We start from the raw sequence: 60,948 nt of genomic DNA, 5'->3' as shown, positions 1-60,948 counted from the left end.
TACATGGGTGAAGGGAAAACTGCCAGAAGGGGTCAAAGCCGTGGGGTGTAGATGTGTGTTCACTATGCTGAGACACTCAGATATACGGAGTTCACTATGCTGCCAGAAGGGGTCAAAGTATATTCTTGACCTTTTAGCAGAAGTGGGCATGGTAGACTGCAAGCCGGCAGACAACCCAATGATACAGAATCACATATTGCAGATAGTTGAAGGAGCGAAACTCACGGACAGAGGGAGATACCAGAGGCTGGTTGGGAAGCTCATTTACCTTTCTCATACTAATCCCGACATAGCATATGCTGTGGGAGTAGTAAGTCAGTTCATGCACTCACCACAAGAAGACCATTGGGAAGCCGTACTGCGAATTGTCCGGTACTTGAAGAGCACTGCGGAGCATGGAGTGTTGTTCAAAAAACATGGGCACTTGGAGATTAATGGCTTTACTGATGCGGATTGGGCAGGGAACCCAAATGACCGAAAATCCACGGCAGGGTACTTTATATTGGTAGGAGGAAACCTTGTCACTTGGAGGAGCAAGAAGCAGAAGGTAGTAGCACTTTCAAGTGCGGAAGAAAGTTTCGTGGAATCAAGAGTGGCCTCACTGAGATATTGTGGCTATTAGCATGACAGAGCTTGATTTGTGCGACAACAAAGCTGCTATTAGCATCTCTGAAAATCCAGTTCAACACGATAGAACTAAACACGTGGAAGTCGACAGACACTTCATCAAGAAGAAGATTGAAGCCAAGATTGTTGAGTTTCCATATGTGAAGTCGAAGGATCAGCTGACAGATGTTCTAACCAAGGCTGTGAATTCCAAGTCGTTCAGGGAAGTATTAAGCAAGTTGAGTATCGGAAACTCCATTACTTAACTTGATGGGGAGTGTTGAAAAGAAATCATGGAATTAAGGTGATTGATTCCAAATTGATTGTATACCATAATTAGAATAGGATCTCCAATGATCTCGTTTACCTTATGTAAATTATCTCATGCCTATAAAGGTTGTAGCCCAAACACATATTGAAATTAAGCAATAAAATACATCTTCCGATCCCCAATTATTTCTTCAATTTTAATTGGCGAGAGAAAATTGAATGTGTTAATTAGAGATAAAAAGTTATTTTATTGTTTTCGAAAATAGAAATATATTATTTTTATTTGAGACAAATTATAAAAGAAAATGTATCATACTAGTTGAGATGTGCATCTCAAGTATTACATATGCATTATAGTTATATAGACTATAGTACGTAATAAATTGAAACGCTTGTAAACTTTGAAAATTATAATCCATGTACGACAATAAACTGGTCCGATGGGTTGGGTTGGAATTTTTTTTTTGGTTGTTGTTGCAGTAAGTGTGAAAATGAATTTGACAAGCACTGTAGAAGAGATTAGTAGAAGGTCATCAAATTAATTAATTATAATTATATTTAATGACTTTACATATGTAGGGTCTGCATTGTGGTGCTATATTCTTTTCCAATTTAAAATTACTAAACAATGTCAACCTTTTGTTAGTCGCCTCTGTAATTATTAATTAGACTACGTATACTTGTACGTTTCGGTTGATTCCTGTTGATTGCTTTCTCTCTTTTAACACACGAGTTATTTTAGTACTACTATAAGATTAACCATTTTAACTTTTGAACTTACATGGTTGATACTCCCTTCGTCCCCGATTAATTATCACTCTTTAACATTTCGGTCCGTCCCTCAATAATTGTCACACTTTGTTTTTACTATAAATTATAAGTAGGTCACACATTCCACTAACTCACTTCACTCACATTTTATTATAAAACCAATATAAAAAAGTGGGTCTCACATTCTACTAATTTTTTCAACCAACTTTTCTTTACATTTTTTTAAACCCGTGCCCGGTCAAAGATTGACAATTAATTGAGGACGGATGAAGTATTTGATATGTACTCCCTCACTCACTTGTTCCATTCAAAATGTTAACTTTTTCTTTCTAGTTTATCCCGTTTAAGGGTATTTATTTTTTAATTTGGAAATAAATCTCTCTCATTTCTTCTTATTAAAATATTCAATCACATTTCTTCACTCTATTTTATCACACATTATTATTCCACCTAAAATCATGTGTCATTCAATATTATAGATATTTTGAATGGGACGAGGGAATATAAAAGGTCACATATGGCATTTATTATGGAATATGCAAATAATATATGCAGCAAGCATCGTATTCTCAATTCAGACATCTAAAAATCCTTCTATCTTAATTATAAAACATAATAACATTTTCAAATCTCGTTGTTTTTTTATTAAGTGTGAACTATAAAAATGGTCCCTGGACTATGGGTTTATCTCGCCCATAGTGCCTGGACTTTAAAAATATCTCCAGATATCCTAGACTAAGGGTTTATTTCAAATTTAGTCATTTTGACAATTTTTTATACGAAAATACCTTTTTAAGCATTTGAATAATTTTGTCTTTTCAATATTTTAACTTTTGGGTGTCCGCTCATTATTATGATTTGGTGCAGGTTGTGTCATAGAAATGTTACTTTATACTCCCTCCGTCAGCGAATAGGAGTTCCGTTTTTCCATTTTAGTTCGTCCGTGAATAGGGTCCCACGTTCCATTAACTCATTTCACTCACATTTCATTTAAAACTAATATATACAAATGAGACTCATATTCCACTAACTCTTTTCTACCCACTAACATTTCTTAAAACCCGTGCCGCCAAAGAATAAGACTCCTAATGGCAGTCGGATGAAGTATTTTTTTTCTCTTACCTCTCTTTTAAGAAGCTATGTTGTCCACCTCGATTTTTTTTCTCTCGTAATATTTCATGCTCATCAATTTACAAAAATGTATCGTCTCCAGCTTGTTTTCCACCTCGAAATTCTTCTCCAAAGCCTTCACTTGAACCACGCTTAATCTCCTCTTCTTCTCCCAAATTTGGCCTTCTTCCTCCAACATTGTCTCAAATTCTCTCGTGTACATGGGATTCGGATTATTGTGTTCATCCAAATCAACTGCACAAACAAAATTAATTAATAATTTGCATAGAGAAAAATTGCCAGTGTTGAAATTTGCTGCAACACTTTTGGCAAAATGTAGTCAATAAAGAAATTTCCATATTCTTCCTTTCCTCTCGTCTCTCACGGTAGTCTGGTTTAGGAGCAGTTTCTCCTTCCTCCTTCAATTTTACCATGGAAATCTTCATTTTTAATATGGTATCAGAGCGCAAATCCGCTACCCGCCTCTGATTACCATTATCTCTTCTAATTTTTTTTTCAATTTTTTGTTTGGTTTCCAGCTAGGGTTTGTCATTTTTTATGTTTGAGAGGTTTTTGCTCTACGGAGTGTTAATCAAGCGGATTTGTTGTTTTCTACCGCAGTTTTACGAAAATCATTAGGTTCTATCCTCTTTCGGATGTCTCTATTTTCGATCCGAAAATCATCAGGTTCTCTTCTCTCTCCGATCTGTTTTTCTTCAATTCTGATTTTCAGTCGATTCTCTTGTTTGAAATTCTCTGGTTTTATCGATTGGATTCATCTCATTTTTTTATCTCTCTTCAGCGTTAATTTCCGCCGATGAAATCTCAAATCTCTTTTCTCTCTCGTTTTTCCTTTGTTCATTGAATTTATATGATCCAAGTCTGTTGTATGATCCAAGTTTGTATCTCTCCGATTAAAATCGGTTGAGTGTTTCGTTTTGAGAATATGTTTTCTCAAATTTGTTGTTGAATCTGAATATGTTTTCAGATTTGTCTTTGTTTTCCGATTGTATCGGATGAATTTTTTAGTTTTGTTTGCCCCCTCGTTGTATACAACTCATCTAAGGAGAGGTTTTAATTAGGCATCGCGGCGACATTGCATTTGTGTAGCAGATATCAGCCGATTGAACTTTCGTAGGCGGCAATGTCTTCATTTCACGGCGCTGTTGCCGCCTTCGGTATCGAGTCACCGTTTGTCTCTGAGATTGAGATGTGAGGGTGGTAGGGTTGATGTGCTTGTAAGGAGTGATACTCAGAGCCTTGGCTCTGTTTGATGCCTCTTGATTGATGTTCTGGAAGGACATTTGTTTGTGTTCAAGGTGAATTTTGCAAGAGTCCTGGTGTAGCATTGGTAATTGGTTTCCTGTGTAGAGATTGATCTAATCGTTTGGAGAGAGGTGATGAGCCTACTCAAGGATTGAAGGTCATGTATCTGTGAAGCTTTAGAGAAATAAAGGTCATGTATCTGTGAAGCTTTAGAGAAATAATGTGTTGGTTATATGCTAGTAGTGTGAATTTCTGGAAAGAGACTACTATTAAGGGGGAGTTAGTATGGAATTTATTGAGGAGTATGCATTATAGTTGGATGCTCAAGATGGAGTTTCTGCGGAAGAGGAGTTGAGATCAATTTTTGAAAGATGATCAATCACAAGCTGCTCCACCTCAGGTCCTCAACCATGCGTGGAATTTGTGTGAATTAGTTTTGTAGTTTGATACACCATTTCGATGTTTCTTATGTAGTTTGATGTTTGTTGTCAAGATGACAGCAATTGTTTTGCTTCTATGTTGAGGGGAGTGTTGAAATTAGAAAAATCAAATGTAATTAGTTAGACATTTTATTAGTTAGTTAGACTTTTATTTAGTCTATATAAGAGCATCCACAACCGTGCTCTTGCCAGTGGCACGGTTGTGGGCCCGGGCGGTACTATTCATGCCTGCTCTCTGGCAAGAGCACAACACCCACAACTGTGCTCTTCCGCAAGGACGAGCACAATTAATATAAAATTCAATTACACAAAAACATTTTCATAATACTAAAATTCATTAAAAAAACCACAATAAAAATAACAAATTACAAATAAAATAAAAAGACATAATTAAAATCCTAAAAATTAAAAATTACATAATTAAAATACTAAAAATTAAAAATTACATAATTAAACTCCTAAAAATTAAAAATTACATAATTATTGGCTAATATAACCCGAGGAAGACTACGCATCCGGCGGCACCAACCCCAATTATTTTTGGAGACCCAATATCATGGACTCGTGCGTTTGAAGTTGCGTGGGGGTCATAGTTGACCTATCGGCCATATTGAGTTGGGCCAAAAGGGCCCACAACGAGTTGTTCGGGGGTGGAGGTAGAACATAGGGTGCGGGTTCGGGAGCAGGGGCAGATGGAGTCGCGGCGCGACGTCGTTCGGCCGCCGCCTTCTTCCTACCTTGCGGTCGGCGTCGGGAACCGCTTGGTTGGGCATCGGGGCTACCCAAGTTAGCTTCGGCGAGTTGGCTAGCCACTTCTTCGCCGGCGTCGGATAGGGATGCCGACCGTGAGCGTTTGGAGGAGCCGCTAGAGGAGGATGTTATGCCTCCCTTATACTTCGGGTGCGTCCGCGTCTCCTGCCAAACGTTAAGATATTTGAACGACTTACCGTTCATGGATTGGTAGGTGCTCAGCGAGGCGGTGATGATGTCGACCTCGCTTCGGCCGCTCCCGGCATTCCGGGACTCCTGGATGAAATAGCCGTTGAACTTGCCAATTTCTTCGTTGGCTCGGCCGATGCAGTTGCGCACCATACTCTCGTTGCGCTCGATCGTTCCCGGCGGCCGGTGTGCATTGTACCGGCTAGAGACGCGCCACCAAAAGTGATCGCCGGATTGGTTCGTTCCAACCACCGCATCTTCGGAGATTTCCAAGTACGCCTTGAACAATCTTTCCATCTCCGCCGGTGAGTACGGTGTGCGGACACCGGCGCGAGATGGAGGATTCGGCATTTGGGAAGGGGCGCGAGGCCTAGGCTCCGGTGTCCACCCGTAGCGCCCATCGGAGGCACCTTGATCGTCGATTGGGTATGGCCGGTAGCCACTCGGAACGCCCGAATCTTGGGTGAGAGGAGGGGCCGAATATTCCGTTTCCGGACTATGAAACGGTTGCGAACCGAACCATTCGGGGTTTCCAACCGTGAGAGCCGCTTGGGTTGTCGTCGTTACCGGACATAGTGGTGTTTGTAGGGTGTGAGAGGAAGATGAAAATGGATATGAGAGATTGAAGATGAGAATTGTGTAGTGAAAGTGTGAATTTTTTGGAGTGAAATTGAGGGTATTTATAGATGAAAGTGTGTATTTTTGGGGGTAAAAAAAAATAAAAAAAAAATTAAAAGTGGGGAAAAACGGTTATAAACGGATATAATTTTTTTGGGGAAGTGAAATTTTTTTTTTTTATTTTTTATCGATTTTTTTAATAAAAATCCGATTTTCTAAAAAAAAAAAATAAAAAAATGTTGTGAAACCAACGGCTATGCCGTTGGCGAATGGGAGACCGCCACGTGTGCGTCCGCTGGCACGGACGTGCTCGATACATCGAGCAGCGCCGTGCCAGCGGCGCGGTTGCAGCGGTGGCGGTCCTTCGCCTTGCCGCTGGCACGGACGGCGGTGGCGCCAACCGCCACCGCTGCGGATGCTCTAAGGCTCTTAATTGTAATTTGCGGTAACACTTTCAGTAGTCTGGTTTAGGGGCAGTTTCTCCTTTCTCGTTTAATTTTTAACATGGAAATCTTCATTTTTAACAGCCAAATAAAAGAAAATTCATAAAAAAGAAAATAAACATTTCTCATGAAAAAGAGAAATTGAATCATCTGTTGAATTGGGAGAATTGGGCATGAAACCACCCAATGAATCAGTACCGTTGAGTCTTCATGCTTTCTTGCATAGTAAAAGAAAAAGATGGAGGCTTTCAAAATTTTTAATTAGGGAAATTGATTTTTAGTATTTCTGTTAATTGCCTGATGAAATAGTTATAATTTTGCAGCCTTCTCTGTGATCCAAATTCCCATCAAATGATGAGTGAAAACAAAACAGAGTGAAGGAAATTTATGAACCAAGATAAATAAGATCCAATTTTGGGGAACCCCAAGAAGTCAGAACTTGTTTTCCAGATTAAAAGCAAAAATAATTAGCTTTCTGGTTGAATTTTTACAGTGAAAAATGGAGTATGAAGAAGAGGGAAAAGAGCTGTATTAGTACCCAGCTGGAAATGCACAATTTAAAAATTGCATCGTTGTCGACGCAAGCAAGAGGAAGAAGAAGTGAAAAGAGATAGAAGAGAGAAGTGTGTTTACGGTGTATTTAAAAGAGAGGTAGAAAAATTATGACACAAACCTGCACCAAATCATAATAATGAGCTGCCACAAAAAAGCTACTCCCTCCTTTTCTTCATAATTGAGTCATTTTTCTATTTTTGAAAGTTTCTTTATAGTTGAGTTATTTCTATATATAGTAATTATTTTCTCTTTCTTACTTTATTTTCTCTCCACCTTTTTCTCTCTACTTTATTCACTTTCTACCTTATTCTCTCCACCTTTTTCTTTCTCTTACTTATTTTATCTATTTATTTAACACACTCAACACCCCTTTCTTAAACTCTGTGTCGAAAAGTTTCGCCTCAACTATGGTGAAACGGAGGGAGTAAAATATTGAAAAGATAAAATTGCCCAAATGTTAAAAAGGGTATTTTCGTATAAAAAATTACCAAAATGGTCAAATTTGAAATAAACCCTTAGTCCAGTAGCGATATTTTTAAAGTCCATGGACTATGAGCGAGATAAACCTATCGTCCAAGGACTATTTTTGTAGTTCACTCTTTTATTAAAGAACTCCATGTCATATGTTGATGACACGTAAGAAATGCTAGCACAGCAGCTCTAATATGATATTAAAATAATATATAATTATTCAATTTATTTTATATTTTTTATTTGATTATTTTATTTGGTGTATCTAATAGCAGGGGCTGCTATGCTATTTAGCCCTGAGGAGGATCCCCCTGCTAAAAATGGATAGAAAAAATTATACTATAGGTAATCCCACTATAATTTTAGATACTTCTTTCGTATGTGAATGATCGTTTATATTTCTTTTCGGTTCATTTGCAAATAATTATCTCATTTACTTTTTATTACTTTTGGTTCCACATTTCACTAACTTATGTTTAGAGTTTTTAACTGGGTCGGGCTGGTCTAGCCCAGCCCGGCCTATGCCCGGATCTTCAAGGAAATGAAATGGGCTTGGGCTGCGTTTTTTTATTGTAACAGGCCAGCTCAGAACCAGGACCGGCTATTAGCCCAGGCCCATCCCAAATTCAACCCACTTAATTAAATATGTTTAGGGTTAAGATTTAAATGGCAGTAGACATTATTAATAAGTTAGTTTCAATTTTCAAAAGTAAAAGAGTCTTCAATCTCATATTCAACCCACTTAATTAAAAGAGTGGTTGATAAGTAGTTAATAAATTCAGGTTCTTCAATCTCAAATTCTCAATTTTCATTCCCTCGGTCTTCTTCTCTCTCTCCCCTTTAACCTAAATTATAGGCTGTCCAAACAAAAATTATTAAAATTGATTTCCATATATTCCTACTTTATCACCCAATTTTTGTTTGGACAGCCTAAACCTAAATTTCTCAATTGGCCCTCTAGAATAAGAAGTAATTTTGTGACATCGACAACTTCGCTTTAAATATTGATCAATTTTCTAGCACCTTTAATCATACTTACGTATACACTCACTCCCATTCATTCAGTTACCGGTGATCAATTTCTTTTCTGCTTGAGATTTAAGAAATACTCCCTTTATCTACGAATTGAAGTCATATTTCTTTTCAGCATGGTATAAAATGTTAAGAAAAGTTATTAAAGAAAGTTAGTGGAATGTGAGACCTCTTAGTTACCATTTACTACAATAATAATGAATCAGGGCTCTTATTCACGGCCGAACCAAAATGAAAAAACGAACTCCTATTCGCAGACATAAAGAGTACTATTTATTAAGTTAAATGGAGTGAGTGAGAATAAAATATGAGAGATAAGGAGAAAATAAAGGATCAACTACATTATTTCTCATTTTCTCTTACTTTACTAATTACGCATTAGAACTCGTGTCATCTCAATTAGCCTATTTCTATGGGACAGAGAATAATATTTATTTCTTTGAACTAGAACGCATGAATTATTTTTGAAGATTAAATTTATAAGAGAACTCAAATATTAACAGCACCCGTGCATGTATGGATTAATCATCCGATATTCATGTCTGTTTTAAAAGTAAAAAAAACATGCCGATATGATGATATTACAACATAATTGGACGTGGCCTTAGAGCATCCGCAGACCGCAGCAGTGCTCGCGCCGACGGACGGCGTCCGTGCCGCTGGCACGGCGCTGCTCGATGCATCGAGCACGTCCGTGCCAACGAGCAGCTGACGTGACATTTCCTGATTAGCCAACGGCAATGCCGTTGGCAATTTCTTTTCTTTTTAAAAAAATCAGATTTTAATTAAAAAATCCGAATAAATATAAAAATAATATTTTCCCACTTTTCAAAAAATTATATCCGTTTTCTCCCCACTTTTAATTTATTTTTCAATTTTCCCCCAAAATTCACATTTTCATCTATAAATACCCTTACTTCCACACAAAAAATTTCAACCCACACTACACAATTCTCATCTAAATTCTCTCATCTTCTCTTATCAATTCTCAATCTTTCACTCTTACTTACAAAAAAAATGTCTGGCTCCGGCGATCACCCCTCCGACTCCCGCGGTTGGAACCACGAATGGTTCGGCTCACAACCATTTCCTAGTTCAGAAACGCAATTTTCGGCCCCTCCTCAAACCCAAGGTTCTCAAGTTCTGGGTGGCTACCGGCCTTACCCGGTGGACGACCAAGATGCCCCCGATGGGCGATACGGGTGGGCACCCGAACCCAGATCGGGAGGGAGCGGCGGCGGCAGCTCTCAAACTCCTCCTCTTCCTACTCCTACTCCTACTCCTCGTGGTGTCCGCACCCCGTACACTCCGGCGGAGATGGATCAATTATTCAAAACATATTTGATTATCTCCGAAGATCCGGAGATAGGCACGAACCAAAGCGGGGATAGGTTTTGGTGGCGCGTCTCTTGCCGGTACAATGAAAACCGCCCGGCTGGAACCAACGAGCGCAATGAGAGTATGGTGCGCAAGCCATATTTAGAGCCAACGAAGAAATCCAAAAGTTTCAGGGGTATTACCTCCAGGAAGAGCGGTCGGCGGGGAGCGGTAGGAGCGAGCTCGACATCATTAGTGTCGCCTTGGCGACCTACCAATCCATAAATTACAAACCGTTCAAGTACCTCAGCGCTTGGCAGGAGGTGTGTGTGCATCCGAAGTATAGGGGAGGCGTAGCATCCTCCTCCAGCTCCTCTAGCAAACGGTCGAGGTCGGTATCCCTATCCGACGCCGGCGATGATGAGGTGGCTAGCCAGCTCGCCGGAGCTAATTTGGGTAGCCCCGACGCCGGCCCGAGCAGTTCACAACGCCGGCCGCAAGGAAGGAAGAAGGCAACGACCAACCTGTTAGAGTTAGTATACTAGAAATCACCTTTCGAGTTATTTAATACTGTAAAACTCTATATGATATTTTTCAAAGGAATGAAACAGATTATTTTTGTCATAATGTTGTTATGTTTTACATTAATGGATATTTATTGCATATTTAAATGTATAATCAACATAACAAAGTCTAAGTCTTTGTTTTAGTAGACCGGTTGTGGGCGTCGTCCACTTTAAGGTAACATGGTCAGTTCTAAACAAAGAAAAAGAAGAATTTCACAACCTAAATAGGCCTAGACTACCTATCGTGAAAGGTTGCAATGTCAGTCCGCATATTTCTAAGCCTTACTGAAATATTATGACATTGGTGTAGTATAGCACTGAATTGGATCTAACAGGAAGACGAGTCTTTATGTTATCTACTGAAAGACGAGGTCTTGATAATTAATTTCTTAATCAATGTACGTTAGCATTGAGCATACGATATTGATTATGCACTACTTTGACTTACCAAAAGGTGTGGATTTTTCGCAACCTAAGAATCATGGTATATTGGGTAGTGGTGATTAATATCTAGCGGTGCTAGGGTTGCTATTATATTGAATCGTGCACGAGGTGAGTCTCGTTTGATAACATCCACAAGAGGAGCTCAAAACAAGGTTTCATTATTCGGAACCTAGCTAGTTGGAGTTTGATTACGAATAAGCGTTTCTTGCTAAGTCCACTCTTGGAGTTAATAATATGTTAATTAATTAAGTCCATAGCAGACATTAATTAATTAATTGATGTTTCTATCTTAAGCACGAGAAATAAATGATAAACAAATGGAAACCCGGAATACTTGTAATTTCGGATTTGGATGGGCAGTTCAATATTACTTCTGTAGTGGCTGCTCGTAATATTCCAATATAAGCTTATATTAAATTGTGGTTTCAATTTAATGAGGAAGAAGCTAATTGGGGGAGACCATATCCAAATTCTTCCATAAATCCCTGACTGGACCCAATATGTGACTTATTATATATAGGAGAATAAAGGAGACAGAAAACACACATATATTTTCCATCACAATTTTCGTCCCCCTCTCTGTCTTGAAGAGGGACGATTTTTGCTATCCTCTGTGAACAGTTTCCGTCTTCTTTATTTGAGTCCTAGTATTCTGGTGAGATCAGCCCACACTAATATCAGATTACAGTCCGGGAACCAGTCAAAAGATATGTGGTTTAGTACTTAAGATCTTCACGTGGAGAAGACGCGAGCCATCTTCGATTCTTCAGTGATTCAACGAGGTAAATTGGCTAACTCCGCAGCAAGCATGTTTTAGGGATTATTTGTGCTAAAGCATGTTTAAATTCAAGTTATGAGCACGATACATGCGAAAATTATGCGAATAGAATTTGTCTAAATAATCTGCTAAATAGATCAGAATTTTATGTGATCCGTTAGAACGCACGCTTCCGCTACCAACCCCAACACAACCGCCGTCGCGCCGCGACTCCATCTGCCCCCGCTCCCTTTGTGCCACCTCAACCCCCCACCTACTCATTGTGGACCCTTTTGGCTCAACTCAATTTGGCTGATAGGTCAAATATGACCCCCGAGCAACTTGATTCACATTTGGCAATGATAGGGGGTCTCCGAAGAACATTGGGGATAGAGCCAGAGGAATAGTTTTCTACAGAGGTATTTTTAGCCTTTAATTATGTATTTTTTATTTTTTAGGATATTAATTATGTAATTTTAAATTTTTAGTATTTTAATTATGTAATTTTTAATTTTTAGTATTTTAATTATTTAATTTTTAATTTTTTTTAATTTGTAATAGTATTCCGGATATTTTTAATGCATTTTAATATTGTTGAAATGTTTTTATTTAAATTGAATAATAGAATGGTGGGACCCTTGAGCATGTCCTTGCGGAAGAGCATAAATGTGGGTGTTGTGCTCTTGCTTAATAGCAGAGAGTAAAAAAGTAATAAAAGTGGGTTCAGGCCCATATCCGTGCTATTTGGCAAGAGCACGGATGAGGATGCTCTTAGTATCAAATTATTCAATAGATCCACCGCACAAAAAGTTGTTAATTGGAAAATTAGAGAGAGAAATCAATGTCCTACTTTTTATGATTATATAGGATATATTTATATTTTTGTAAAATTAGAGAGAGAAATCAATGTCCTACTTTTTATGATTATATAGGCTTTTTATGATTATATAGGATATATTTATATTTTTGTAGTAAAATTTTAATTCCTCTATCTCTGAAAATTTGTCACATTTTTTCCATTTTTATTTGTCTCATAAAATTTATCACATTTCACTCTTTACTATTTTTGGTAGTGGGCCTCATATTTCACTAATTTATTCTAACTCGCATTTTATTATAAAACTAATATATAAAACATTCCACTAACTTTTCAACTCACTTTCCATTACAATTCTTAAAAATCGTGTCCGATCAAAGTATGACAAAATTTATAGGACGGATGAAGTATTTACCATCAAACAGTTCAATATTCATATTCAAATGGTATATTTATAATTTTATTTGCACTTATAATATCAAATATAACATTTAAATGTGTTGCGGATTTGAATATACATGATGAGACAGCGTTGCACAACACCATACAGAGTAATTTATTTAGGCCTGAATAATGTCACACATATTTTTCCTGATGAAACCGGATCAAAAAATATACTACCGTTATTCATTACGCACATTCACAAAAACAAAACAAAAAATGAAAACTGCCCATTTCTATTTAATACGAAATCCATGGTAAAAGCAAATAATTTCCATAAACAGACATATACAATATGCATAAAAAAATAATCCAAAGGTCGGTTCCATTGCACATCAAAACACTGTGTTCAAAGAATAAATTAACAATGTACATCTCCACAAGTGGAAACCACATGATTGAAACCACATGCTCTATTTGATATTTAATTGATCAAAGAATTTCCTTAAAATGTATTTTCATTCCATTTCAGGCAAAGCATCCTTGCAAGGATAAGACACTTCTAATCCCTTTTCTTGGAATTAATACACGTCCCAACCTTCGATGATAAGATTTAATTTAATTTTTCCCCTTCTCATGTGTATTGTATTTAGAGAAGCACCTCAAAAGTTGAATTCCCATTTGCTCAAGATATTATATTCTATTGCCAGAAGTTTTATTCCAGATTCTCCTCCAGCCAATCACCCAATGACATTTATTATTTTATGTGGCAAACTCCCAATTCTAATAGGAAGGTCAAATTAGCACTAGATGTCCCCACTTGCACTACTCAATCACAGGAGCCTATGAAAAATCAAGATTTTGTCACATTGAGATTGAGTAATAATTAGGCAATCTCTATTCACAATTCTTTGTAAAGAGAAAAATCAAAGTAAAAACTGTTGATGGAATAGAGGGTTGATAAAGAAATTTGTCATTTGATTAAAATATCTTAGAAGTGGAAAAATTGAAGAAATAGTGTATTAATATTGCATCTGACCCCATCTCCATAATTTGATTGATTGGCATCTTAGTAGCAAAGTTCTTTCAAACATGTTTTGTTCAGCACATAGACACCTTTTTTGTTTGCATGCAGAGATTCCTAAGAATTATTTCAACTTCAAATTTTAGCCCTCCACTCCACTATAAAAAGGCCCCTCACAACTTCAACATCTCTCAAAACAAAAAAACAAAAACAAACTTAGCTTCAGCTACATTCTGAACTCTTGCATAATGTCGCGGTTACTGGATTCTCTCTCGGTAGGCAGAGTCGTGGGAGAAGTCGTGGACAGCTTCGTGTCTTGTGTGAAGCTGATTGTAACATACAACAGCAACAAGCAAGTCTGCAATGGCCATGAGCTCATGCCCTCTGTCATTGTGTCCAAGCCACGAGTCGATATTGGTGGAGAAGACATGAGGGCTGCTTACACTCTTGTACACCACCAATACCATTACATATCATCACACTTTCTGCGTGTTTGTTTCTCACATTTTGATGTATGTTTGCATGGGTTTTTGTAGGTCATGACTGATCCTGATGTTCCAGGCCCTAGTGATCCATACATGAGGGAACATCTCCACTGGTTTGTATCATATTTATTTTTCTAATTTTTTTATGTTTAATAAAGAACACTCACATTTTATGATTTCATTTTCCTTTTTCAGGATAGTTACTGATATACCAGGCACTACTGATGCATCTTTTGGTATGAACCAATCTCAAACCCCAAACTGACTTCATTTTTGTAGCATAAAAAAGTTGCATTTTCAAGATTTGTTAATTTGTTACCAGGGAGAGAGATTGTGAGCTATGAGGCTCCAAAGCCAGTAATCGGAATCCATCGCTATGTGTTTGTGTTGTTCAAGCAGAGAGGCAGACACACTGTGAGGCCGCCGGCTTCAAGAGACTACTTCAACACAAGAGGATTTGCAGAAGAGAATGGCTTAGGATTGCCTGTTGCTGCTGTCTATTTCAATGCACAAAGAGAGACTGCTTGCAGAAGAAGATGAACCTCAAATCCATCAATAAACAATCATGGATCAATAACTGTTATTCTCCATGCTTAAATAGTACACACCCATGTTCTGCTTTTATTATATTTTCATGATTTCTGACAATTAAACTAAAAATAAAACCTTTTTGACAAAGGTTTTGGGAAAGTCTTAGCTGATCCCCACCAACTTTTTTGATGTGTTTAAGGTTTCTGTTAATCTCATAAGAAGAAGATACACTTGTACAAGACTTAATATGTTGTTGTGTAGTGTGGTCCCCCTCATTTCATGACTCACTACTAATGATCTAATGCTATCTATCACTGTTTTGCTTGTCTTTGTTGCTTCTACTAATTCAATACTCTTTTTACTTTCTTCACATATGACGTGTCATTCTTTCACTCGCAATGTGTATTCACATTTCAAATTTAATGAATCAAGAATTTCTGCCCAAAAGCAATGAAACCACTCTGCTGCTATAATCATATCATTTTCACCATTCTTGACATATAGATTTTTTTTTTCAAGCTCCTATGTTTCTAAAGCAGCCATCTGGTCGAGCTTCGATCTCCGTTTTGTAATTAAAGGCATGAAACAAGTAGAAGGTAAGTTGAAATTGGAAACCGCTGCACATTTTGGTTTGCTTCAGATCTTGATAAAATGTTATTGATCTGAGCATTCCACTGATGCTGCAGCTTCTCCTACTCCTGCTCGTTCTTGGGTATCGTTTTCTCCTCGTTGCACGTGCACAGAAGCAGAGCAGATGGGTACTGGATGAAACAGTGTGTCTGCCAGGAGCTTCAGATTCCCGGTGGCAACTATTCGGTTTGTTTGCATCGGATAAGAAAATACTTGCCCCTTAAGCCATATATCCCTCCTTGGAGTGAAAGGGTGAAATTGTTTCTATAAATAAGGATGGAAGAGAATTGAGGAATTTAAATGATGGGCATATTCTTATACCTCATTATCAAGTGAACACAATACAAACTTCCTACTTATGCAATCACTTGAACTTATAAGTTATAGGGAACAGACATTATATAACGAGATCGATAATAGTCTAGATTCTACGAATATGAGGATAGAACCATACCACTAAATTTGCTGGCAATGGAAGCTATCCATGCTCTGTCTTTCTCAGTAAATGCATAATCGAGTCCAGATGCCAACAGGACGAACCTTCCTCACCTCTGTTTGACTCGAGCTTAATTGACGAGCTTCTCGGATAGGTTGCACAAGGAGAGACCTAGTACCCACAGGAACCATCTCCTTCAATTCTGAATCTGGATTTTCACACATATCATAAATGTAACTCACTTGACCATTTGTAAACCAGATTCAATGAAGATAAAAATCTCATACAAAGAATAAAAATGAACATGTTTAACTATCCCTATAGTTATCATTGTTCTTTTATTTTTCAGATTCTCATGGCCCTGCTGAGTGGAAAAACAAAGAAACTGAATGAATACTCAGAGAAGCTCTATCTACATATCATGTACAATTCAATGTTTCTCAGCTTACTAACAAATTGAAAGGCCGCTAAGAAAGACGATATTAACTCAAATGAACAATAAGCTCGAGTCCTTTAATGACCTTTTCATGTAGTTTGTAGCACAACCAAATGCAGCAATACGGAACCAATGAAACTAAACTTCTACCTGCTGATTGTTGGAGATACATGACATCCTTTAACTCGGACAACCCAATCTTTTGTGTCTGCTTCCGGAACCAATCAGGGATGCTTTCTTTTGGCACATCCTTAGGCACACTCCAATAACCACGCACACATAAAGCATCTTCAACTGAAATGAGCTACACCATTTATAGAGTTAGGACCCTTCGAAACGTAGGCTCTCAATGCCTCCAACTTTAGTTTTAATACACTATAGTCAAGGGCTTGAAAGCACACCACTGATATTGAGTTTGTATTAGGCAAGAGGACGTATGTTCCCCAAGCCAAATCTTCCCTCAATCCAGGAGGGATATCCTGTGACATGGCAAAGATTTGGTCCACACCCTCAGGTATGCTTTTTTTAGTAGTTGGAGAAGCCCCCTGCATAGCCAAGCTTACACTAGAGCATTATAAATGAGTTCGTCGCGCTCACAGCCACTTCTCTTCATAGATAAGCAAAGTTGCATAAACAATAAAGCTTTTATACAGCACTCCCAACACCTAGTGATTCGCAATCTCAGCTCACCTTTTGTGATTTAAGCTCAAAATAAAGTAAACAAAGTGATACCTTGAGAAATCTTCCGAGGTACGGGACAAGTGCAGAAAATGATGCAAGAGAAAGACCTAATGCCTCTGTCCTCTACAGGATAGCCAAGAAAAGCAAAAACACATTTTAGACCATATAATTACCATGAATATAAATTGGGGGAAAAAAACAAGAAAACACGTTTATTTACAAGCTGAGCTGAAGTGATGGATGAAGAATCGGAGCCCAGAAAATGATTCAACGCTAGAAGCGCCACAAATCCATATCCAATGTATCTGGGCAAGTAAGATTCATCCAATCCAGGTATTCCTTGAAAAATAAAACAGGAAAATGCAATAAAAGAAATGAAGAAAATTGCGAGTGGAAGAGGGAATGGTCATAATTATATACCAAGCGTGAAGCGAAGAACTGACAGATTCGGCTGCTGTTGATTCTGGGAGCAGCAAATTGACGATGATGGGGTTAAATTTGAAGGGTAGTTGCGTTTGTGAATGGCGCGAGATTTTAACGGATTCAGATAGAGGGCAGAAGTAGTGCTGCTACTCATTTTTTTGTTGTTTGAGATGAGAGCCATATGTTTTGAAGGATAATTCCTTTATTAACTCAACGGTTAACTGCAATAGCACTTCAATAAAGCCATTCCACTGTAGTAGTAAAATACTAACAAAATTAAGGATATTTTTGTGGGGGCTGATCATGTATAAAAAATAGTAATCGCGATTAGTATCTCGATAATTGAACTTTGGAATGTTCTTTTCATAAAAAAAAAACAAAGGCTTATTTATGCCCAAATTGTTGCGTTTTATGCATAACACAATCTGCTAGCATTTTGATGTTATATTTCTGCAGAGAGACAGGTTCCACGTAAATAGAGTATTTTATCGATATCCTATTATAGTACAAAATTTCTTCTTATCAATTAGTATATATATGTTTCATCTATATAGGAAACTGAAGGATTTTAAGGGTTCACAATCTTAGCTAAGTCAATTGATGGGAAATTGGGAAGGAATATCTTTGCCATCCAAATCTTAATACTCCATTCAGACAAGTGTAGAGAGAGTCAAGATTTCAAAATCCAGGGTTCCCTCTAAATCGGACTAATTAGCAAGATTCATCTATATCACTTCCACTACAGCTTTCATCCTCATCTGAGTAAGAAGCATCCACCACATCATCCAAATCCCTCCCGACATCCCACATGTGATTATCCACTCCGTCCCTCCAATAGCTAGCCAACTCAGGCTGCATCCGCGCTTTCCTCGGACTGACAAGCACGAGCTCAGCCAGCTTCCTCCTCGTCAGATACAGCTCATTCGGCTCCACCAGCTCCCCTTTCCTATACGCCTCCTTCAGAAACACCGTGTGCAGCTTCCCGTGGTTCCCTCTCGTCGACAGGTAGAAGATCCCCTGCTGCTGCAGCACAAACTCCTTCAGCTTCTTCGGCAAGTCCATGGTCATCCTAAAATGTGCTATCCTCTCCAACGTCATCTTCTTCTCCACCGTCAGCGCCAGCAGCTCGTGGATCATCGCCACCGCCCTCTTCTCCATCCTCCGCTGCGCCTCTAAAGACCGCAGGTCGTACCCGGACACATCCTCGTAGGGCGACCAATACGGCAGCCTCTGCCATTTCCACATCGCGATCTTGTAATACTTCCCGATTTTGAACCCCGGGGGGAAATTCACGAGGAACGAGAACCGGATTTCCTCGGCGTCCTCCCCTTTCTCCCGATATTCCCTTTCCCTCACTCGCTCAATTTCACAAACAGTGAGAGTGCAGTCCCTCTCCACCAGCTCAATGTACTTATTCCTAGTCTCATCAGCATCAAACAACCGGAAAAATTGGGGGTGATTCAAAATAACCGACGATTCGAAATCATCCGGCAATCCAAACTCCCTCCGCGCAATGCGGATGTGCTCCAGCCTGACCCGGCCTGTGTTCGACAGCATGAGAAGCTTCCTGATCCGGGTGACTGCTTCCGGTGTAGAAGATGAAGATATGAAGATGAGAAACAACAAGCAACACATTCAAATCGAGAGAGACTATAGAAAACTACACGCAATACGCATGAACTTCATGCAGAGATATAAACAGAGGAAAATTGAGAAAAGAGAATTTTATTGATACTCAAGCTTATGACTTTACAAACTAAGCTGATCTATTTATACTCGAAGCTAAAACAGCATCAAAGCAAACACTACGTTACAAGCATGCTAACTAAGAACCTAACCGACTGAAAATATCTTGTAACTAACTCCAACTGCTATAAATGCCAGCTCATCTTCGTTCTAGCTGCGGTTGTCTCTTCCTCACTTCTTTGCTCGTTAGCTTGCTATCATTAGTCACCAAACATTTCAACACCCCCCTCAAGCTGGAGCATATAGACTGCAAAAATCCATTTTACTCAAAATCTTTTCAAAAGCTGTAGTGCCAAGTGGTTTTGTGAAAATGTCTGTCAATTGCCATTCATTCTTGATGTGCATCGGCTTAATGATCCCTTCCAAATATTTTTCCCTGACTGTGTGACAATCAATCTCGATATGCTTCGTTCTCTCATGAAAAATCGGATTCACACTGATATGCACCGCGGCTTGATTATCAGAGAAGAGAGGGACAACCTTCTCTATCTTGACACCAAAGTCCTTTAGCAATGCAATAGCCCACACCACTTCACATGTCGCCTGAGCCATTGCTCGGTATTCAGCCTCTGCTGAAGATCTTGATATAGTCTGTTGTTTCTTGGATTTCTATGACACCAAAGATGATCCGAGAAACAAACAATATCCAGTGATTGATTTTCTAGTGTCTGGACAGGCTGCCCAGTCAGCATCCGAGAAGATACTTAGTGTAGGTGAGGCTTTGCTTGAGTAAAACTGACCGTGACTTGGAGTGGACTTTAGATATCTCAGCACTCTTTCACTTGCTTCCCAATGTTCAGTGCGTGGTTTGGAGACATATTGACTTAACTTGTGCACCGCGAAAGTAATGTCAGGCCTAGTAATACAGAGGTATAGGAGTCTACCAATTTGTCTTCTATACTTGGAGGAGTCTTCCATTGTATCTCCTGCATCTTGGTGAAGCTGTTTTGAAGGATCCATGGGAACCTGAGATGGTTTACAACCGAGTAAGCCTGTATCCCTTATCAAATCCATGGCATACTTTCTTTGGGAGACCATGATTCCCTTTTCACTTCTGGCTATCTCCAATCCAAGAAAGTATTTTGGAGATCTCAAGTCTTTAAATTTGAAAAACTAACTCAGAAAAGTCTTGAACTTTTCCATTAACTCAGGCTTATTTGTTGCTGCCATTAGATCATCTACATACACCACAACACCAAAGAATGTTGTATCATCATGTTTGAAGAAGAATGAGTGATCTGAGGCTGATTGTTGGAGTCCAAACTTGGCAAACACTTCAGTGAGTTTCAAATGCCATTGCCTCGATGCTTGTTTCAAGCCATATAAGGACTTATTCAATTTGCATACCATCTTTGTAGCACCCCGGAAAATTTTTGACTTTTTTTATTTGATGGATTATTTTCGTTTTATTAATGTGGATGTTGATTTGGAAATGCATTTTTGGAAATTGATTTCTATGTGATTGTGTTAACGATGTGAAATTAATGGTTGAGAGTTATGTGGAATAATATGATATGTTTTCCAATGGGGGGATTTAATTAAATAGGATCATGCATATTTGTGCCAGCCACTTTATTCGAATTCTTTTCGGCCTTTCTATTTATTGGAAGTAATATCTTCTTTCTTGGATTTATTTAATTATTTTGGGATATTTATCCAAATTAAATCCAAAACCAAAATATTCTTATTTATTTTTCCATGATTTTCGAAATCTCCTATTTTTGGGAGAGGAGAAATTAAGTATTCTATAATTGATTTCTTACTTATTTCTTTCCATGAATGAATTGGAATATTCTAGCCAATCTTGCCTTACTTTATTCTATTAAAGATTTGGAAATTTTTCTGGTGGGAGGAACCTTAAACCACACGCCTACTTCTAATTATTTTTGGAGGATTTTACAAATTTCTCTACTCCGTATTATTTTATTCTACTCCGTGAAATACCAAATTAAATCATAAGCTAATTAAATAGCTATGATTTTAAAAAATCCTCCCCTTATTTCTCCCCATAATTCACGCCTCCCCCCCCCCAAATCTCTCAAATCTTTATTTGATTTATTCTCCCAAATCTTCAATTAATTGTGGGATATATTATTTCCTAACTCTATAAATAAAACCAAAAACCTAACCCTAAACCCATCTCACACGCCTCCCTCTCAAATCACACGCCCCTCCCCTTGCTCCATCTTCTCCCACACTTGTTTTTCTACTCTACTCAAGATCCTTTCGATTCGCCAAGAGTTTGTTGAAGAATCAAGAGTTATATTCGTTTCTACCGATTGTTTCGTTCAAGAAAGGTACAATCAAACATCTATTCTTCATTCCTCTCCATCCAAACATTCTTTCGACTCCCTCATGCATCTAGTGAGTGTAGGGATTTCAAATCTAAGGATTTAATCGGTGGGGAATTTGTGTTTGCATTTATGTATGGGTTTTGAATGCAATTTTGTGAAGTTTGATTTGAATCTTTGGTGAATGATGTGAGTTTATGGGCAAACATGATCATGAGAACCTTTTAAGCATGATTATGTGTTTTCCAGCATGAAAAGTTGGTGTTTGTTTGATGGAAGATGAAAACCCTATTTTCGAAACTATGAACCTGAAATCTGTGGTGCATGACCAGTAGCTTCTGATCTGTAATTGACTCATCAAACGAACTAATTTTGATATGACATTTTTACTGAGTAAACTTCAAGGTGTTTTCCGTGTCTCGTGTGAATTTCAGTCCTTTTTATCAAAAAAAGAATTTTTAATAATTTTTTGAAGTTGACTGCGCAAATCTGCCAGAAACCTGTGTTCTCGCCAAGAATGTTTCGTTTTCTTTTTGACTGACCAAATGACCTCCGATTGATGTGATTCTTGAACTACATGCAAAATTTGAAGTGTCTTCTAAGTCGTGTAAAATTTTCAGCCTTTTTAGGCATTGGATGAATTTATGGTAAAGTTTTCAAATAAACTGCGCAGTGCTGTTAGAAATTTTATGTTCCAACCAGAGAGTTTAATTATTGATTTGACTGACTAAACGACGTGATTTCAGTGTGAAAATTTTTCAGGATGAACTTGAATGTGTATTCTGTGTTGTGACCAAAATTTAGCTTCATACGAGGTCGGGTGAATTTTTAGTGATTTTTATAAAATGGTCGCGCAGTTCTGCCAGTTTTCTGCTTTGATAAAAGGATATTTATTTTCTAGTTTAAAAGTATTATATGATGCATGTATATCCAAGGAACGTGTTTAATAATGTGATCGCGTGAGATACGTCGAAATATATTATGGTGTGTTTTTCCATCTTTGTGACGAACATTGGGTTGGGTAAATTGAGAAAAACGATGAGAGAGAAACGATAGGACATGCATGGTAATATGATTCTGTGGAAGGCTGACTTGTGTTTTCGTTGACAAGGGTGATTGTATTCGTGAACTCGAGGAACGAGAGTTGCCATAAGTTGGATTGTGAATTGTTAAGCGAACGAGGTGGGCTTTCTTTTCAAACCTCTTTATTTTTCCGAAAATATGATGTGGTGTTATAAGGGTGGTTTAAAGTGTTATGTCATGTCGTGATTGTTTTGATGTTGAGATTGTTGCCTGATGGCTAGTTCGTTTGAGCTTGCTCCGTTAGGCTATAGGGCTATGTTGAGATTGTGCTTGATGCCTAGTTTGTGAGTTCGCTCCATTAGGCTATAGGGCTATGATAAACGAATTCGGGTCTGAGTAGGGCCGCAAACCCTATCAGGCTGTGTACACAGAGGGGATCGTGAGCCGTCCTTGCTAGTCGGCCGGTCTCGTGGGCGAATAGTGTGGCCACACTTTCGTCGCACTATGGTAAGAGGATGTGATTGATTGATTGTTGAGAAAGTGGGGACTTTGTTTTGACCGGCCGGTCTGTGAAAAGTGTTTTTGTGATACTCATGATATTTCTTAAATAAACGTAAAAACTCGAGTTCACCGGTATGGATGACATAACTGTTATAAAATGTTTTCGGCATGAGCCCATTGAGTACAACAAGTACTCAGCCCTGCATATCCTTTTTCTTTATGTGCAGGTTGAGGGGTGATGTTGCGGCGGATGTTGAGTGAGCTTTAGGAATTCCCGGATGCATCGTGTCTTCAAACATGGGCGTCATCCTATGACTCTCCTCTGATACTTGTTTTTCCGCTGCCGTGTTTCGAATCGTTCTTGTTAAAGTCTTTCGTTTTGCCCCACACTACTTTTTAACATTATTTACCTTGAGATATTAACCCGCTCCTTAATTGTTTAATTGATTAATACTCTTCTTTTGAAGCTTTGTTTAAGATGTTGTCTTTCATTGCTTTCCCCTTTTTCTTCCCTGCTCCTTCGTCCCTTCCCTAGTCACGATTTCCCCGTCTTTACTATCCTTAGTGAGGGCGATCGTGACAATCTTAGAGCCTTCTGGATGCCTCCCCCCCCCTCAACAAGAAGCCTAGGTGGTATAGTCATGTAAATTTCTTCTTTTAAGTCACCATATAAGAAAGCATTGTTGATGTCAAGATGATACAAAAACCAGCCATGAATGGCAGCCAAAGCAAGAATGAACTTGACAGTAGTGGGTTTAGCCACTGGTGAGAAAGTGTCAAGAAAGTCAATGCCTTCAAGTTGTGTGAATCCTTTAGCTACCAAACGAGCTTTATATCTTTCTACACTGGCATCTGGCTTGAATTTCACTTTGAAGACCCTCTTGCAATCAATAGGGATCTTGCCTTCTGGTAGAGGAAGGATTTTCCAAGTCCCAGTTTGAATAAGAGCAGAAAGCTCTTCTTGAATGGCTTTCTGCCATTCAGGAAACTGAGCAGCTTCATTGTATGATTTTGGCTCAGATATAGCAGTCATTAGGATGATGTATTTGAGGTGTGATGGAGAAAGTTTGGAGAGGGAAAAATAGGCTGAGATGGGATATGGAGTGGAAGATGGCACTGAATTGCAGATATAGTCAGTGAGATGAGCTGGAGTTTTGGTGATTCTGCCAGTTCGAGTGATTTGAGTGGGATTCTGAATGTGAAGGATACTTGGTGAAGGCTGATTATCTGGAAGATTAGGGGATGTAGGATGATTATCTGGAGGATCAGAAGAGGATGGAGGGAGCTGGATGAAATCAGAAGTGTCAGCAAGGTGAGAGGCAGTTTGAACTGGAAATTCGGAAGGTGTTAGGTGATCAAAGGGAAATTTATCTTCATGAAAAACTACATTTCTGGTAATAATCTCTTGCATAGAATCAAGCTCAAGGAGTTTATACCCTTTATAACCCGAAGGATACCCCAGAAAGACACATCTAGAAGCTCTAGGAGAAAACTTATCTCTGTGTCTATTCAATGTTGAAGCATAGCATAATGAGCCAAACACTCTGAGATGAGAGTAGGATGGTGATTTGTGATAAAGAGCTTCAAAAGGAGATATATTATCAGGTATAACTGAGGAAGAAGTTCTATTAATGAGATAAGAAGCTGTGAGTATACAATCCCCCCAGAAAGTGTTAGGCAAATGGGATTGATTTGGAGACTTCGGCCTACATTTAGCAAATGCTGGTGTTTCCTCTCAACCCTAGCATTTTGCTGTGGTGTTTCCACACAAGAGTGTTGAGTAATGGTACCAAAAGAAGAGTATAAATGTGGTAGGTTAAACTCAGGGCCGTTATCAGATCTGATGGCCTTAATCTTCTTTGAAAATTGAGTGAATGAATGGTGTTAAAAAACTGAGTTAACACATTCTTCACATCAGATTTGTGTTGCATCAAAAAGGTCCACACAAACCGTGAATTATCATCAACAATGGTTAAGAAATAAGAGTATCCTTGTGAGGTACAAGGTGAAAAAGGACCCCATATATCACAATGAATGAGATCAAAAATATCATTAGCCACAGAATCTGAAATGGAGAATGGTAAGTGTTTCTGTTTGGCTAAAGGGCAGATTTCACAGAGGGAATGAGATTTATTAGAGAAAGGAATGTAAGAGGACATAGACTTGAGTTTATTGAAAGATAAGTGTCCAAGTCTACAATGCTAAAGATCAACAGATACAGCAGAATTGATACAAGCAGAGTGAGTTGAACCTGAGATAGGATCAGACTTTACATCAAGAATGTAGAGGTTTCCAACTCTGCTACCCTTCCCAATCTGAATCCCCTGAGAAGTTCCCTGAATGGTTATGGAATCATGAGTGAAATTAACAGCACATGATAAAGAAGAGGTGAGGGAACTGATAGATATGAGGTTGAAAGTGAAAGTAGGAACACATAGGACATAATGAAGTGTGATAGCAGAGGTGAGATAGACAGATCCAATATGTGTAACAGTTGCCTTAGCACCATTTGGTAGGTTCACAGAGGCATTATCAATAGGTGACGATGATGAAAAAAGAGTAATATCACAACATACATGGTGAGTAGCACCTGTATCAAGGATCCATAGAGGAGAAGAATCTGAAATAGAAGCAATAAAAGGAGGAAAAAGAGTTGTACCAGTGAATGGGAAGTGAGATGGAGTAGAGGTGGAAGGAATTTGTGCGACTGAACTTGTATGTGCGGCTAAATTGATTTGTGCGGCTGAAGTTGATGGAGTTGTTGGTGATGAAGATGATATAGCAGCAAGCTGAGATTGCAACAGAGAAATGAGTTGCTGACATTGATCAGATGAAGGAAAAGCCATGGATCCTGAGAAATAAGAAGTTGTTTTATCAGTTTGATCAGATATATGATCATCAACAAAATTCACAGATTTGGAGTAGTTATAGTCTTTGAACGGAGGCTTCCCCCTGCCTCTGCCATAGCTTTGTGGAAAACCATGCAATGAGTAGCACCTATCAACAGTGTGGTTGTTTCTACCACAATGAGAACATAACAGCCTTCCTCTGCCAAAATTGGTTGAGGTTGCATTGGCATAAGGTTGTTCACTTGATGTAACAGTAGGAGAAGGCATATAACCTTCAATACTCTTCTGCCTTTCCTTTTGAACAAGCATAGAAAACACCTTCGATAGAGAGGGAAGTGGAACAGTAGCTAAAATGCTAGATCTGATTTGAGAAAAGGAGGAATTCAAACCTATGAGGAACTGCATTGTGCAGTCATCCTCTTGATATTTATGCCACTTCAAAGTGCTATCACAACGACATGTGGTGCAAGTGTACCAAGCAAGCGGTTGTGCATGCTTAAACTCATCCCAAACAATCCTCAGATTTGCAAAGTAGGTGTTGACATCAGAATTACCTTGTGTAAGGAACATGAGTTTCTGGTTCAGTTGATATGATCGTGCTGAATCAATTTGAGAGAATCGATCACGTAGATCCAGCCATAATTCATGAGCATAATCAATATACATTATACTTGAGCAAATTTGAGGAGATACAGAATTTCGAAGCCATGAGATTACCATACTGTTGCATCGGATCCATGAAGGAGATAGGAGATCATCAATTGGTGGACGAGGAAATGATCCATTCACAAATGAGAGTTTGTTTTTGGCGATTAAAGCTGTAACGACAGATCTGCTCCAATTGATGTAATTGGAGCCAGTTAACAGCTGAGGAACGAGTTGTAGGCTCGGATTATCGCTAGCATGTAGATAGTAAGGACTGGTGTTGTCTTCAATTGGAACAAGAGCTTCACCACCGCGATTTCCACGACGATTCATAGTGACGGAAAACCAAAAGAAACCAGAAGAAATGCAGCGGAATTAGGAGTTTGTCACTGATACCATGTAGAAGATGAAGATATGAAGATGAGAAACAACAAGCAAAACATTCAAATCGAGAGAGACTATAGAAAACTACACACAATACGCATGAACTTCATGCAGAGATATAAACAGAGGAAAATTGAGAAAAGAGAATTTTATTGATACTCAAGCTTATGACTTTACAAACTAAGCTGATCTATTTATACTCGAAGCTAAAACAGCATCAAAGCAAACACTACGTTACAAGCATGTTAACTAAGAATCTAACCGACTGAAAATATCTTGTAACTAACTCCAACGGCTATAAATGCCAGCTCATCTTCGTTCTAGCTGCGGTTGTCCCTTCCTCACTTCTTTGCTCGTTAGCTTGCTATCATTAGTCACCAAACATTTCAACATCCGGTATCTGGCGGCGGAGAGCTGTTTTTCTAGCTCGATCTGCGCGGCGGCTCTACGGGTGAGGCGGCAGTAGAGGATGCGCTGAACCGGGTGCTCGAACACCTCAAAGACGTGGGGGAATTTGAGAACGAAGCGGCCGGATTCGAACTGCTTGAATCCGATTCGGCGGGAGATACTGTCGAGGCGGGAGACGGAGATGATGGCGTTAGGCTGCGAGAGAATGAGGTCTTGGAATTTGAGGACTTTGCGGACTTTTTTCTGGATCTCCATGTAGTCATCGTAGGCGTGGTCGCGAACTCGCACTTGTTTTCTAGGGATTGAGGTCGACTGCGACATCAATCGGGACGCCGTCGTATTGGAGGTGAGCTGCTTCACAGATTGCCAAATTACGGATCGCATTTTAGGGATTAGGGTTTCTGATGGGGTTTTGCGAGAGCTCGGAAATTGTTTGTATCTACTGCGGCTGAAAATGGTTTCGCGGCAGAACCGTATGTTGTGTACAAAACGCAAAGGTTTTACACATAAAACGACACATTTAGACAGTTTCCATTGACTACAAGTAGTCTTTAGCCTTCCGCATTCGTGTCTCAATACCGTCTCATTCCTTCACTATTCATGGATCCCACTGCACTTTTTACTCCATCCATTAACTAAGAGACAACACATGCATCCATCCATCTCTTAACCATCTCATCCCTTAACTATTCATTTAATTTCATTTTTTATTTTTATTTCCAACAAATTCAATTAATAAAAATACTTCATTAAATAAAAGAAAATTACAAGCCTTGGGTGCTCGGCGACGAACCGGAACCGGAAGCACCCAAAACATTGTACATGCCCCCCAGTCGACAAATGCGTTCAAGTCATAGCCGCTGTCCTCGCCGCCGGAGTTTCCGTCACCGGACATTTTTGCAGAAATTAGAGAGGAAAGAGAGATGGTGTTTGTGAGAGTGTAATGGTTGTGTGTGGAAAAATGGTGGGAGAATTGGGTTATTTATAGATGAATGTGGGGAAAATTTTTAAAAAAAAAACTGTAAAAAACTGTAGAAAAAAATGGAATTTTTTAAAAAATTCAGATTAAAAAAAATAATTAAAATTAGCAAAAATCGACGCCCACTCGCGTGCCGGCTAGTGGGCGTCACGCCGCGTGCCAGAGCTCGCCACGTGGCGCTGGCGCGTGGCGGACTGTCTCGCGTCCCGCCCCTCCCCCACGAGCTAAGCTCGTCTGCCGGGACGAGACTAAGCCCGCAGCGAGACGTCGCTGCGGATGCTCTAATCCTTTTACAATTCTTAAAGCATCACCAACAATTTACACTAAATTCATACTTATTTTAGTGTAAATATCACATTAAATATAGTTTTAATCTAATCATTTATACTAAACTCAAACTTAAAAGAATATTTTCTATATTATGCTTTTTTACTGATCAAATTTGAAAAACTTTTAAGTTTTGGTTTAACGTAAACCAAAAGATTGGTATTTTTCTCAAAAATTAAAAATGGAATTGGTTTTTTAGTACTATTCTCTCCGTCCCAGGTTAAGAGTGTCATTTTGTCATTTAAGTCCGTCCCAGTTTAAGAGTTCCATTTAGAATTTATCATATTTGGACATAAAATTTAACCTCATTATTCATGAAATTTACACCTAATGCCATCATTTTCATAAAAATAAACCAAAACAAACATCTTTTACATCCAAATAGTCAAAAGGATCTCACATACCACTACCTCACTTCATTTATTACATACCCCAACTCTTTTCTTAAAACCCGTGCCATAACTAAATGACACTCTTAAACTGGGGCGGAGGGAGTATTAAATATCTATCTCATTTTAGGTTTTTTGTTATATTTGATATTTAATCTTTATATTCATTATCTTTTTAGAGTTGATTTTGTTCTTGGTTTACAGTGGTATTTATTTCATCTTTGGGTGATTGTTAGCTAAAACCTTAGTATATATCAAGATAAAATGCAAATGAATTAAAAGTAATAGGTTATGCCAACTGTTTGAATTAAAAGTAATAGGCAAATAAATTAAAAGTAATAGGAGTAGGATTATATTAAAAATACTAAATTTATTTATTTAATAACAAGAATTCAGTACTCCACATACTACTGAAACTCAATGAAGAATTAACTCTAAAAAATGATTAAGAATATATATTAAACATAAAATATAATAAAAAATTACTACTCCACGAATGAGAAAAGGATTAAATAGCATATTTTTTGTATACCATGACAAAATGAATGAAATAATAATTAAAAAACACAGTCCTTGGATAAAAAAACACAGTCCTTGGTAACTGTATGAAATCTGAATGTATTTTAGAGTTAGGCCATCCGCAATAGCGCCTAGCGCACCGCCTAGCCGCAAACACAGTCCTTGGATAAAAAAACACAGTCCTTGGTAACTGTATGAAATCTGAATGTATTTTAGAGTTAGGCCATCCGCAATGGCGCCTAGCGCACCGCCTAGCCGAGCGCCGGCGCTAGGCGGTGCGCTAGGCGGTCCATTGCAACCGCCCAACCATTTTCGGAATTTAAAACCGCTTAGCACTCGGCGATTTCGTGGCGCTGGGCGATCCGCTCGGCGCTATTGCAGCATCCGGATCGCCTAGCGCATCGCCTAGACGATTTTTTTTTTTCGAAACACTATATATACGCAGTTTGCACGTCATTTTCATTCGCACCACTTGTTTTAACGAGTACTCTCTCTATCTTAATTTCTGTACAAGATCAACACCGAGAAATGGAGAACACCAACGAAGGTACTCCAGTGACGACCGGGTCTCAAACTCCCCCGGTACCCGTGGGAGGTGGATGGGATCCGATGCCAGGGTACTACAACATGTACCCTTGGCAGGGGATGATACCCGGGATGGCAGCTGGGGGGAGTATGCCGGCGTGGCAGGGGGTACCGGGGATGCAGCCCGGTGTGCATATGATGCCGGGGTGGGCACCCGGGATGCAGATGATGCCTGGGGGGGACGACGATGCAGCCCCCGACGCAGGGGACGACAGGGTGGGTACCGGCGGTGCAACCCCCGATAGGGGGGGTACCGGGGACGCAGGGGACGCCGGGGGATGAAAACGTCTATCGCCCCAGTTTTGATTTTTCAACTGCTTCTTCGCACACTTCGACCCCAACGGAGACGCAGTTCACGCAATTTGAGACTTTCCCCATGGAGGAGTTGGGGTTTGATATGCTCGGTGTTCCGGAAACTCCCGTTCCCGCGGGGGGAGCAGTGCGGGGCGCCCCAAAGAAGAAGGGCAAGGGGAAGAAGGGCGAGTCGTCGCAGCCGGGTGAGGATAGCCAGGTCCGGAGCAGTGCGGGACGCTGAGAACGTCACGCTGTGCAAGGCGTGGGTCAGTGTTTGCGATGATCCTCTCGCTTCGAATAACCAGAGGATCGTCAACTTATGGGGCAAGATAGCAGCAGCCTACCAGACATTTAGCCCGGAGGGAAGGCCACGCAACGGGGAGGATTGCCGGAAGGGGTGTGACTGAATCAGGGATGCCGTCTCTCGATTTTCGAGTTTATACGCCAACGCCCTCCGCATGCAGAGCAGTGCCCAAACGGAGGAAGACTGCAGGAGAATAGCGGAGAAAGCCTTCCCCCAGCCCGGGTTGTATAAGGAGTTCACCTACTGGAACTGCTATCTTGTACTGAACGACTCCGAGAAGTTTCGAGTAGGTGTTGACGCTGGCTGGCCGAAGAAGCAACGACTGAACTATACCGGTGATTACAGCGGCAGCAGCGGTGGTTCCCACGACCTCCCCGAGACGGCCCAGGAGGTCTCCACCCCTCGTTCGTTCGCTCGCTGAACTCGCCCGGTTGGGCACAATTGGGTTCAACGGGAGACGAGGAGGATCGCCGGGGGTTCCCAGGAGATCCAGTCGACATCCCCCCTTGGCCAATCCACAGCGGATCTCAAATTCTTCGCGCGTCAACAAACGCGCGCTCAGATGGTGTCAAGACGATGGCCGAATGGCGGGCGGCAGTGGACCCCGTGGAGAAGAGTTTGCTTCAAATATTGCTCATGAGCATGCACGACGAGTTGGAGGCGGCACGGAGAGAGACCGGCGGGAGTAGAGGCGGCGGCGACGGTGGCGACGGAGGCGGCGGTGAGGGTGGCGAGGGTGGCGACAGCGAATGAGGAGACGACGACGGAGACGAGGAGTGAATTATTGTACTTTTTTTAAATTATTGTAATTTTTTTAAATTGTTGTACTTTTTTTAAATTATTGCACTTTTTAAAATTTTAATAGTATTATTAATGTTTCCCGTATATGTCTCGTAAATTAAATTCCGTATATTGTGTGATTGTTAATTATTTAATTTTTATATAATTGTTATTAGTGATGTAGCTAGGCTATGGCTGAGCTATTTGCTTGTTTTGATTAGGGATGTCAATCGGGCTGGCCCGTCGGGTTTCGGGCCAACCCTACTCGGGTTGCGGGTCAATCGGGTGCGGGCTAATCGGGTTGTGATTTATTTCGGGTTATAAAAGCTCAGCCCTAACCCTAAAAGCTCGGGTTTCGGGCTAGCCCAGCGGGTTAATCGGGTTGGTACCGATAATATTAACATGCGATCAATTCAATAAATAATGATTAAAATTACTAATATTCATATAATGTAAAATATTTAATTATGATATATTTGAGATATATGCTTAAACTCAATCATAAACATGATCAAATACTAATATTTGAGATATTTCGTAGAATTTTAATGCATGTTTTAGAAATTTAAACATTTTTTGTGAATTTGAAGTTTTTAATTTATTTATCAATTATTATATTAATAAAAATTCAATATATAATTTGTATATTTAATGTAAAATTGAAAGTTATTTTTTTAGTTAATATTAATCAATGAAATGTCGAATTAGGAGTTAAAAAATAGAATAATAGAAATTTTATCAGGTTTTCGGGCCAGCCCATCGGGTTTTCGGGTCTGGCCCTAATGGGTTGCGGGTTAATCGGGTGCGGGCTAATCGGGTTTTGATTTTATCGGGCTAGAAATTTCCAACCCTAACCCTATAAATTTGGCGGGCTATTCGGGCCAGCCCACGGGTTACGGGCTACATTGACATCCCTAGTTTTGATGATGTGGCAGGAGGATTTTTAGTGCTGATGATGTGGCAAAAGGAGTTTTTGGCTAGGCTATGACTGGGCTATTGCTGGGCTATTCCTATTGTGGATGGCCTTAGGGATTAGGGCGCAGGCAATGCAATGAACTAGTAGTACGAAGAAAAGAACCAACACAAAAATAAAATAAAATAAAATAAGTTTAATGGCGTCGCTCGAACTCGAACCGGAGACCTTCACGGCATCCGCAGCGGCGTCTCACTGCGGCTCGGTCTCATCCCGGCGAGACGTGCCCGCAACGAGACGCCGCTGCAGCCTATCCGTCTCGTCGCTTAGCTCGTTGGGAAGGAAGGGTCGGCGGGCCATCTCGCCACGCGCTAGCGCCACATGGCGAGCTTTGGCGTGTGGCGTGATGACCACTCGCCGCCTCGCGAGTGGGCGTCGTTATTGCTGACGCAATAAATATTTTTTAAAAAATATCGATTTTTCGCAAAAAAAAATTAAAAAATTTAAAAATCTCAACGGTAAAAAAAATATTTTTTTCTTTTTTTATTCTATAAATACTCCTACTCTTTCATTTTACACTCAAACACACTATCTCTTATCTTTTTTTCTTCTCATCACTATCATATCATCTCTCTTTCCTCTCCATTTTTTCTCCCAAATTTAATCCATTCATGGACCCATTTGAGCAAATGCATCGAATAATGGAAGAATCGCTAGAAGAAGAGCGACGTAGGGAGGAGGAGGCCGTCACGGCGCGTCAAAAGCGACCCAGAAATACATCCATGGTGACCCGGAGGAAGCCGCCGCAAGGTTAGTACGAGATTACTTTTGTGAGAACCCGGTATGGGGAGATACCTACTTCCGTCGCCGTTTACGCACGCGGCGGGAGCTATTTCTGCATATCACAAATATATTGGCTGCCCGTGAAGAGTACTTCCAAGAAGGGTTCGACGCTTCTGGCCGTCCCAGTCTCACGACGCTCCAGAAATGTACTGCAGCAATCCGTCAGCTTGCTACTGGACAAACGACAGATTTGTTCGACGAGTACATGCACATTGGGGATAGCACTGGGAGACTGTGTTTGATGAACTTCTGCAAAGGCGTCCTGGCAGCCTTCACCGACGAATTCTTGAAGAAGCTAAGCACCGCAGATTGTCAGTTTCTGCTCCGACTTCACGAACAAGCACACGGATTCCCCGGGATGCTTGGCAGCGTCGATTGCATGCATTAGCAATGGAAGAATTGCCCTGTGGCGTGGAGGGGATCATACACGAGCATTTTTTGGGGTCTCCGGAACGAACAACGATATCAACGTGCTCAACCAATCCGACCTCTTCACCGAAGTTTTGAATGGTAAAGCGCCGTCCATCAACTTCACCGCTAACAATCTCCAGTTTAAAATGGGGTACTATCTTGTCGACTGCATCTATCCGAAGTGGCCAACCTTCGTGAAGGCGTTCAACAGGCCGATAAACGAAAAACAGACTCTTTTTGGGCAGAAGCAAGAAGCCGCTCGCAAGGATGTGGAGAGAGAGTTCGGGGTTCAACAAGCTCAATTCAACATTATCAAATCCCCGGCCCGTACGTGGTTTATGGAGAATATGGTCGACATCATGTATACGTGCATAATCTTGTACAAAATGCCGACGAAGGACCTAATGCGGGAAATTGGTTCGACCCTGAAACAGCGGGGAGCTCTTCTGCAAGTAGTCCGCCTCGCAGTAGAGTGCATCCTTCTTTGCAAGAGCGAATATATGTTTGGGAAAGGACACGTGATTCTATGGCCCACGCCCAACTCCAGGAGGATCTAATGGAGCACATTTGGGTAAAATTTGGCAACCGTTAGACGATCACCGCATCACTTTCCATGATTATGCGGATTTCAATAAATTGTAATATTAGGATTTCAATTATATTTTTTTCGTATTTTTCGGATGTTGTAATTTTCATGATTTTTCGTATTTTCGGATGTTGTAATTTTCGTATTTTCGGATGACTGCTTCAATTATGTATTTTTCGTATTATGTATTTTTCGTATTTTCAATTATGTATTTTTCATGATTTTTAATGATTTTATGAAGTATTAGTATTAATTTAATATTTCAATGAAATATTAATTGAATTTGTTGGAAATAAAAATAAAAAATGAAATTAAATGAATAGTTAAGGGATGAGATGATTAAGAGATGGAGGGATGCAGGTGTCGTGTCTTAGTTAAGAGATGAAGTAAAAAGTGCAATGTGCTCCATGAATAGTGAAGGGATGAGACAGTTAAGAGACGGTATTGAGACACAGATGTGAATGGCCTCAGTGTGTTAGATTGACGTGATAACCAACTACACCGGGTTGTTTTCCACTATGTGATTATGACATTTTGAAGGACCGTAATTGTTAATTAAGTTTCAAAAGGTCATTTTATTGCCAAATAGAGAAAGTGAAATAAGCTTAGTGGAAGGGATATATATATGAGGGAGTGTTAATCTCCTTTTCTCCCCTTATATTTAAGTTCCTTCTTCATTTGGAGCGTTAGATTAGATGGATGGACGATCCGGATTAGAAGCATAGTTAGGATCCCGTCTGTGCATTATTTGGTGCATTTCGTGCATCAACGGGGTAAATTAGTAAATGTATATACTCAAAACCTCCCGAAAACGGCATGTGCGAGATTTTAGCGGGATATACCCACGACCTTCCATCTACTCTACAATTTCTAACTCCAAACGTATCTACTCTCAATCTCTCTACCAGCTTCGTCTCCCCAATTTCCAACCCATTTCAAAACCCTAGCCGCCTATTCAAGGTACCGTCCATCTCAACGGACCTTCGAACGTCGTCTGATTCCCTATTCAACAACCCTTCCCGTTTTGTGAGAGCATTTTCTGCGGTCGACGAGGAGGTAGGGTTTGTCGAAGATTAATTTATGGGTTGACTTTCTGGGTTTCATCAAACGTTTATCCCAGATTTTCACCCCTACCACACAACACACACGACGATTCACCAATTTTTGCCCATAAATGAGGATATTTTCAAAAGGGTATTCTTCTATATTATGTTTAAAAATTGTTTTGTATTCATTTTAGTTACGCTTGGCTCTTTCATTGATGGTGTAATTAATTTGTGGGTGACAAAGGTGTGGTGACCGATTTTGTAGATGAAATCTTATAGGCTTATGTTTTTTTGGTGCGTTTCCCAGATTAAAAATATCGAAAAGAGGGCGTCCTTCAACTGCACAACAAGCTCAAACGGAGGGTGAGCATTCTATTTCATTTGCATGTCGAATTCCTGGACTAGTGGACTGATTCTGTGGATGATTTATTGGGTTTATATCAAATTTCATGCCCGCATTATTTAAATCAGTATATATATTATTTACCTAATTGTATGCATTAATTACCCTAATGTAGCCATTATGTGTCTGCTGTTGGACATTGGTCTATGAGTGAATGCAATGTTTGTGTGTTCATTACTTAAATGGATCTGTACATTATGTAACTATTTTTATGCATTATATATCATGTATCATGCATCATGTAACTGTTGTTTTATATGGTCAAAGAGTTAATGGAATATTTGTATGTTCATTACTTGATTTAATCTGTGCATTATTTGCCTATATGAATGCATTATGTTCACTGGTAGAAGCATCAAGTGACTGATGTTGGACATTGGTCAAAGAGTGAATGCAATGGCTGTATGTTCATTACCTGAATGTATTTGTACATTATGTAACTATTTCTGTGCATTATATATCATGTTTCTTGCATCATGTGACTGTTGTTGTATATGGTCAAAGAGTGAATGGAATATTTGTATGTTTATTACTTGATTTACTCAATCCATTATTTTGCCTGTTTGAATGCATTAGTTACCATGTTTTATACATAATGTGACTGCTTTTGTAAAGCCTTCAAAGTGCGAATGCAATATTTATATGTGAATTGTTTCAATGAATCTGTACATTATTTAACTATTTCTATGCATTATATACATGTTTCATGCATCAAGTGTCTGCTGTTGTACATGGGTTAAAGAGTGAATGAAATATTTTTATGTTCATAACTAGCTTGAATCTGTACATGATTTGGGTATACACATTATGTAACTAATATGTATGTTATTAAATTCTATGTTGTACAGCGTCGAAGCAGCTACATATAGACATTGACGAGGCTATCGATGATATTCTGCCGGTGGGCATAGCGCATAAATTTCGCGAACGCCTATCAGAAGCATGAACTAGTTCAGCTCCAGATGAGATTGAGGACAGGAAACCTAGGGGTAGAAAGGTGGGTCATTTGTATTGTCGACGGCCCCTTATGAGTTTTTGACTTGCATCAAGAGTCTAACTCCGCGGCAAAAGGAAGCCGTCACGAAACTGGGATTTGCGTCAATTTTGTGTTTTGATGTCAAAGAGATTCCAGGGTACTTGGCATACTCGGTGCTGAGCGCGTTTAATCTATCTCGCTGCCAGATTGAGTTATCGGGGGGTGGAAGCCTAGACCTCGATGAGGAAGACGTCCATCTGATGTTGGGGTGTCCACGAGGACGAACACCCATTGCACGCCCAATGGATAAACAAAGCAACTTCGCTTTCAACGACCTAGTTGCTGCTCGCTGTCAGAAGGGTCGTTTTAAAATGACACCAAAGGACATAGCCCAGTTGATGATGCAGCAGGTGGATGGGGGCGAGGAGTTTAAGAAGCTTTTTATGTTCATGCTTGAAAATGCACTGATAGAGACTCCAGCCGATGGCCATTGCAAGCCCAAGATTCTGCATTTCATTGAAGATGTCGATGAAATTACGAACCTAAACTGGTGTGGTTACTTCCTGTCCGTGCTCGAGGCCACGTACCCCAGCTGGGCAAACCGCCAGAGCGTGCATTTCAGCGGGCCTATCCACTTTTTGGTGGTAAGTGCTTTAATAAATGCATCATATGCTCATTTTCCTACATTATGCAGTTGTATGAGTACATTGTATAGCTGTAATAATTACATTACATTGACTGCCTTCTACAAAATTCATAAATGTTTTTCATTGCTTGATTTATATTGCCACTGATTCTGCTCTATGTCTTCATTAATATATATTACTGCTCTATTTAATTATTTGGTTGTTATTGTCAGGGTGCTTATGTGGACCGCGTGGTTCACTGCCGGAGGCGGGTAATCCGTGCCTGTCCAACAAACAAGGGTTGGACGGCAGAGACCATGAAGCAACGGGAGGACGTGGAGCATGGCCAATACGGCACTGGGAGGCTGGAGGCAAGCCTGGATAAGGAGAAATGGCTGCAGAAAGAGGAAGGAAGGAGGCTGGAATCAGATACCAGAGGAGAGGGAGCAGCACCAAGCCGGAACAAGGCGTATCGTTTCCGAAATCAATTTATCGCTTCAAGCGCCCTGATGGCCCGCGCAATTTCGGCGTGGGTGGACGATTTCAATCAAGGCTGGATAAGGAGAAATGGCCCGCGCAATGTCTGAACAACCAGCCAAATGCCCTTGTTTTCTCATTGCACACCAATCCAGCGACAAAAGTTACAGGTCTTCCATGATTGTCCTTTCCCGTGAAAGGAGTGAAGATCATACAATACCTGCGAATCGCAAATTAATGCGTTATTAGAATAATCACAAGCGAATAATGCATCTATTACCGTGTAGTAATGTATGGAAACCTCATTATAATGCACATAATAATGCAAAAGGTATGTACCTGTTTGTGTTGTACGTGGAGTCAAAGGCTACAATATCACCAAACATGTGGTAATTCCTCTTCATCAAGCCGTCACACCAAAACAGAGCAACCAACTGGTTGTGATCATTAACTTCGTAGTGATATGTGTACGACTCGGACATTTCCTTCTTCTTAGCCATGCCATCCAACACCATTTGCACATCGAATCCATGTGTGTATGCTTTGATGTCGCGTGAAGCATTCCTGATATCACCGACCGTACAACCGACATGGTCAAACCCACCGAGAGTTTCTTTCAACACCTTAAATGTAAGTGTGGGGCCAATATTCGCTTTTGAACAATCAAGTATGAATTTCTGATGAACATCATCCAAATGACGATTAATTGACATAAAATGCTGATGCTCTGACTCAACCATATCATGGTTCTGAACCTCATTGAAATCCTGTACTATATAACCTGGATGTCCTCCTTCAGAGAAGAACTTGAATGATATACTCGCTTTACAACCACATCGCTTGGATAACCGTCGGCGCTTCATTGAGAAACCAAAACGTTCATTCAATTGGTCATTCGACTTCTTCTGGCCTTCCCTATTGCATACGACATAGTACCACGTTGTAACATCGTCCACCTTCCTCATCCCTTGTTTGCGCGTATCAAAACCAACAGCGCAGGCATATACATCGTAAAACGCAAATGTAAAATCTAATGATTGGAACTTCTGACCAACAACGGGCTTTAATTCCGCAGAGCATTCAGGCACAACGCTAACTGTATATAACCACAAAACAATACATGTTAACGGTACTAATGCATTATATGACATATATTGTACATTACTGATTACATATTGTGCATTATACAGTTATACTTATACATTACATGTATAATTTAATCCAACTACCAAGCCAATATGAAAACTACACGCTAGAGGGATGGCTCTAACTCGCGTTATATAGTCAATACCATCCATTATGTATTTATAATTTGCGCATTATTTGTGACGGTTTAAACTATTAACCAAGTAAGGCCGAAAACTACAAACTAAAGGAATGCCTCATACTATACTAAACCCCTAGCCCCCAGGATTGTACAACACTAGGGGAATGAATGAACCATAACCCCCATATTATCATAAACTGGCAATCATGTTTCCATAAAAATGTAGGGAGACACGCCAATACGAAAAACGAATTTCCTGCTCTGCAACGTTTGGGATCTGCGACTGATCTGAAAATAATTTCCTGTCAGTTTATAATATATATATATAGGTATATATATATATATATTATAAACTGACGGAGAGATATATTAATTGTCTTAATTTTTATTAGACCAAAGATATTCATTGGCGGACTCTTTTGATTTTTTATATTTTTTTTCTTGTTCACCCATTGATTACTTTTTATGCTGAATAATAAGCTATTTGAATTGTGGGATGCCCAAAGATTTAAAAATTTTCCACAATTTTTATTAGACCAAAGATATTCATAGGCGGACTCCTTGATTTTTTTATTTTTTTTCTTGTTCACCCATTGATTACTTTTTATGCTGAATAATAAGCTATTTGAATTGTGGGATGCCCAAAGATTTAAAAATTTTCCACATTTAAAAAGGTATGTATTGATCCTAAATATGGAAAAACTTTAAATCTTTGGGCATCCCACTATATTTGTTGTTTTGTTTACACAACACACTAGATAATTTGGTTAAACCTTGTTTCATCCTAAGTGACTCAAATTCATTTCATTCAATAGTGATTAACAAATAAGCCAACCTTTTACGATACTTGCCTCCCTCCATCACTAAACACCTATTCTGATTTCTGACATTTTAAAGCATAAAAAGACGCACCAAATTCAGGATAGAGAAATATAAATTTGTAAGCAAAAGACACACAATACCTTGTTCTCCAAAAAAATTTAAGATGGTACTCCGTAAATACAAAGAGGCAGTCTGTTTGAGTCAATACTCGAACCACAACCCCACTAATTCTCGACCACATAGGTTCGTTCTTGACTCAAATTCATGCCCCATCACCCCCAATCAGTTGCACTGCAGCCCGCCTTTGATACCCTGGTGCGTTCGAGCGATGAGCGACTTCACCGTGTTCACCGACTCAATAGTCAGCTGCGCCGCGGGCAGGTTGCTTACCAGTATCTGGAACCCGATGCTCAGCAGCGACCCTCCCCCGCCACTGCTCCCGCTCTCCGGGAAACAATCCGGAAATATCGCAAATCCCGAGGGCAGGATAGGCACCCCAGCAGGGTCCCCACCGCTCATCACCACGTCCATTTCTGCGGCCGGGACAGCAGCGTGAACCACCACCGCTCCCAACGCGTCTCCGCTCGTTTCTTGCAAGATCAGCACGTTGCTCTGGTTCGCATCTGCGCTAGCAGCAGCCTGGACATATATACGACATGAATATAAAACAGAACGACAAGTGGCGCGGGATGTAGTTCTTTTTTTTTTTTTTGAAAACTCACGCTTGTTTGGAGAATGGAGATGTAGTTGTCGGGATCGTGGCCCTTGGGGAGACGGAGCATGGATCGCATGGGGCCGTCTTGAGATAAAACATCCCAGTGGCTCCTGGTTTTCTCATCCTGTAAGAAGTCGAGCAAGTGCTGTGGAGACACGGGCATCCACTCGGTCGTGGAAGCGCTCAATATGACGCCAGGTGGCGCGCCACTATTGCCAGAGCTCTTCCGCGTCATCAGCTTGGTGTTGTCCGCGTCCTGGACCACCTCCCACTCGTCTACAGTTGAACAGATGCCAGAACAGAAGCCACGCGTCATTCGCTGCGCCAGCTTTACTATGCCCTTTTTGCCACTAGGAGGGACTACTGCAATGTAAAAACATGGGGAGAGATATATGAGCATCCACGTCGTTCCCTCGTAAAACATAATACTCCTCAAAGTCGTACCCGAATGATCGCCACCAGACGACATGATGGAAGCAAAAAGTTCGCATTGCCTATGCAGATTGGACAGCCACTTTTGAGCACCAAAGGCGATCCCGGACCTCAGTAATGGCCGGTACAGTTGATGGGTGATGCGCTCGTCGTACTCAGTGTGCTCAATCCACGTCATCTGAATTAGCATTTTCAAATTAAGAAAGTACAATTTTCCTTATATTGTAAGTACCCTTTACTAAGGAAACCAATGCCCAAAGGAGATTCCACAAATCTCAGAAAATATAGCTATGTAAATCACTTGGTTTGTAGTTCCATAAAACTGATATTAATTAGAAAAAAAAAACAGATCCGGAAGCAAGTCATCGAAGGTTGTAATGCAAATACTCAAAGAACTATATACAGTATAGTAGTGAAAGTATGGAAAAACAAAGTCATCGACGCGAATTACCTTGGAATAGCCATTTGGCGTATCTTGCACAATGCAACCGGAAGGGAGTCTGCGGCAATGGACAGGGACATTTCCAGTTATAGCGTGCAGTAAAGAGTCGACAGAGATGTCAACCACAGCCCACATGTCCTCTCCATGCTGCTTGCAGAAACGAATGAGCTTCACTTGGCGGATAGGAACCAAAGGTGAGGGAATTTGGAACTCGGCTTGCATCTAGAAAAACAAACATAGATTTCACTTTGTTATTTCCTTTTCCCAATTTGTTTTGCTGGAAAGGTAAGGTAAGAATAACAAACCAGTTGCAGCATTCCGTTTTTACTTCCACCTATCCCAGGAGAAATTATGTCAAGAATCGAGGCACTCCCGATGTTCCATGGGAACAATTCTGTCCACTGCTTCTGCATATGGTAAGTATACAATCATTAAGTTGAATGGTAAACATTATTAGGAAAATAGAATGAGACGGCGTCAATAATTAAAGAAATTACCGGGTCCATCAATGCCTCCACGAGTTGCATGCTGTTGATCATCACATTGCATGTAGCTCTTGTAGCTTCAGTAACAAAATGGTTGGGCTTTACACCAATGCAAGGAGAAAACATCTTAGAGTACTCCTCAAGATTCAGAGATTCTCCATTTCCTTCCAAGCTTCGGAACCAAAGAGGGCTATCGAGCTGGGCTAACTTTATCAGCTCATTAATCCCAGCCATCGCGAGCTCTACAAATAACGAATTATCGAAAGGAGCACTTAAGTTGACCATATTCATGGGAGGTCCATTAGGTGGCATGATGGGAAAGGAATTTGACATCCTATTGCCAAAATCAAGTCCTAAAGGAATCCCAGCCCCGGCATCCATAGAGTTCAACCCACTAAATCCATTTCTGCCAACTGAGAGATCCAAACTAGAGTTGCTCATTAATGGCGGCGGCATAGAAGCATTAGTCCTTCCCAAGAACTTGTCTCCTAGGTGGTGCAGTCGGCTGAGTTCATCCTTCAACCTTGCATTCTCGATCATAAGATGGTGCTGCTCAATAGGTACATCTCCAAGAATGGCCGGGCTGCCACAGTTCTCACACATCGGGCTTCTCATGGCTTCTTTCATGGCAATGTTCTCAATCCGGAGCTTGTCATTTTCTTGTTTCAGAATTGAATTCTCATGCCGCTCTAATTGAGTCTTCGTAATCACAGTTATATCAGTAATGCACATCACTTAGCGATTCTAATATTAACAACCGACATGCTTAGCATCGAAAAAAAACGTTGAACATTGGCAAATTACCTTCATTTGTGTTCTTCTGTTCTGAAACCAAAACTTGACCTGCCTGCCCTCCAAACTGAGCCTCTTCCCGAGCTCCAATCTCGCTTTCTCATCGGGATGTGGATTATCCTTAAAAGAACTATAGTACAAAACATTCGGAAATTACAATACTTGCAATATAATTCAAAACAAACAATTATCAAAAAGCGAGCTAAACGTACGCTTCGAGTTCTTGAATTTGGAATGCAGTGTGCCTATGGTATTTTTTCCTTTTGGAAGCTTTATTATGAGTAGGATTGTCATCATCACCCGATGCGCCTTCAAAGTTGTCGCTGCCGGATCTACTCTCGAGCTCGTCCTCCCTCATTCTGCCGATCAAACCACCATCATGACTCTCCCCCAACAAGCCCATCCCCCCAAGATTCTCCATCTTGGGCTGCCTCCACAATAAACATAAACACACATCACAACATTAATAAAGTTCATAAATAAGCATCTTAAACATAAATCCTAGAGCAAAAAAATTGATTCTTTCACACACACACAAACACAGTGGGAGAGAAAGAGTGCATACAAGGGCAAGAGAGAGGGGCTGAGAGGAAAACAAAGGCTGAGAATAAGATGATTGGAGCATTTGCACAGAATTTGCAGCAGTTGACATAACATTGTATGAAAACAAGCCATCAGCAACCATTTTCTCTCCACTACTCTTTTTAGGAAATCCCCCAAAGCTCATCTAAAGAGGGTGGAATGGAATTCACTACTAAAAATTTCAAAAAAAATGCTTCTCTCTCATCTTTCTAGTCGATCGCCCTCAACCATAAATGAGTTTATGAGCAGTAAATAGTTATTATAAGACACGCAAAAATCCAACTCCCATGAACTTATTCACCAACCAAAACCCCAGAAAATTTAAGAACACCGAAACGGGGTTGGTAGATGACAACGGAGCTCCCTCACACATAAAGATCAAAACTTTGTCTTGAAACCCTAATCAAGCTCACAATTTCTAGGTTTTTGACTATCTAAATACAGACGAAAGCGAAGTTTCAAGGCCCCTCATTTCACATTTAAAAAACACGGCTGACTTTTCCAATCGAATCTATAAACAAACCCCCCTTTATCTTTTTTATTTCTAATCAAGCACCACTTTATGAAAAGCTTTTTCCCCCGATTCTGAAATCTGAAATCTTGGGGGGGGGAAGTATATTGAACAAGACAAGAAAAGGAGGAAAAAGTACGCATAAAAAGACAACCTTTTTGGTTGTGTGAAAACTCCAAACAAGTGAAAAATGTCCAATTGAGTGCGACTTTCACAGTAGAAGCAAAGCAAAGCAAAGCAATATCAAAAACTACAAAAAAAGCAGAAAAATACAATTTCTCAGAATCGCTTATTCCTCGAATTGAATAATTTATGTCGATTTAAAAATGGTTTCTTGGCAGGTTGAGAGCTGACTTACAGTCACAGAAGTCGCACAACTTTAGTCAATCAACTATTTCTCTCTCTGCTTTTTTCTTACATACACATATATAAGTTGTATATATATATATATATATGCTGCAGTGAAGAGGCCCCTTCCCAAGATTGAATTGAATCTGTTGGAGAAATCCAAACACGGTCGCAGTATGAGATCGAAATTTTGTTGAAAATAAATTGGAAAAAAAAGGAAATGAATTTAAAATAAGGCAAGATTTCGAGATGGGGTGGGCGTAGGGTCCACTATTACCAATGTACGTGAGGAGTGTCTGAAATTATCTCCCCCACGCGCTCTATTTGGCGCGTGGCATCACACTTGTAAAATTCAGAGTATTTCATCTTAAAATATATCGCCTACACTACATGCATAGAATTGGGGAATAAATGAGTGAATTCCGAGTGTAAAGATTTAGCCGTTTTTGCATCTTGGATAAACAAGGACATGATGTTTTGGGATATTCCTTTTTTTTAATGCACATGGATGTATATTAGGAGTAACGTAGATCTTGATATCATAATATAGGAAATGAAATTATGATTACAATTTATTGTTAGCTGTCGCAATTATTTTGCATATCTACTCATATTTCATTTTTTTAAACCGATATACTCATTTTCAAACTCATACTACACGATACTGAAATCTCAACATTTAAAAAAAAAATTCTAATTGTATATATATTAAGGAAGTATTACAATTTAAATTCTAAATATTACTAGTAATATTTTAACATATTTTTCATGAAATACATAAAGATCTAGCTACGGGATTCACAAACTATTACAAAACTTTAAAAAAATGTCTTAGATGTTAATTTAGGAAACTTTTATTTATGTTGTATCCATTTGTCATTTCGTAAAATAAAACAGCACAAAATCTCATTTTTTATACTCTATTTTATACTCCCTCCGTCCCGCACTATTCGCACGTTTCATTTTCGGCACGGAGATTAAGGAATGAGTGTATAGCAAAGTCAAATATTACGGTTGTAGGTGAAAATTTTTACTAAAAATGGAAATAGTGCAAATAACTTGGGACGCCCAGAAAGGAAATAAGTGCAAGTAGTCCGGGACGGAGGGAGTACTATATTACTAATGACGTTTTTTTACTTTATTTTCGTGTACTCAATTGTAATTATATAGTCAAAGCTCATTGATGCTCAACTTCCCTTTGTAATTCGGATGTATGATGCATCCCTTTCTTACCTTTTTTTTTTTTGAAAATGTAGTGATTATAGTTTTGTTATTTGCCAATCATACACCAAAACTATAGCAATGATCTGCGCATTTTGTTTCTTGAACCTTTTCCCACATAATTCATTTTTCTTAATTCAATTAAAGTTATTACAGTGGGGCCTGTAAATAGGGTTTTAAGGGACGGTATAGTGACAGCGTTGTGGATGGCCTAATGAGTTAGGCCATCAACACGCATTCCTAACTCCTAACTCCTAACTCCTAACTTCTAACTTCGAATCTGCACATCAAAAAGAAAAAAATCAATTTCAATAACTCAAGATTTTTGTGTCGTTTTAAGAAATCAATTTTTAGAGATCAACATACATGCATTCATAATTTTTAGTGATAAATCCATATTTACTGAGATCAATATTCACTCCTAAGGGAAGCCAGTCATAATCTAGAAAATTTGCTCTTAAATAAGCACATCAAAGTTCCGACACATTCTGAAATTTTACTTCAACTTTGTTGAACTAACCAATCAATAAGTTCTAATTCGATCTTAATGAATGCTCTTAGAAATTCATAGTATTAAATATAAGAAATATTCTATTTCTAAAATATGTTCAAATTTATTAAAATATGTTTAATTTTTAGTTTATTGATATAAATTTTAAATTAGTATTTATTCATGTTTGAGTTTAAACATATGGAGTATCTTAAAATTGTAATAATTAAATGTTTTACATCCTATAAATAAGACTAATATTCATCATTATGTATTAGATTAAATTATATATTAATTTTATCGATAACAATCCGATTAGCTCATTGGACTAGCCTGAAATTCAAATATTTAGAGTTAAGGTTGAAAGTTTATAACCCGAAAAATCACAAACCTAATTAGCCCACTCTCAATTAATCTGCTAACCGAGGGGGTTGGCCTGAAATCCTTTGGGCTTATCCAATTGACATCCTTGCATCTACAGTAAAAAAAATGTGGTGTGTAATAAATTCATTAATTCTGCCAAGTTAAACAAAAGTCTTGTGTTTTTAACATGTATTGTGTTCTTAGTAACTATTGAGTAACTTCCATAATCGGCACTACGAAATCTCCTCCAACAAGAATCTGAGCAATATCAAACCAATAATAAACAAGAACAAAGTTTTTTCAACAAAATATACCTAACTCTTAATACAACAAACAAATAAAAATACGAATTAACTAATTAAATGCGTAATTGCCATCTCTCAACATCAAATATAGCCTGAACAAGATTATAATAATGTTCATATTGATATGTAGATCCCATATCTTAAAAAATAAATAATCTATTAGACTTTCTGTTGAAAATCACAACATCTATCCGTGCATTGTTTTTTTTTCAGTTAAATATATGAATCAAATAAAACTGCACGTGCACCAGAAATTGAATAAGAAAGATTCAAAATCCGATAAATAAAAATGACATTGAGAATCCATCCAAAAGCCGAAGGAGGAAGCAAAATGCAGCTGCTTTGCAACAATTTGGGACTTTGAATTTTTTTTTACCTTCTACTTGTAGTTTTTTTTCTATAATATCTTTTTTATGCAGTTTTAATATTATGTAGATTTTAGTATTAATTATGTTTTCTAATTTATCATTTTATTTTATATGTGAACTCAAAAACATGAGGGTAAAAATTGGTGAAACTATTTGAGGCTGATTTTGGGACTGATTTATTATAGGTATTGGGGCTAAAATTAAAATTACTGATATAACATGTGAAAAATGGATTAGGGCTGGTTTTTGGGATCTTAGGATGGCTAAAAAGACTATGAGATGGTTATTGAAAAATATTTTAAATGCTTCAATTAATATTGATCCAAAACTAAAAGGAGTAATCAAGAATAGTTAAGAAAAAAACGGTGTTGCTTCTTCATTAGTCGTAAAACTTGGGCCAAAATGTGCCATCAATGCATGGGCCTGTATAGCTAATATACTAATTTTAGCTCCCTTGCCTATTATTCTTTTTTCATGCAATGCCCATTAATTAAATCTTTCATAAAGAAGAACACCAACAAATCATAACACTTACTCAAAAAAAACACACACAAATATTTCCTTTTCATTTAAAAAATTTGGAACGAATCATAAAATGTTAGGGCTTACTATTTCACAATGAGTGATTAGGAGAGGTTATGTTTGTTTGCTTAAAATTTTTAAAAACAGTATACCTTATTTGGTTATAAGAAATGGCTTAGTTCGAAAAGAAAATTTTCCACACAAAGTTAATGCACTTTAATGGATTCTACTTACAATTATTTTATCATATGTATTCGAACCACATTTCAATCATTGGCCTATAAATTGAGAAGAAAAAGGAGATTTTAGTATCATCCAATCGAAAGTAGTGTGAGAGAGATGTGAACCAACTAATACACTAATTAGTTCAATGTGAATTATTTTGGTCTCTATAGAATTATGATTATAGCAACTACCTCAAAACGGATTTTGCCGCATGTATCTTTTCCAACGGCCGAGATTATTCCAGGTGCATGTTAGCATCAGGCCAACCCAAACTTACACGTCATCACATTTAGAATATTTCTACTACCTTCTTTTATATCGTGCTTACCTCCATCAATATCGACATACACTTTTTATTAGTTAGTTAATTAATTCCATTTACTTATTAAACTTTTATATATAAGGCCATTCTTATTGCTAAAGTGAAGATTTTTATGTGAAATTGGAAGCATGGCTTTAAGTTGCTTGGTGTGAAGGTTATGGATAAGAATGAGAGAAATGTTGTCAATTTGATAAATATTGTTCTATGCCGGTTATTTTCTTAACGAGATTGATATGTTTTATGGTCATTTTTTGTTAAATATTTTTTTCGTCTGTATGTTCTCTTTGGCTTATGTTGTGTATGAAGAATTGAGGTTAAAGGATTTCTCCCATTATTATACCCGCTCCTTAAAATTGTTGGAATCAATATTTGAAATATGTCTTGATAAGTTTGAAATGTTGATATTTGATAGTATCATTTCTTGTGAACTCTGATGTAACGCGATCAAATCTCGAACACAGTCAAGATCAACAATAGAACGAATAGCAAGATCGACAACACACACAATTGATTGAAATGAGTTTAACGAAGGAAAACCAAGAACTCAATGAGAAAACGATGAGGAATCTTTTATTCAATTTCTGTGGAAGATTACAAACTGATTGGATGAAAAAATCTTTTTCTCTCACTCTGCTTGCACAGCTCGGTTATGCACTCTATTTGACTAACACTAATCTAACAACCAAAACAAATCCAACGGCTGTCATTTAAGCTAACTAACTAATCGCATCCGACGGCTCACGTTTGTCTATGCATCAGTTAATAACAACGGTCAACACCGAACTCGACTAAGTTCGGCTAATGCCGAGCACCAGCAAGCTCGGCTAATCACCGAGCACGATTAAGCTCGGCTAACACCGAGCTGCAATCAATCACCGAGCTTTACTGATTGTGCAGTTTTGCCCCAATCCTCATAACAAATCTCCACCTTGGGACACAACTGGACAATCCACAGAGCATATCCATCTTCCACAATCACTCCAGCTGAATCAGATTCACCAAATCCATGCAATACTTCAACTTAAGTCCGGGTAACACCTTTGTTAGCATATCAGCTGCATTGTGCTCAGTAGCCACCTTTTCAATCTTCACCGAGCCTTTTTCAACTTCATCCCTCACAAAATGTAGTTTGACATCCACATGCTTACTCCTCTCATGGAATGTCTGGTGCTTCGATAAACATATGGCACTATTTGAGTCACACAGCAATGTCACAGCTTCTTGATCAACTCCAAAGTCAGAGCAGATTCCTTTCAGCCACATGCTCTCCTTCACAGCCTCAGCCATGGAAATGTACTCAGCTTCTGTCGTTGAGAGTGCCACTACAGACTGCAAACTGGATTTCCAACTCACTGCAGCACCATACATGCAGAATACATAACCCGATTGGGACTTCCTTGTATCTATATTAGTTGCAAAATCAGAATCACAATATCCCAATAGAGGCTGCTTTTCAACCTTCTTACTTCCATCAAATAGAATTCCATAATCATGAGTACCACTGAGGTACCTCAACATCCACTTCAAAGCATGCCAGTGTTCCAGACCTGGATCAGCCATGTACCTGCTTACAACACTTATTGCTTGGCTGATATCTGGCCTTGTACACACCATGGTGTACATGATGCTTCCCACTATGTTCGCATATGGGATCTTGTCCATTTCTCTTCTTTGATCATCATCTTTGGGGCTTTGATTCATACTGAGTTTGAACTGAGAACTCAGTGGTATGCTCACTGGTTTACTTTGATCCATCTGAAATTTCTTGATCACATTACTGATATAATCCCTCTGAGTCAGCCATATCTTCTTGTGATGTCTATCTCTGATAATTTCCATCCCAAGAATCTTCTTAGCATTGCCAAGATCTTTCATTTCAAACTCAGATTTCAGATCAGATTTTACTAGCTCCACCTCTTCCTTATGCTTAGCAGAAATCAACATATCATCTACATACAATAGTAGATATGCCACAGCAACTCCATCTCTTCTCTTGATGAATACACAGTGATCATACAAAGATTTCTCAAACCCAATCTTCTGCATGAACTCATTAAATCTAAGATACCACTGCCTTGAACTTTGTTTCAGCCCATATAAGCTTCTCTTCAGTAGACAGACCTTTCCCTCATCCCCTGGTTGAACGAAGCCAGGTGGTTGTTCTATGTAGATCTTTTCTTCAAGCTCTCCATGAAGAAAGGCTGTTTTAACATCAAGTTGCTCTAATTCCCAATCTCTTTGTGCAACAATTGCCAGCAAAATTCTGATGGAACTGTGCTTAACCACAGGTGAAAAAATCTCATTGTAGTCCACCCCTTCTTTCTGTGTGAATCCCTTAGCCACCAATCTAGCTTTGAATCTGATTTGGTTGTCGTTGAAAGCTTCAACTTTCTTCTTGTAAATCCACTTACAACCCACTGTTTTCTGGTCAGTAGGTCTCAATACCAATATCCATGTGTGATTTTTGTACAAGCAATCAATTTCTTCCTGCATAGCCAGCAACCATTGATCCTTTTCTGGACTCCTCAATGCTTCTTTATAGGTGGAAGGTTCATGATAATCCATCTCATCAGCCACTGCTAGAGCATAATGCATCATATCATAATCATTAAATCTGGTAGGGAGCTTGATATTCCTTCTTGCTCTGTCTCTTGCAATTACTCTTTCCGGAGTTCTGACTTCAGTTTGGCTTTCAGTAGTTCCACCACCAGTGGCTTCACATGTAGGACTTGGATGAGTCTGAGTTGCATCTGTAGGTTTTCTCAGGTTCTCCACCTCAAAATGAGTTCTCTGAGTATCTCTGTTGAGGAAAGGCATTTCAGATTCTTTGAAGATTACATCTCTACTAACCACCACTTTCTTGTTCCCTTCCTTACAACACCATAACCTATAGCCCCTGACTCCCTTCTGATAACCGATCATGACACATCTAAGAGCCCTAGGCTCCAATTTGTCCTGCTTTATATGAGCATAAGCTCTACACCCGAATGGCCTTAGCCTTGAGTAATCCCCAGCACTGCCATACCATCTGCTATCCGGGATTTCACTCTCTATAGCAGCTGATGGAGACTTGTTGATCAAAACAACGGCAGTTGAAGCTGCTTCTGCCCAAAATGGCTTTGACATACCAGAAGCTATCAGCATACACCTTACCTTCTCTAGGATAGTTCTATTTGCCCTCTCAGCAACTCCATTTTGTTGTGGGTTGTGAGGGACTGTTCTATGCCTCTTAATCCCTTTGTTTTTGCAGAACTCATCAAATTCATGGGACAAGAACTCTAAACCATTGTCAGTTCTTAGGCATTTCAGTGGCCTTTCCTTTTCCAGTTCAACCTCTGTGCACCATTGCTGAAATTTCTGAAAAGTTTCTGATTTTTCTTTCATAATCATCTGGCCATTCTTTGTCACAAGCATCTCTCCACCATATAGAGTCAACCTATAGCCTTTCCTTTCAAGAAGGCCCAAGGAGATCAGGTTTCTCTTGATAGATGGAATATATCTAACATCTGTTAGTGTTCTTAAACATCCATCATCCAATCTCAAACATATATCCCCCACACCCTTGACTTCGCATACATGATCATCTCCTAGTAAAACCGAGCCATCTGACTCTCTCATATTCCAGAACCATTCAATATTTGATGACATATGGAAACTGCACCCAGAGTCCATGATCCATACCTTGGAAATTGGGCTGCTTTTAACCACATTTAGGGCTCTTGCTTCTTCAATTTCTTCAGTGATAGCAGCTGTACCCTCCTCTCTGTCATTCTCAGCTTGCTTCTTTTTCCAAGCAAAACAGTTTTGTTTGATATGGCCTGGTTTCTTACACCAGAAACAGCTCCTGGTCTCTTTCTGATCTGCACCCTTTGTGGTTGGAGGCTTCCATTTCTGAGATGAGGGTTTCTTGAATTTAAAAGGCTTCTTTGATGCTACCCTAACACTCAGACTCTCAGCAGCCTGATCAATAGGTTTATCGTTTGATTTCTGCGTTCCCTTCAATTTTAAAGCAGAGAATACCTCTTCCAAAGTTACCTTCGAATCTCTCCCCAGTAGTATTGAGTCCTTAAACTGCTCAAAGCTTGGAGGCAGAGCATTCAATAACATCAAAGCCTTGTCCTCATCCTTCATGGCATCATCCACACTTTCAAGATCGTCTATACACTTTCTGAATTCTTCAAGTTGACCCCCAAGATTCTTGGAGTCAGAGAATCTGAAATTGAACAGCCTTTGCTTAAGGTGTAATCTGTTCGAAATCGACTTCTCCATATAAATCTTCTCCAATTTCTCCCACACCCCTGCGGCATCATCCTCCTTTTGGACTTCCCTGAGTACCCTGTCACTCAGGCACAAGACGATGGAGCTATAAGCCTTGTATTCCATTTCTTGTGCTTTCGCCGCATCAGCCTCCTGCGTTCCCTTCTTATCCGTCTTGGATTTCACATAATCCCAGACCCCTTGCTGCATCAAAACAGCTCTCATCTTCAATCTCCAAAGGCCAAAATCATTTTCGCCAGTAAAACGCTCAACATCAAATTTCGCAGTAGACATTGTCGAATGTGTCGTCTTCTTCCGTTCCCACAGACGGCGCCAATTTGTGAACTCTGATGTAACGCGATCAAATCTCGAACACAGTCAAGATCAACAATAGAACGAATAGCAAGATCGACAACACACACAATTGATTGAAATGAGTTTAACGAAGGAAAACCAAGAACTCAATGAGAAAACGATGAGGAATCTTTTATTCAATTTCTGTGGAAGATTACAAACTGATTGGATGAAAAAATCTTTTTCTCTCACTCTGCTTGCACAGCTCGGTTATGCACTCTATTTGACTAACACTAATCTAACAACCAAAACAAATCCAACGGCTGTCATTTAAGCTAACTAACTAATCGCATCCGACGGCTCACGTTTGTCTATGCATCAGTTAATAACAACGGTCAACATCGAACTCGACTAAGTTCGGCTAATGCCGAGCACCAGCAAGCTCGGCTAATCACCGAGCACGATTAAGCTCGGCTAACACCGAGCTGCAATCAATCACCGAGCTTTACTGATTGTGCAGTTTTGCCCCAATCCTCATAACATTTCTTGTATTGAATAATCTCAAGGATATCTTGTCTATTGAGGATGAATTTCTAGGGTGATAAAATGGAGCACATGCACGACATTAGTACGTCAGTTATGCCAATTTTGCTTCTTTAATTTGTGATCATATGATTATTTGGTTTTTGTTTTATTTAGACGAGGATTGAAAGAAACAAGTGTCTGAACTACTTATGAGAATGTTGGTTGGCTACATGGTTATATTAATTAGATCATTTAATGAGATTGCAATGTTCTATAGTCAATTGTGAGGGAATTCTCCGCTCACATGACTATTTCGGTGGTAAAGGGAGATATGCACTTAATGAGAATGACTCATAAGAAGAAACCCAAGCTAAGAGATGGATCACTTGTAGTTCTTTGTTACTCCCTCCGTCTTCAAGGAGTATTAAACTTTGAGTTTGGCAATAGTTTTAATAAATAAAGAGAAAAGTAAAAGATAGAGGGAGAAAGGGTAGTGGAAATAATGTTAGTGGAGAGTGAGGTTCACATTATTATAATGTTATAAGTGTTAATGATGTGTAGGGGTAGTATGTTGTTTGAATTTTTAAAATTAGAAAGTTCATACTCTTTAGGGACGGACGAAAAATGAAATAGTTCATACTCTTTGGGGATGAAGTGAGTATTAAGTAAGTGTCCTTAACATTTCTATCTTTCAAATTATTGATTTAGGTTTGTTCTCCTTTATAGGTACTGAAGCACAAAATTTGTGGACAAATCCATTCAAAGAGGAAGAGAATGATGTGAAAATGGATGTTCGACATTGATGTACGTTTTATTTACACTAAAAATAACTGCAAGTATATGGTGCATATCTAGTATAGTTAAAGTTTAGTAGCGATATATCGAACACGAGAAAGAAGTTTATAGACTGATTATCAGATACTAAGGGTGTGTTTGGATCATATGTTAGAAATGGTGTTAGGTGATAAGGCCCATTTCATGCATCGGTTTAGGGGTAAAATGTACGCTACTTGATTGGTTTTATCGCGCAAAGCAAGTGTTAAATGTGCAGGAATGCCGCTTGACCAAGGCAACAAGGCCAAACTGATCAAGCAAGTACAATAGGCGAAAAAAGGTCAGGAATCGGGGGAGTTGATCAAGGGGGGTAATCAAGCAGTCAAGGAGGGGAGCACTGACTTCCAGAAGAAGGACATGTGAGGCAATGAGCTGGATGGTGCACATCATTCTGTTATCAAGGACAACGTTCTAGAAGGGGACACGTGCTGATATATGAGACGCAAGGACAGAGCTGAGTCATGAATATTTTACTGAAAAGCGCCGTCATTCTAGAAGGAAAACACGTAGCAATCAATGAGTCGCTCACTCTCAGCATGAACGAATATTCCCTGCCAAGATCGTTATCCAGCTGGAGGTCGTGCCGAGCCTATAAATAGAGGATGTGCCTCCACATTAAAGGGGGGATCTTTTACCTTCCCGTCTTTAGTTTTTTAGTTTAGTTAGCTCAGTTCTCTAGATAGCTTAGATAGAGAAACGTTTAGTTAAAGGGCGACCGAAGTGAGCGCTACAGAATACTCTATATCTGTAGGCGTTATCTCAAGTTTCCCGCCGAGGATCTTCTCGGTTTTACTTGCTTTTGTATTTTCCGAAGTGTTAGCTTAGTTAAATTTCAAGTTGCTTTGTAGTTAAAGTTTCGAGCTTTTTACATTCCGCATGATCGATGTACTCGTTTGGGTTTTGAGTCTAAAATCGAAGTTGTTATGTTTTCGTCACGTGTTTACTGTTCTAAGTAGTTAATGTTCTGAAATTCACTTGACTCAGTAGTTAAAATTCCCTTGAGCATGTAGTTAGTTACTTTTCTGTCTAAAGTAAAATCAGTAGTTAAAAACTCCCAAAGTTAAAGCGTGGCAGCAGTCAAACTCCTATTCACTGCGCACACACTCGATACACTAGCTTCTCTGTGGGATCGACCCTGAACTTGCCGCTTTACTGTTAAAGTAGTGCAAAATTGGGAGTTTATAAATTACATTGGTGGTTTGCGAGAGTGAGAGCAACTTGATCAAGTGGCAACGACATTTGCTAACTGATCCATCCGGTTCAGTTATCTCTTCCATATAACTTGAATCAAAAATCCATATTCCGCAGTCGCTATCCGTGCCCCGCCAAAATGGCGCCGTTGCCGGGGAAGCATGGTGTTATTTTATATTTTTATGTAGCGCATAGGTGTATATAATTTTGTTTCTTTCTTTTCTCATTTGTTTTTTCTTCTGTTGATGAGAAGGTACCACCGCGGCGGCCACTGGAATCACCCTCTTATATACAGAGGCACTAACGCTTATTGGAGAGTCCAGGAAGCCGGCGTAGTTACCATTCGTTACAGAGCCGCACTAGCCACAGCAGCAGCCGCTGATCAACTGACCAGCGAAGAAGAAGGAGAGCACAACGCGCAACCTTGACCACCACCACTTGAACAAACAGAAGCAGAGATGGCCCTCGTCGACAACGACTCAGGAATTGGTTCCATGCACGCACATGATGAAAAGGAACCCACCCATGCCATCGCCATTACTCCTGGGATGCGGACCATCGCAATTAAATCAGGAGTACTGGCCGTTTTATCCCATTTTTATGGCCTTTCAAAAGAGTGTCCGTACGCCTTCCTAGAAGAGTTCTGCCGATATTGCGATATCCAGCCCGTGCCGGCTGGATCTACATCTGAAGACTATAGGCTGAAGGCTATCCCCTTCGTCTTGAAGGGTGATGCTGGAGTATGGCTGTCGAGATTGCTAGAAGGGTCCATCAGAACATGGGTCGAGTTCCGCATGATATTTCTAGATCGTTTCTTCCCCGCGTCAAAGACAAGTGCCCTCAAGAGGGAAATTACAGAGGCCAGACAGGAGCACGATGAGCCCCTCGGTCAATATTGTGATAGATTCCAAGGGCTGCTTCAAGCATGCCCCAACCACAAGCTGGGGGAATGGGAAATCTACTCGATCTTCTATGGTGGACTGACAGTTGACAGCAAGAACGACCTCAACCTCGCAGCCCAAGGGGATTTCTCAAAGACCCCATTCAGCCAAGCCAAAAACATCCTGGAGAGGCTTATTGAAGCCAAGAGGTCGTACGAGACATCCCGTGACCAATACAAGAGAGGTGCAGTGCACGCAGCAGAGGCGCGCATCGATGAGAACTGGAGGCTCGATTTGAACAGATGGAGAAGAAGCTGTTAGAGGCAGTAGAGAAATCCAGAGCACCTCCGCCACCTGCACCCAAAGAGCAGCAGTATGTGACGCCGCCGCCACCGCCAGAAGAGCATCACTATTATTATTGCGAGTTTCCCCCTGAGGTGGAGCCGCAACCCCAAGTGAATGCCATAGGCCACTGGAAAGCGAATGGCAATTGGATTCAGGGCAAACAGAGAGACGTTCCATGGAGAGACCACCCTAACTTTAGGTGGACTGATTAGAGTCAGAGCCAACCACCTCAACCCTCGACACAACAGATGCAACCCTCTGAGGGGCAGCCCAACTGGCCAACCCGAAACCAGGAAAGGACAAATAGCGGAGGGATCAGAATGCAGAGAGGACAAGCAGATTGGTCAAATGGACCTCAAGGAAACTGGTCCAGTGGAGGACAGCCCAACTGGTCAAGCAGGCAGAATGAATGACACTGGGGGTACAGACAACAAGGCCCCCAGTCAAGCAACCAGGGAAGACAGCCGAATAACCAAATAGTCGGCTATGTTCCACCGCACCAGCGGGGAAATCAGCACCCTGGAAATCAACAGCACAACCAGCCACAATACCAACAAGAACATTATGAGCAATCTGACTACCCGCACCCCGACCACGGTAGGGGACCACCGAATCAAAGATACAACCGACACCCCAACGATGGCCAAGGAGATATGATAGTACCGCACCATCCTAATGATGCGATGCGGAAAATCCAGGAGGCTCAGAAAGAGTAGCGGGCGGCGTTGGAGATGCTGACAAAGCAGTTATCTCAGGTCGCCATGTCACTGGGCGAGCTGAGAGGAAATGAAGGAAAGACTCCAGCTGCAGTGCAGCAACCTACTGGGCCAGAGAATGTCAATTCAGTATATCTAAAATCAGGAAGAGTTTATCAAAGCTCATCTGCGAGTTCTCCAGCACCCGCAGACGGACCCAATCATGAAGAAGGCTCTGAGTCCAGCGCCCTTGATCAAGTCACAAAAGAAGGAGAGTCTAGTACCCTTGAACAGGTCACTGAGAAGAGGAGGATGGTCGAAGCAGAAAATGTAACCGTGGTGATCCAACCAAGTGATCTTCCACCAAAGAAGACTGACCCAGGAGTGTTCGCGCTCCCAATTTCCATTAGAGACGTTCGAATGAAGCACGCAATGCGCGACCTAGGGGCTTCCATCAATGTTATGCCGTATTCTGTATATGAAAAGCTGGGAAAAGCTAAGCTTGTCAAAACCGATATGGTGATACGGCTAGCAGACGGGTCTTACGTTCACCCAGAGGGAATTCTGGAAGATGAAATCGTCAAGGTAAACAAATTCATGTAAAGATGATAGAGCCAGGAGCGGAGGAGTCTATTGGAGTCATTTTGGGAAGGCAATTCCTATCTACAGCCAGCATAGTCATTGACGTCTGCCATGGGACGATGAATCTGGATTTTAATGGAGAACAACTTATATTCGACATTGATGAAGCAGTGAGGAAGCCACAGGTCAGTGAGAGCATACAATCGGTAGATACTATCAGACCTTGGGAGCGAAGGTATCTAGAAAAGAAACTCTTTGAAGACCGTCCACTGATTCCATTGAAGATGAACATCTTAAGAAGGAAGCAGCTGAATGGCTCGATGCAACGATGACTGGGGAAATGGATGATCAAGCCATTGAAAGGGCAATTATGGATTTCTGTAAGCCGCCACGATCAGCTGAGTCAAAAGAGATCACTCAACCGGCAAGGGTCGAAAAACCACTTGACCAAGCCGCCCCATTGAGAAGAATGTTGAAAGAAAGTCTCGCGCCTACAAGGAAACTATTGTCTTTACCTGCATCGCCAGTTACCCTCAAGATCCTGTCCAACCAGACGTAGCAAAAGCCAGTCAAACCCAATCTGCAAGGACAGGGAGGATAATTGATGGAAGAACGGAGGCTGGGTCAAGAGGTGGTCAAGTGGAAAACAGAAGACTTGATAGAGATTAACTCAGATCTGTGCATGCATCCCGCCATGTTAGAAGAAGGAGTGACACCCCACCTTGATTGACAACGCAGACTCGACCCCGCTTTGAGAAAGGAAGAGCTCATAGTGGGGCAGAAAGAGCTACTCTTCCAATGTCAACTCAAACTGATACACAGGAGGCGGAATTCAAAATGGGCGGACCCTCGTACCATCATGGCAATGCACACACAGGAGGCAAACATACTCCAAGGAGACCCCCCCCATTCGTTCTCCTTCGTGGTAAATAGTCATCGGGTTGAGCCCTACAAAGACAAGACCGAAGCGGGCATAGTGGAAGAAATTCCACTGATTCTGCCTAATCTTATCTAGTGAGCAGGTAAAAAGAGTGATCAGGTACTCATGGGTAGTCTAGTTGATCAAGCAACAAATTCTTAATCTATTAAACTGATCAAGTGACATCCTAGGGGAACTCGGTCAAGTCCTTTGTAGTTAGTGTAAATAGTTTTTCATGTGTTAGTTTTTAAATCTTAGGAAAATTAAAAGTCGGAAGTAAAGAAGGAGACTGATAAAGTGGAATTATTTGTCGGGAATTGATTGTCCACTTGATCAGTGCAATTCGAATTTAATTGGTGGTACAGTACTTGCATTGATCAGGGCAGGTGATGATAGGACGTGTACAGCCATTGAAGAGGTGCCAGACGACGCCAACTGTCACAGTAAAAGGACGTCCTGGAGAGAACGATGAAGCGTATCGGAGAAGCTTTGCCACCTGACACTCTGAAAAGGCGCACCTGTGCGCGAAGAGTCGCAGAGATTTGAACAGTCACTGGGATCTCAACAGTCAGGGATCCCAACATCCGTGATATCAGTATAATAGGAAGATCTCAGAGCCGTATTGCACTTTTAACCAAAGCAACTACAGTACATTCCATTTACTCTCCCATATAGCTCCTAGTTCCAAACCCTTGCCCAAATCATTATCATCTTCTCCGCCAAGAACCACCCATGGTAAGAATGTTGATCGAGCAACTCCCAACTTCATCTTCATCCTCCGACGCCGGCACCGAGAGTGGTGACCGGGAAACTTCATCCCAGGCTCGTCAAGAAAATACTAACCCTTCTACTCCAACCACCACTTCACCACAAACCAGCACCGCCACTCCACATCCAGAAGTGGATGAAGAGGCTCTAATGCGCCTCGATAAAATCCTCCGGAATATACCCTCCGAGATGGACAATGCGACGGCCTACGCCACACTCAAAGCTAGACTTGGGTTGTCCCTCTCTAAGGACCCTGCTCATTCTTTTTCCCCCAGAACAGAAACCCCATCCGCCCCTCCTACATCTTATACCCCAAGTCCTACACCACGAAATTCCCCACCATCTCCTCCCAAAAGCAACTCTCCCATCCAACCTCTACCATCTCCCATAGCCCAACCTTCGTCTCCCTCTCCAACATTTACCCTTATCCAGCCGGAGCAACACACCGGGGAAGCCTCTGACAAGGAAGGATGGAGGGAGGACTATGAGCAGCCATTTCCTATTCCGTCACCAGCAAGGGGTGGCGGCTCCACTTCAATCCATGAGTCGCATTTGTCTGAAGGCGGCGAAATCAACGACGAAGAGGTGGATGATTACCACACGTTGTTCGTCTATGGGGAGGATGAGAAGGAGAAGGAGCCGCTGCACCGTCAAACGCACCGTATAACAATGGATCGGCTCCTGGAGGAAGCGGTAGCTCTGAAGACCAGAGAAGAAGGGGAGACGACAGAGAAGACGCCCCGCGTAGTGCGGCGGCTGGTGGACGAGGAAGAGCCAGAGTATCAACGGGTCAGGGAGGCTGAAGAGGAGACAGAGGCTGAGGAGGACAGCCTGGCCAGGGAAGAGAGAGAGAAAGAGAAAGGGGAAGGGGAAGAGTGTTCTTCCTCCTCCCAAGAGAAGCCGCCCTGCTAAAGTAGGGATCGTCATTGCAGGTGATTCCGAGCCCGCCTCCCCACTGCCAAGAGATAGAGATGAGGGCAGTGATACGGAGGAACAAGAGTTGCGATGGTCCCGAACATCTAGAAGGCAACAAGGAAGGCCTGCAACACCTTCCGCCACCACCTACTCTCACCAGCACGTGGTTTTGACCCCAGCTCTTCTACAACAGATGCTGGAATTTGATAACCCTAAGTGGCAGGAGGAAGTCCGTCAAAGGGTAACGCTCTAGAAGAGGTTGAAGGCGGGGAAGATGTTGGACCAGCCGTCCCTGGAAGAAATCCTGATGAAGGAGAGGTTTACTGAATACATTGCCAGCATTGGGTTTGAATGGTTGCTATAGGTTGATGAGACCCTCGTACCGGAGGTCCTGGCCAAAGAGTTTTTCACATCCTTCTGGTTCACCGGAAGCACTGACCTGGAGGACAGGAGTGCCTCCTTTAGGGTGTTTGGCCAGGATCAACTGATGAGCCTTAATGAGTTCTCCATCCGGATGGGCCTCTACACAAAAGGCCAGGTGGCTAACGGGTACTGGGTTGGGCGGGATATCGGTCTCCCTCATAGGAAACCTGATTTCGATCAGCAGGTCGTCTGGAAGGCCCTATGCAACGGACCTGCCCCTACCTTCACAGCCTCTGAGTCCATAGGTCATCACATTGCTGATCCGGCCCTCCGCCTAGTACAGATATACCTAGCCTGTAATCTCCTCGGACAAGCCAATACGCTGTCAATCATTACCATGTCCGAACTCTACT

General features: G+C 40.3%; 4 protein-coding genes and 1 pseudogene across 6 annotated transcripts; 1 reads left to right on the top strand and 4 right to left on the bottom strand.

Moving 5' to 3' along the window:
• The first annotated feature begins 13,950 nt into the window (after positions 1–13,950).
• Positions 13,951–15,167, top strand: LOC121750816 (CEN-like protein 1). The gene is made up of 4 exons (XM_042145432.1): positions 13,951–14,276; positions 14,364–14,425; positions 14,508–14,548; positions 14,635–15,167. Exons 1-4 carry the CDS (start codon positions 14,076–14,078, stop codon positions 14,850–14,852), a joined length of 522 nt encoding a protein of 173 aa, XP_042001366.1. The 5' UTR covers positions 13,951–14,075; the 3' UTR covers positions 14,853–15,167.
• A 598-nt stretch (positions 15,168–15,765) lies between these two features.
• LOC121750815 lies at positions 15,766–17,646 on the bottom strand (annotated as a pseudogene).
• A 514-nt stretch (positions 17,647–18,160) lies between these two features.
• Positions 18,161–27,680, bottom strand: LOC121752736 (protein ROOT PRIMORDIUM DEFECTIVE 1-like). The gene is made up of 3 exons (XM_042147833.1): positions 27,267–27,680; positions 23,857–23,866; positions 18,161–19,029 (listed from the first exon to the last, which is right to left on the bottom strand). The coding sequence occupies exons 1-3, from the start codon at positions 27,678–27,680 to the stop codon at positions 18,161–18,163; spliced, it is 1,293 nt and encodes a 430-aa protein (XP_042003767.1).
• A 10,379-nt stretch (positions 27,681–38,059) lies between these two features.
• LOC121752735 (protein FAR1-RELATED SEQUENCE 5-like) lies at positions 38,060–39,052 on the bottom strand. Its single transcript, XM_042147832.1, has 2 exons — positions 39,046–39,052; positions 38,060–38,850 (listed from the first exon to the last, which is right to left on the bottom strand). Exons 1-2 carry the CDS (start codon positions 39,050–39,052, stop codon positions 38,060–38,062), a joined length of 798 nt encoding a protein of 265 aa, XP_042003766.1.
• An 885-nt stretch (positions 39,053–39,937) lies between these two features.
• LOC121751204 (homeobox-leucine zipper protein ANTHOCYANINLESS 2-like) lies at positions 39,938–44,332 on the bottom strand. 3 transcript variants are annotated; one of them, XM_042145923.1, is made up of 9 exons: positions 44,161–44,332; positions 42,922–43,136; positions 42,722–42,839; positions 41,930–42,616; positions 41,738–41,839; positions 41,442–41,654; positions 41,003–41,168; positions 40,566–40,921; positions 39,938–40,482 (listed from the first exon to the last, which is right to left on the bottom strand). In XM_042145923.1, exons 2-9 carry the CDS (start codon positions 43,128–43,130, stop codon positions 40,126–40,128), a joined length of 2,208 nt encoding a protein of 735 aa, XP_042001857.1. In that variant the 5' UTR covers positions 43,131–43,136; positions 44,161–44,332; the 3' UTR covers positions 39,938–40,125. The 3 variants fall into 3 exon arrangements, with proteins under 3 accessions (XP_042001857.1, XP_042001858.1, XP_042001856.1); XM_042145924.1 differs by lacking the exon at positions 44,161–44,332 and adding an exon at positions 43,957–44,052; XM_042145922.1 differs by lacking the exon at positions 44,161–44,332 and adding an exon at positions 43,275–43,926.
• Positions 44,333–60,948: the final 16,616 nt, after the last annotated feature.

Source organism: Salvia splendens, chromosome 10 (genome assembly GCF_004379255.2).
Source record: "Salvia splendens isolate huo1 chromosome 10, SspV2, whole genome shotgun sequence".
NCBI classification, from domain to species: Eukaryota; Viridiplantae; Streptophyta; class Magnoliopsida; order Lamiales; family Lamiaceae; genus Salvia; species Salvia splendens.
The sequence above is the reverse complement of the archived record's forward strand: the minus strand, read 5'-3'. Positions and strand labels throughout refer to the sequence as shown.

Bases quoted from the DNA above. Each gene is read 5' to 3' on its own strand.
- LOC121750816 (XM_042145432.1), top strand. From the start codon at position 14,076: ATGTCGCGGTTACTGGATTCTCTCTCGGTAGGCAGAGTCGTGGGAGAA. The intron at 14,277-14,363 runs GTACACCACCAA...GGGTTTTTGTAG, and splicing joins TGAGGGCTGCTTACACTCTT to GTCATGACTGATCCTGATGT. The intron at 14,426-14,507 runs GTTTGTATCATA...TTCCTTTTTCAG, and splicing joins ATGAGGGAACATCTCCACTG to GATAGTTACTGATATACCAG.
- LOC121752736 (XM_042147833.1), bottom strand. From the start codon at position 27,680: ATGCGATCCGTAATTTGGCAATCTGTGAAGCAGCTCACCTCCAATACG.
- LOC121751204 (XM_042145922.1), bottom strand. From the start codon at position 43,436: ATGAGCTTTGGGGGATTTCCTAAAAAGAGTAGTGGAGAGAAAATGGTT. The intron at 42,840-42,921 runs GTACGTTTAGCT...TTTGTACTATAG, and splicing joins CAAATTCAAGAACTCGAAGC to TTCTTTTAAGGATAATCCAC. The intron at 41,169-41,441 runs GTAATTCGCGTC...ATGCTAATTCAG, and splicing joins CGCCAAATGGCTATTCCAAG to ATGACGTGGATTGAGCACAC.